Genomic DNA, 71,703 nt, shown 5'->3' on the forward strand with positions numbered 1-71,703 from the left:
TCATCATCCTAGTGTTATATGTTGATGATATACTACTTGCCAGTAGTAACCTAGGCATGCTGAAAGAAACAAAACAATTCCTCTCAAGGAATTTTGATATGAAAGATCTTGGTGAAGCTTCCTATGTTATAGGAATAGAGATTCATCGAGATAGGACTCGAGGATTGCTGGGATTGTCTCAAAAGACCTATATAGAAAAAGTCCTTAAGAGATTCAGCATAGAGAGGTGCTCCCCTAGTCTTGCCCCTATAGTTAAGGGTGATGTATTCAGTCAGTTACAATGTCCCAGGAACGCACTGGAACGGGATGAGATGAGACATATTCCTTATGCTTCCGCTGTTGGTAGTCTCATGTATGCTCAGGTCTGTACCCGTCCAGATATTTCATTTGCAGTTGGCATGCTTGGTAGATACCAAAGTGACCCAGGTCTGGATCACTGGAAGGCAGCCAAAAAGGTTATGCGTTACCTGCGAGGGACTTCAGATTACATGCTCACATTTAGGAGATCGGATAGCCTTGAGGTGATTGGCTATTCTGATTCCGACTTCGCTGGTTGTCGGGACACCCATCGGTCCACTTCTGGTTATATTTTTATGCTTTCAGGAGGACCTATTTCTTGGAGAAGCGTCAAGCAGAGAATGACGGCTTCATCCACTATGGAAGCAGAGTTTATTTCATGTTCGGAGGCTTCGGCTCATGCCTTATGGCTGCGAAATTTTCTTTCAGGGCTTAATTTGATTGATTCTATTGAGAGGCCGCTGAAACTTCTCTGTGATAATTCCGCTGCGGTTTTCTTTTCCAAGAACAACAAGTCTGGAGACGGCTCGAAGCATATAGATCTAAAGTATCTTGTTCTGAGGGAAAGAGTTCAGAATCAGCATGTATCTGTGGAATACATAAGCACCGCACTTATGTTGGCGGATCCCTTCACTAAAGGCTTGTCACCAAAGCTCTTCAGAGAGCATGTAGCGCGCATGGGATTGGTTGACACTTTTGATAGCCTATGATAGTGGGAGTCTGCATTTGGTATTGAGATACACTGTTGTGATCACATTATATTTTATGATTCTGATATATATTATGATTATTTTCTACCGCTCCATTTCGTGTACATTTTGTAAATGGATTGTTAATAAGAGGTAGAATGTGTCTGTATGACTGTTTTGGACCATGTTTACATCTTATGCATGTATACTTTTACATTCATGTTAGTAAGAATTACTAATAATATAATCATGGGGTAGGCTATTGGGTAGAGTTGGTGACCCAATGGTTACATGGTTTATTGTTGGTAGTTTTTGCTAAACGGAATGTTGGTTTATTATCTAACTAATTTAAAGTTATGATCCTTATGTTTGGCTCAAAGATCTTGCTAGCCAAGTGGGAGAATGTTAGGAAATAATCCTAACGGTGGATGTGGCTTTTGCAAGATCGATGGTCAAGATCATTTGGTTAGTTAATTGGTTTTGTGAAAAGTCATTAATGAAAAGACTTTATGTGAAAAGGTATGAACGTAAAGAGACGTTTGGGGAGAGGGATGGGCGTGATGAGGAGTCGCATCTCTTCCCACAAACGCTTATAAAAGGGAACTCTTGGGTCCTATTTGCACACAACAAATTCGTTTTTCAATCTTTGAGAATCCACGCTTGAAGAAAAAGAAACCGGTCCCCATCACTGACGGTTGTGTAGCGAAGAGAAACTCAGAGAGTAAGAAAAACCCAATTCATGGCTTCCGGTATGATTTTTTTCCCATTACAATTCAATCCCTATTGTTCTGTAATGTTCTTCAAAGTTTCGCGCCCAAGATCGTGTTCGTGCTCATCCGGTAACGAGCACTCACAAAGTAATCCATAACACAAGCAATCTTTTTGTTTCCATCACTATCAAGTTGTCCAAGGGTCTGGGTTTCGTCAATCTCAGTGACGAGTTATGGGTCATGCCGTGTATTCCAGTATGTACTTAGCCAGCCAATCGCAAGGACATTGTATGCTGGAAGGAGCGTTTCCACGGAAAGGCTAAGCCCAAAATCTCCTCAAAGGTAAGAATCTAAAAATGGGCATTAGAAGTGCAATGCTAGTAGTGATGTGCCTTGGAAGAAGGTAAAAAAAAGGGGGTAAAGCAAGTTACTGGTTGGGAAAGTTCACTTTTAGGAAAATCTCATTTCTCATTTGTTTTCTTTGAAAGCTAAAGTGGCAGCATTACACTGTCATTCTAGATATCCTCAACTACTTGCTTTCTTTCCTTTTGATAACTTCTTCTTCTTCTTCTTCTTCACACCTCTCTATTTTGTCCTTCCAAAATACCTACCCCAAAGTGTTGATAATGACACCCCATCTCTGTTTCCTTTTGGCAAAGTCCGGATTAACTGCATTTTATATGTTTCAGACATATTTATTTACTTTTGAGGGGTATTTATATGCGCATTTTCAAAATTACAGTGGCACTCAAAATAGCTCATTTTATTCAGTATCTATATGGGGGAAAGAAGAATCAAAACTGGTTAACAGAAATTTGCTTTTATCAATAATAAATAGGAATGAAAAGGTTTCCTTTTTTTTGAAGACGACATATAAAATTGATGGGAATGTACGAAATCTAATGCGATCCTTTAGTACTCATTTTGACAATAAAGATACTTACATGTATCCTCATGAATCAGATAATACAATGCTATTGCCTCTACTTGTGAATGGGGCTAAGCGATCTGCCGAAGCTGTGGGATGTAAAAATGCATCAGTAGGGGAGCGTTCCGCTTAGATGGAAGCTCCCGCGCGAGCAGGTGTGGACGAAGCGGAAGCGAGAATGTCGGCTTGAGTAATGCAAACATTGGTGAGAATCCAATGTCCCAAAAACCTAAGGGTTCCTCCGCAAGGTTCGTCCACGAAGATGAGAAGAGATCATTCGAGCGTATGTAAATAGATAGTATGTTTACCTATGGATCCCTACGTCGTTACATTCCATTTAGGATTAGAAATAGGCACACGTTACACCAACTGGAACGAAAGCACAACCGTGGGCTGGCCTATTCTAAGGAAGGGTGAAAGATCCATTTAAGCCGGAACATAAGATTGAGTTAAGTTGCGCAAGAATCCATAGCTCCATTTTTTATTCAACTTCTTCCTCTAGTCTTTCTTGAGTCTTTCTCGACCTCTCATTAGGATTTGAACCCAGATTAAGTTCTAACCCTCTGTCAGAGAAAAAATAACGAATTGATCTTGTAGGATTCCCGAGAAATTCGTCGATTTCTTCTGGAAGCAGATGATTAATCTGGGGGAACGGGATCCCTGTCTCAATCTGCGGTGGCACTCCTTGGTCTTTACCCAAATATCGAACTCCATTTTGATATATGCACCCCTCCTTTGTACACACTAAATTATTTTTACAAGGTTCGAATGATCTTTGATGTTTGCCAATAATCACTGTCATTAAACCGCCAGTAGCCATTTTTCATCCCCTTTTTGGCTCATTTTTTTTATTTCAGTTGTGGTCCTTCATTGAGGTGTGAGATATATTTATTCTGCTCAGTTAAGCTGCTCCAGTCTTTCAGACCCTTGGAGTGCGTGCCTGAGAGAGTTGTCTTGCCCATCGAGGCTCATTCTTGCAAATTTGGCATTGGTCCATAATGACCAATTTCATGTAGGCTCGTTCATCGAGGCCTTGAGTCTATCTTCACTACTCATCTTGTAAGCGGCAATCGGCATCAGTGGACATTTGGCAAGAAAATTCAGACATTTATCATCAACTTGGTGTGCATCAGGCAGTATGCCGTTAATTGTGTATTGTGTTGGGGACATTTTCTTGTAATTGTTTGGGGATATTTTAATATAATCAATTGGGGATATTTGATTGTAATCAAACGTATATAAATTTTCAATCAATATACGTTTGAGGGTGCATGTTAAGATATGTGGATCTAGCTGATGGATTGCATGATCGTAGATTTGGTAGTTGGGTTAGATCAGGCAGCTTGATTGGATTAAGATGATATCCTCCTAATCATATCAAATCTTATCTTTATCTCTCATTATGTTTATCTGTAAATGCTTATTTAAGCATCATTTTCTCATTAATGAAATCAATCCAGAATTTAGTAGAATTCTCAGAATTTAACATATAAAAGATGGGAAATGATATCACCACTACCTTATTTTGATGATCGTACACCTCACATTATTAAAAAGTACGGTATGGCCCGCACCATAGGATGATCCAAACCGTCCATTAGATGGGCCACAGCCTAAATAGGTTGTGTCCCAAAAATCATTTCCATAGGTTGATCCTGACCATCCAATCTATAGAGGGTTAGGATCAACACTCTAATATTCAGTCCCTCTTTCAAGGAGGCAGCTTCACGGCCAGCTCTAACCTTCCTAAGGCTGGCGGTGGGGTTGGGGGCAGGATTTTGGATGTAATTAAAACCTTGGTAAAGCCATGTGCTATATTATGTTTGGATGGAAGTTAATTGAGAGAGAGAGAGAGAGAGAGAGAGAGAGAGAGAGAGAGAGAGAGAGAGAGAGAGAGAGAGAGAGAGAGAGAGAGAGAGAGAGAGAGAGATTTTCTTTTTTGAGTTATTTCATATGAAAATCCAAGTGATCCACGTCATCAGACATGCAGTCTCTAGGGATTTCTATGCTACATTACATTAGCAACCATGCACCAAAAAGTTGAAGAAAAGTGCATTTTTTTGCCTGGAATTGCTTGAAGACTACATGCATGTGGCATCCAAACGGAGCCAAGGGAAGTGAAAGGTAGGGGTGCAACTCGAGTCGGGTTCAATCCGAATTTGGGTTGGGTTGGGTTAAGCTTTTTTGCAAATCGGGTTGGGTTGGGTTGGGAAAAACCAACCTGAATTGGAAATCGGGTTGGGTCGGGTTGGGGTGTTGGGCAACCCGACCCGACCCGAAACCCGAATTGTCTTAGTTGAATACGAAAATATTTTGAATATGCATTGAAAATAATGGCGCAATCTCTTTTCCCCAAAAGTAGACAATTGTTATGCACTTTTCTAGACAACCATTACTTCTCTTCCCTTTTTTAACTTCTCCCAATGCCAAAAAATAAAGTAGGTTTTCCTCTGTTGCTACAAGTGTAGAACAATGTAAGAAAGTTTACTTTTTTTAATGACTTTTATATTCATACCCTCTTTTCCAAAAGACATCTACTCATTTATATTCTAGGGACACCCATTTTTTACTTCTAATACCGGCTAAGGCAAGTAAGCTAAGCGGGTTTTCGTAACTTACGAAATTATCCTCCCTTTTCATCTCATTTTTCTCAGATCTCTTCCCCAAATCCATTCCATTCGAAGCTTTGCTCTCTCCCTATCTGTCTCTCTCATTTGCGACTACCTAACAAAGCTTCACGTGTGATGGCATCCTCGTTGGATGTATAACTTGTGGAATTTTGCATCAGCCGCATCACACATCTTATGGTTTTTCGAATGAAAAATGGGCTTAGATTAGGGTTTTTGTAATGGATAATGGATGTTGATTTTTAACTATCTTTTTTTCTGATTTTTGAATTTTTTTTTTCTTCTGATGTCCATTAGGGTTTACAAATCCAGATAAAATGGCGGAGTAAGGTATAGACTGAAAGATGAAGAAAACATTTAGAGCAACATAGAGATTTGTGTGTTCAACTGGGAATGGATTTTGGGTGAGAGAAACAGGGATAGAACTAAAAACATTCTGATTTGGGCAAATGAGAGAGGTAAGAGATGAGGGTATTTTTGTAATTTTCAAAAACCACTTTATAGAGGTAGGAGCGAGGGTATTTTTGTAATTTACTTGAGTTTCTTCTCCCCTCTGAAATTGGGTTGGGTCGGGCTGAGGAAATTAGAAATCGGGTTGGCCTGAACCCGACCTGAGTTGCACCCTTTTGTCGGAATTTTTTTGGTTCCTAGGACTTTTGTCGGTAAAGGTAGGAGACAGGGGAGGGGACAATCATTAATTAGACATCTTTGTTATTATGAGTGGCGAGAGAGGGAAGAGAGTGAAAGAGAGAGCACTATTCCCTAGAAAGGAAAAGCTGATGTCACCAAGGAAAAGATGATGTGACCACTAAATATTCTCCCACAAGAATCCTAGGGATTTTTTTTTTAATATTCTCCCACAAGAATCCTAGGGATTTTTTTTTACTAGCAACCAAACGGGAGTGAAAAATCGGGGCGAGACACCATTTTGGGAGCTCCCTCAAGCCACCTACTCATTTTTCTCCCTTGTGGGGACTAAGGTCGATTTGTCCGGAGTTCGAACCCGCAAAAACCAAAATCCCAAACGCCAAAGGACTGCTTCCTTCCCCGAGAAGCTTGAACAACTCAAACCCATAAAAAGTCCCTTTTTAACTTCCTCTTCCTTCCACTACAACCATCAAAACTTTTGAACCCATCTTCTCTACAACCCTGTTCTCTATCAATCCCTTCCTTCTCCCCCTCTTTTCTCTCTTCCCTTTTCAGAAATGTCAGCCAAACTCAAGGTGGAAGAACTCCGAACCCAGCTGGCCCAACGCGGGCTCGACACTGATGGAACCAAGCCCACCCTGGTACGCCCATCCCTCTCTCTCTCTCTCTCTCTCTCTCTCTCTCTCTCTATTTTCAGAACCCATTGTTTTGATTTCGCTTTTACAGGTTCGAAGACTTGAAGCGGCTCTTTGCAGAGAGAAAAACCCATCCAAGGATGTGAAAAATGAGGATGTTAATGTCACTAAGAAGAGACCGAGAGAGACCGTGAATGGGGATTCATTGGAGCTACGCGAAATGGGTGTTCGTCAATTGCGTGAACAGGCTATCCTTCGCGGAGTTTCAGCAAGTGGGTCGAAGAGAGAATTGGTGGAAAGGCTTTCTGTAGATATGGAGAAGGGTTCAGAAGACATATCAGAAGGTCTATTTTTGATTTATGAGAATTGAAGGGATCGTACTTTCATACAATATCTTAATTTTAATTGAATTCAATTCTAGCTGACTCTGCAATTCATAGTATAAGAAATCACTTCAAATGTGTAGCTGAAACAAATTTTATGTCTTGGTGCAATATTGTAACGATTCTTAGGCCATGTTTGGCTACCATGTTTTTTTTTTTTTTCATGACTAATTACTTTATCAAGTGGTAAGAGGTGTAGGGCAGGTGGGAGAAGGAGAGAATTGATAAGGCACGAATGAGTAGAGGATGAGGAGTGGCTAAAAACAAGGAAAAGAATCAATGGTATTTTAGTTGGAGATTTTTGTTTCCTTGTTTTTAAGGCTTTTCTTACCCTCTCCTCACTCTCTCTCACCATTGGGTAAGCTAATATTACAGCAAAAAAAAAAAAAAAAAAAAAAAAAAAATCATGGTCGCTAAACATGCCCTTACTGTCGATGTTTTTGTCGCCAGTTGCTTTATGTTTCTTTCCTAAAACAAGAAATCATTTATTAGAATATTTTTTTGAGAATTTATGATTATTTAACATATCATTCCTTCATTAGGCTGAGTGCAGCTTTATATAGAAAATTGGGCTCTGGGTCATTTACAATCCTGGCTGCATAGAAATGTCAACTAGGGAAGAATAGTTTGCCCAAGTGCTCTGAGATTTTATCTTTTAGGAGGAGGATTTATATAACTTTTGTCTTGAAAGTCTAGCTTGCTAGTGAAAGATTCATTGCTGTTCATGAGAAATCATGCAACCTAGAACACATGTTTCTCTCTTGTGGACCAGTTCATGGTTAATATTTTTGTTGCTGAACTAAAACTAGTCTAGAAAGTGCCAGCCTTCTCCTTCGCAAGCGGTGGTGGGGCAGGGGGTTGGATTGAGTTGGGGTGGGCGTGGGCAGGCGAGAGGGAGCACAAGTGGGTGTAGTGGAGTACATTATTTCGGACCTGAATGTAGACTGAGCACCAAAAGTTTTCCAGAAGTTGGCTACAAACCATGCGACTTAGGATGTATTTATCTCTCATAGACCAGGTCATGTGTAATTTTTTTGGTAACTGAACAATTCACTAGCCTAGTAAGTGCCAGCTTTTCCTTCACAAGTGGTGGTGGTGGGGTGGGAGTGGGATGGGTGTGGGTATGGGAGAGGGAGTACGTGTGAGCATAGTTGAGTACCTTATCTCTAAGCTGAATATAGGTTTCATGACTGAGCACCAAAAGTTTCCCAGAAGGTTTGTGACCAAACTCTGTTAGTTTGGCAGTTTCTTGTTATTCACGCTTCTTGTTTAGGACATTCATCTCTTAGTGCTTTCTTTCTTATGGGTTTATGTACTATGTATGCTTGATATCTAGTGCCTCTAGATGCGTGGTTTTTAAATGACAAGCTTATGATTCATTCCATTTTTCCTTGGTATCAAAGTTAGACCATAGCTGCCAAAGTGAGAAACAAGTGTTAAAAGCGGAGGCTGGAAGCGAGGGGTTTATAAAATAGAAAATGTGTCAAGTGAAAAGCTCTAAAGAAAGTAAAGAGAGAATGTGTGGAAGCGTCTAAAAAGAGTAAGGTTATAGCAGGTTAGGGAAGAAGAGTTAATGGAGATAAGGATTACAAGTAGTAAATTAGACTTCGCAATTGATTAAAATTACAAGTTTTAGGGATTTACAATTTCAAACCTTCTATTCATTTACATTTAATGTTAAGTTTTTGATACAACATCCACGTAAGCTTCATTTGAAACTTAAGATGAGTTTTTAAGTTTTAAATATGCTTTTTCAAGGGAGAGTCTAGGCATTTTCACACAAAGCCATTTTGTGGCTCCACTTTTTCAGGAGAGAAGAACCACCTCATAGCTGAAGTTGCCTTCTTCATTTAATTCCTATGAGGTGACACTTCTCTCCTGAAAAGGAGGTGCTCGAAAATGATTTTGCAAAATTGCTTATACACCCATTTTTTACTTTCGCTACTTCAACATTATCAACAGAAGAAAAATACTCCTTTAGGATAAATAATCACTTAAATAGGAAGTGTACTTTTAATTAAGAGGAAACATAGAATCTCTTTTCCCCTAAATTCGGAAAGCGAGAATAACTTAGCCTCTGAAGCGAGCTTCCCATCCAACTTGGTAGATCAGGTAACTACTATTTAGACAAAGTAACGATGGAATTTGGACCAATCAATACAAATATGTAGAAGAAATATTGAAGAGATTTAAGATGAAAAATTGTAAGCAGGTAGCAACTCCTATGAATCCGAGTGATAAGATTTCAAAGCATGACAATGCTGTAAAAATTGATCGTTCTATTTAAAAAATTTTAATGGGCAGTTTTTTGTATCCTTATTTGAATTGATTTTCCCAAACCGATTTTCTTATTGTCATCTTATTCCAGCAGTTGAACTTTTGAAAAATTTAACACATTCCCTATCAGGACTTTAAATTCTATCCTATTTGTAGTGATGCCAAGGAAAAAAAAGGTTCCAGACAGGAAATGTTTTATAGGTCTTCCATATCAGATGAATGGTGCAAAATGCTTCAAAAAAATCTGAAAAATAATTCTTGATGGATTTTCCCCATGCCAAATTAGGCAATAGTTCTAAAATATTTCCCTATGATACCAACTACTAGACGAGAATATTTTGCTCATCCGATATAAATTTTGACAGCATTACCAAGTTAGTCGCTTGTGTTATGTGTTTGAATCCCATAGATTGATTGAATCGGTTACTATTTCTGAATCTCAAAAAAGAGCACTGGGGATATTATGTGATTACTTGTTATCCTAAATATACGATTAAAGTAGTTGAGTCGAGAAAGAGAGGGTTGAATCAAAATTATTCCTTTTAAAGATCGATATCATAGATACATATAGAATTCTATGGAAAGTTGTATTCGATTAAAGTCTTATGTACAACTTGGAGGGAGATATTTCATTTCTTTCGAGATCCACTCTACAATATGGGGTCAAAAAGCCAAAATAAGTGATTCGTTTTTAGCCCTTATAAAAAGAGGTAGGGGCAGACCGAAAAAAACTTGGGTAGGACTTGAGAGAATGGAAGAAAATGATCCATGTAGACGAATCCAACTAGTGTCAAGATTAGACTTAGTCAATTTGAGCCGGATAGAGCCTTTCACCTTCTTCATGAAAATTTTCTAAAGAATTCATTAGCCGACCCCAACTAGTTTGCGACAAAGGCTTAGTTGAGTTGAGTATTCTTGAACCTCTTTCATGCTCATGTTACGTCGAGGTACTGCAGAGGAAAAAACTGCAAAATCCAATGCCTTATTAGTTCACTTCTTCTCAACATACTATTTGTCACTGTATTGATCCAAAATGTTAAACAAATTTGTGCATGATAGGTTATGTGAAACAACCAGTTTCTCCAAAAGCTTAAGTTGTTGGAGAAGGTGTTATTAAATCTTTTATACTTTAACACCCCCCTCACGTGTGGCCCCTCTTTCTTTGGGTTGGCCAACACGTAGCACATGTGGCCCCACTTTTGGGTTTGGACATTGCATGTGGATTTTTCTATCAAGGAGGTTTGAACCCAGGCATTTGCTCTGATACCATGTAAAGCAACCAGTTACTCCAAAAGCTTAAGCTGTTGGAGAAGGTGCTATTAAATCTTTTATACTTTAACAGGTTATAATATTGTTACTTGTTAGCTTGTTGGTAAATTTTTACTGTGCTGAAAATCCCATATACACCCCAACAAATCACATAAATTTTATTTTTATGATTTTTTGTTCGAACTGTACCTTGGTACCCAGAGAAAAGGTGATGTTGGATATTAAATGGCTTCATTAGGAATATCATCCATTTGTAGCTGCGTAATTTACTTGTCATTGTCTTTTGGGTTCTGTAGTTCAGGTTTTGTGTGAGATGGTTTTTATTTGATTGTTGAAAAACATTTGGGCTTCAAGCCTTCTATTGATTTTTGAGGAAACAATGGCAGATAAAGAAGTTAATGGGAATACAGAGGAGAAATTGATTACAGCTACCAAGAAGGGTGGTGCGGTCTTAGATCAATGGCTTCCTGATCATATAAAGTCAAATTACCATGTTTTGCAGCATGTAGGTACACCCTCATGTTTTTTTTTAAAATTTATTTTTCCTGTTTTGTTAGAACTATAGTAGTTAACTGGCATCATGGAAAAAAGTTATTTGTTTTATTTGATGTGAATTTGGGTTCTATTGGTCCAAGGTATACTCCTTTTCCTTTTTTCTTGAAGTTTTCTGATTTCCTTACATGAAATTAATTCCTGCTTTCTTTTTATTTCCACAATTTTTATGTAAATCTAAATGTTACAAATGTGGCAGACTCTCAAACCACAAAAACCTCAAAACACCCTCTTTAGCCTATAATCTGCTATATTTTTGGTCTCTGTCAAAGTAAAACAAAACCCCCCACACATCTAACAGGTCATTGATTTTGTCACTAATGAAATCCAGTCTCCATAGACCAAGGTTTTAAATTTCAGTTTCGGTTTTGGTTGCCATGAAAATGGATTTTTTTGGTTTATTTTGGAAATTTTTGCAGAAATCCTATAAAATGGCAAAAACGTATGGAAACATATACAAATGATAGAATTTTAAGATGAAACTTCAGGAAATGCTAGAATAAGCACAAATGCATATGTAGAAACTATCACATATGCAAGATAGCCATCCACACAACATCAAACACCTAGTAACATGTACTTTCATGCCTGTCTGATATTCAGTACATACCACATTTCGCATGTAATTCATGTAAATATTTATATACAATACAGACACCACGTTTCACATGCAATTCATATAAATATAATTATGTAACACATTCTAATATAATATACCACTATTGCACTTGTGGTTTTGGTTTGGTATGCGTTTCGGTGGGGATGAAAACAGAAATATTTCGGTCGTTCTGTGTCGGTTTCGGTGGAAATTTGAAACCATGCCATAGACCTGGCTGTTTGGTTAAAGCCCACAATCATGTCACAAGAATTGCCTTTGGCAATTGAGAATCTTGACAATAACGTGAAAAATCTGCCACCCTTTGAATTCTTGTTTGCTCCATTGCCAGTAGGTTTTGGGAACTGTGGTATCCTTCGCAGCTAATTAGAAATGTGTAAAATGAAAAGAGATTGTCATTGTTGAAAAAAGGGAAAGCGTATATGATTCCAATACTGATTGAATAAATTTTTAATTCTTTCCATGACCACCCCATCCAATATTATGTCATTGCTAAAGATTCTATTGTTCTTCTCCTTTTAAATGCCCCCAAAATTAACAAATGGAATAAGAACCCATAAAATATTTTCTCTAATACCGAAGGCTCCACAAACCAGCTCATCATTGATATTAGATAATATAGACGAATCTCAATGTTCTTTGTAAACTCGTGATTATATGAGTTTAAAGCAGTTTGGATAAGCGTATATAGTGAGGAAGGGATGTTTTACCTTTTAAAATGTCAAATGTGTGTGGTTGGTAGTTGGTAATTTCTTTTATGGGGAGGGTGGATCTTATCCCTCTGCATTTTGAATTCTTTAATTATTTGAAATGTTAAGGATATATATATATATATATATATATATATATATATATATATATATATATATATATATATATATATATAGGAAACTGTTGGTGCGCTTAAGCTCACCAAACTTATGGTGAGCTTAAGCGCCCAATCACATGGGGGCCCACTTTGTTAGGATGATCCAAAGCATTCATTTGAAAGTTCCTTACATAGATGGGGGGTGTACCAAAAATCAGCTCCATAGGATCATCCTAACCCCTCCATTTGTGGAGGACAAAAATGGACAGACACAAATCTGCCCCATTTTTGTCCTCCACAAATGGAGGGGTTAGGATGATCCTATGGAGCTGATTTTTGGTACACCCCTTATCTATGATAAGGCCTTACAAATGAATGGTTTGGATCACTCCCCAAAAATGTGGGACCCATGTGATTGGGGAGCTTAAGCGCACCATAAGTTTGGTGCGCTTAAGCTCACCAACAGTTTCCTCATATATATATATATATATATATATATATATATTGAAAGGCAACCACATATATTAAAAGGGAGGACCAAGGAGGTCACCCAAAGATAGGACTAAGGAGAACAGATAAAACAACATAAAAGCAGGAACTAAAACCAAAAAGCAAAAAGCAAAAAAATACAAGCACCCTCAAGGAGGGAGGAAATCAAAGACTTCCAACACCTCCTCTCAACACCCTCCCTGGCATAACAATCCGCTTCACCGTTTGCAGATCTGCGCACATGCTGAAAGACGATGGATGACCCACCAACTAAGTCATCAATCTCATCGAATATAGACCAAAATCTCCATGGGGGCTTAGCAGATTCCCGAAGCCATCTAATAACATTTAAAGAATCACCCTCCACGATGGATGAATCCAGGACCCTCCTATCCAAATGCTTGATACCCTCATAAGCAGCTCTAACCTCGGCTTTACTCGAATCACATACACCAAGAGGACCTGAAAAAGCCCAAAGAGATGTACCACCAGAATTGTGGCACAGGCCACCAACACCTGCCGGACCCGGATTACCGAAGCTAGACCCATCAAAGTTAACTTTCAGGCAACCCGCTGGAGGCGGGGTCCACTTTTGCACCACCTTGTGACAAGATGACTTCTCCAAGCAGATGATACTCCAGCCTTCCCATAAATCATAGGCGGACATAAACTGAAAAGAGGGTAAACACCTTACCCTAGCAATAACAGAGGCAATAATATTCACGTAAACTCGATGCGCAGGATTGTGAACCCCTTCGAAAACTCTAGCATTCCTTTCCTTCCAAATCTCCCAAAACAAAGAAAACAAACACAAATGCCACAGAATTCTCCATTTTTTCTTCCACGGAACTCCTTCCCAAGCTTGAAGTAAATCCAAAATTGAGGAGGGAAATACCCAGCTTAAGCCGAACCTAGACAAAATCAGACTCCAGACAGATCGAGCAAAACTGCAATGCATAAAGAGGTGACTAGCCGATTCCTCGTCCAAAAGACATAAAGGGCAATGATCAATCAACATCATCCCCCTTCGCCTAAGGAAGTTAATGGTTTGAATCCTATCCTTACAAACTGCCCATCCAAAAAAACAAACCCTGGGGGACAAAGAAGGATTAGGACAAATAAGAAGGTGCGAATAAAAAGACTTAACAGAAAAGAAACCAGACTTATCCCATGGCCAAATTCGCATATCAGCCCCAGATATCTTTAAATAACACGACTCTATGATTTGGAAATTGGAATAGATGAGTTAGAGCCTCCAATTCTCTCTCGAAGAAATTTCTGCGAAAGGCTTTCATCCACACCACTCTCCCATTCTCCCTTACGAAGCAATCTTTGACCAGAACTTCCTTATTAAGAGCCACCCTGAATAATTCCGGAAACAGAAAACTCAAAGGCTCAGACGCGCACCATGCATCCAACCAAAACCTAACTCGATCCCCTGAGTAAATCTGAAGGGTAGTTTGCTAGCTGGCGAATTATTTATTTTTTGGTTTGTTTACCTTTCCTTTTGTTGCAGGGGGACGAAATCTATGATGCCATTCTGAATCAGACGAATGTTGGGGAGAACAATAACAAATTTTATGTGATTCAAGCTCTTGGTATATTCTTCCCTTCAACCTATACTTTTCCCTGGAAACTATCTTTTTCTTCCACTTCATTTTTTTTTCTTAAAGAGGTTTTCTATGCCCTACTACTCCTTCAGGTTCAATTTCTTGCAGTATTTATTACTCATGATGTGTATCTCTTGATCATTTGGTTATGTGTTTCATTTAATTTTTAATTTTTCCATATGCGAGAACCAATTAACTTTTCGTGTGCATTTTTAGGGCCTGTTTGTTTTAGATTATGACAATTGATTGTGGAGTCCCCAACCGATTATTGGACCAATACTTGTACGAAATTTGAGTCCAGTAATCGGTTGGGGACTCCACAATCTGTTGTCATTGTTGTTAACTTACCAACTTCTCCAAAAGCTTAAGCTGTTGGAGAAAGGCGTTATTTATCTTTTATACTTTAACACTCCCCCGCACGTGTGGCCCACTTGGCAAACACGTGGCACATGTGGTCCCACTTTGGTCCGACCATCGCATGTGGATTTTTTTGCTATCCGAGAGGTTTGAACTCGAGACCTTTGGCTCTGATACCATGTTAGAAACTTACCGACTCCTCCAAAAGCTTGTAGGGAATTTAACAGGGTAGAACTCACCCCTAAAAGCTAGCCGTTCGGAGGGTGCCCATTCCCTTATAATCCATCCCCATCCATTTCACTTATCCGATGTGGGACTATTTGCTTTTACGAGGCGGCAGGAACGTGGGAACCACGAGATACTACACCGGGGTTTCCGAGATCTTCCCCGAGGGACATTTCCGCCCTCGGAGGCAAACCAGGGTTACCGCGCCCCGAGCTCTGATACCATGTTAACTTACCAACTTCTCCAAAAGCTTAAGCTGTTGGAGAAACGCGTTATTTATCTTTTATACTTTAACAATAATCTAAACAAACAGGGCCTTAATGTGGTTTGCTGTTAGCTGATTATACGTACCTGCTGATTGTTTCTGTTTTTTGGTTTGAGTTATGATGTCCTAGGTGCAAATAGACTCGCTTATGTCAATTTGATATGGGGAACACTGTCATTCTTGGTTCTCAACAAATAAACATACTTTTGTTTTGAACAAGTGATTCATTAATAAGCAAAAGCGAAATGCAACAAGGCCATTCAACCAAACCGAATAGCAAAAAAAAAAAAAAGCAAAGAAAGGAAAATAGGAAAACACAATTACAACTCTGGCATTTGTGCCAAAAACCTATATCCCTACAAAATTCCCCAAAGTTTGCTAATCTATACCTTTGAGTTTCCTTTTCTATGAATGTGGGAGAAGAACACTCGGCAAAGCTTGGATGTCCCTTGCTCATTATAAAAGTGAAATAATAAAGGTAAACAGTTAAGTAAATTGGACTGATGTAGAAAACCAAAATCAAACAACCACAAGAATCCTAAAAACCTATTATAGGAAGAAAAAGAAAAGGGAAAATAACTTTTGGGACCCAAAAGCACCCATAAGCCTGACAGCTGCTGATGCCAACATCCAGAACAGACTGAAAATTTACCCATCTTGCTGGTTTTTTTTTTTTCATGCTGGGAATTATGGGCGTTTTCTCTAGCTTTTTATGAGGGTGATATGAGGGATTTTAAGTATTCAGTAGGCACATATTGGTACAGTAGTGTGCTAATCTTTATGACATGTACAAAATGCCATTTTCATTATCTGGATGTCTAGATTTGTATTTTGATATGAAATGACTTTTTATTTTGTACATGGGTCTTCTAGCATCACGTAATATTATTTTTTTGGGTTTGTCTTTTAAAATTGATTTAGTCACTGACTTTCCATTTACAATGTTTGGTATGTTTTCTAGTTAATTCATCACAGTCCCACTGTTTTCTTCAAAAATATTTCTATTAGCATTTGATAATTTAAGCTTTTTGAAAAGTATGCATGCATGTAATATTTTCACCATTTTTTGTTAATTTGTTTAAACAAAAGCATGCTCAGAGAATTATCTCACTTTTTGAACCCATTAAATGAGAGATGCATTTCTATGCCTTATTTTTTCTTCTTTTTTCTGTTAATAATTAATGTACATGTTAGCTTACCAACTTCTCGAAAAGCTTAAGCTCTTGGAGAAAGGCGTTATTTATCTTTTTATACTTTAACAGTACACATTGATATGCCAAAATATAAAATGGGGTGCTTCAAATTCCTGCCCTCTTTGACAACATGACTGGTATATCTAAAACTGTAACCAAATCCTAGTCTTATTGATGATGGAAGGCAATCTACAAGGCCCTGGATGTTTTACATTTAGCAAGCTCCCCTCATTGATTATATAGCCCAGTGAAGGATAATTTCAAAAAAAAAAAAAAAAACCCTTGAACCTTTGAGGCTCTAGCTTCTGCTTCATTAAAGTCTATCTTGAACATAATTCTTTCTTCTTCAAAAAATCTAGGCTTATATCAATCACTTCTGTCTGACATGCGAAGTTGAATTCCAACCAAGTGCTTTTGTCCGTAGTGCTTCTCTTGCCCCTCAAATAATTAATATCTGTTTTTTTTTTTGGATTCTTGTGACATTTCAAATTTTAATTGCAGAATCCGATGACAATAGCACATTCATGGTATACAATAGATGGGGTAGAGTTGGAGTGAAAGGTCAAGATAAGTTGCATGGCCCTTTCATTTCACGTGATGATGCAATCAACGAGTTTCAACTGAGGTTCTTTGCAAAGACAAAAAATCACTGGTCTGATCGCAAAGAATTTATATGTTACCCAAAGTACTATACTTGGTTGGAAATGGATTACAGTGAAGCGGAAAAGGAAACAGTTATGTCTTGATATTCTGCAATTATTATTCCTAGTTCTTCTGCTTGATCCAATAATTAAATGTTGCATGGCTTATGAGATTATAAACACCATTAGCAGGTTCTTAATAATTGTGATGACTCTGTAACTGGCATTCAACCTCGGGAGACACAGCTAGATTCCCGCTTGGCGAAGTTCATATCTCTTATTTGCAATATCAGTATGATGAAGCAGCAAATGCTAGAAATAGGTCAGTGCTTATTTTCATCTACTTGCTATATCATTAGGGATAAACTAATACCAGTTTTTGGTAGCTAGTTTTACGTGGTAAAGTAATTTGCATTGGTTATGACCGAGGTTTTAAATTTCCACCAAGACGGATACAAAACGACCTAAATATTTCCGTTTCCACCCCACAGAAACATATAAATATAATATGTGTTGCATAATTATATTTCTAAGAATTGCATGTGAAATATGATATTTGTATTATGGATAAATATTTATATGAATTACACATGAAATGTAGCATGTAATAAATTGCCAGGCATGCACAACAATGCATATCGCTAGGTGTTTGATGTTGTTACCATTATGGATGTCTGTCTATGACATGACATTCTCTATTATATTAAAAGATCGCCAACATTTTTCTGAAAGTTCTGCCATTATATGGTTGAGTTGGTCTTAATCCTATTGACTGTTTTTTTTTTTTTACTTTTTAGCATCGTTAACATTCGCTAATAATGATTTATCTATTATCTTTTGTAATAATATACACTTTGTAACCTTATTACTTAAATGTTTCCTTTTTAGGATATAATGCTGAAAAGTTGCCCCTTGGTAAGCTAAGCAAATCCACAATTATGAAGGTACGTCTTCTACTTCATTTCTTATGAGTTTTCCCTATCATTGAGTTCCATATCTGGTATGAGTATGTAAGTGACAAGGGTGCAGTATGAAACTTGCAATTCTTAATGCATAGGATCTGTTTACATTAAAGAAATGTGGAAAAAATAATATTGGAAAGCTTCCACTGTAATTAAGGAAAATGCAGAAGAATTCTGTTGTGACCTTTTGAGAAAGAGGCAAATGGGAAAACAAAATTAGTATTTTCCATCTGTTTTATTTGGGTGCCAACAGCTATCATGTTTGCGAAGGGATACTCATACGTTCAGTGCCAAATCGTCTCTTATACATTGATTCCGAAGACCCTTTTGTACTGTAACATTTGAAATGTTGCATGGAAGAAAGAGGAAAGGTGTACCTCTAGCAGCAATACTGCTGGATTTCGGGTGTACAGCCGCAGGTGGATAGCTTCAATTAGGTTTATAACTGCTTGAATTATCTTCCTATGGGTCTGTTTCTTTGGAATCTCATAGCTCCATATGTATTAACTTTAAAGATTCTAATTTGTAAATTCAGTTCTTGAACCCTCTGTTATGTTCCCTGAATCCAATTGAGTGCATGTGGGCCCCAATGGAGATTATTCAAGCTCAAGATAGACATTGATTTTTGGTTCTAAATAGTTGCCTATGATTGTTTTAGTTGCTTTCTTCTTAATGTGGATCAACCAAACGTGAGAGACATGTTAATGCTATTATCAATTTGAATAGAATCCTGTTTTGGGATTTCTCTCCAATAGGGCGTTGAAGGAGGTAGAAGATCATTTGCAGTGAGAAAAGATTACAAACAAATTTCTCTTTTATTATCAATGAATATTTGCTGGGATTTCTTCTTTCATTATCATTATTCTTGTTTGTCTGGATCAGTATAGCAAGGACATGATTTATTGTTCCTGGTTCGAGCATGTTTCAATATATTTGTAAGGTGGTTTACCGCTTATTGTTCTTGCTGTTTGCATGCCATTATAGTCGTGGTTTATATTGCGATTGTCACCAGATTTTGGATGCGATTATATTGACTGAAAGTTCAGATCATCCAAACCGATATGCTCTTGGTTCAAATCGTGGATCTGTTATGTATCATTATTACATATCGTCATGGTTTTAAATTTCCACTGAAACCACATGAAATGACCAAAATGTTTTGGTTTCCATCCCCGCCGAAACAATATCGAAATCGAAACGCTTACCAAAACCAAAATCTCATAAGTCCATTAGTTGTATATTATATCATTATGTTTTACACAATTATATTAATATAAATTGCAATTAGATTTATCTAAATTACAATTATATTTATACAAATTACATGTGAAATGTGATGCATGTATTATGTATTAGAGGAATGATAGATGCAGACCCTCTTAATGCAAGGGCCGGAGAAGGGCCCTTGAATAGATCCACTTTGTTTTTAAAGTCGGTTGAGAAACTGAATTCGGTTGCACTTAATAATGTGAATCTATTCAAGGGCCCGTCTTTAGCCCTTGCATAAAGAGGGGCCTTGCATCTATCATTCCTCTATGTATAAATATTTATATGAATTCGATGTGAAATGTGGTATGTACTAAATTATCAGCCATGCGTGACAACATATGAAGTGTTCGATGCTATTTAACCATTATGGATGGTTGTCTTGCTTATGTAACGATTTCTAAGTGTGTACTTGTGCTTATTCTAATATTTCTCGAAGTTTCCTCTTAAAATTCTAGCACTTGCATGTTTCCATACGTTTCCGTGATTTGATAGGGTTTCCACCGAAATTTCCATCTGAGCCGAAACCGAAACCAAAACCTTGCAGATCGTGGATACAACTGTTGCAATTCCTAGATCTTCACAAATAGATTTGGATTTAGCCCCATGTTTTGCACTCTGGTTGTCCGCAGTTAGCATCAGTTCTGGGCATGATTGATCTTAACCAAATCATGGATCTTGCTTGTTGTAGTTCTCTTGTTTTGGGCGTGGATTCAGGCTATGAATACATGGATTATCATTGCTGATTTGTGGGTTTTGGTTGGAGTTCATAGCTGAACAGCAGACATGGATTACAGTAACAGAAGGATTTAAATGTCGGTTTCGGCTGAAATCATGTAACATCTTGATAAAATTTTCAGTTTTTTTTTTTTAAATTTCCACCGAAGTGTATAAAATTTCAGCGATTTCGGGGGAAATTTTGTAATAAGGGTGAAAAAAGAAATTTCAACTGATTCAATGTACTTTCGGTTACGCGGTCCAAACCAAACAGAAATATTTCGACCGAAATTATGGATTTAAAACTATGTTTGGACATGGGCTGTTGGTTGAAATTGCTGCTGCACATCTAATCATACTTTTGGGCTGGAAAAAGACCTCAGTTCTAGGTGACATTTATTTTGTGATTTATGAGTATTTTTTGGTGATTGCTTGAAGTTGAGGTTCTCTTCCAAAATTTGAGAAAAAAAATGTGAAGTATTTCTCTCCAAAACTGTACACTTTTTATCTCATGTGATTCCGAGATCTGTTCAGGGAGTTTTGAGGATTTTTCCTCTCTAAATTTGTTTCCTTTTTCTTCTCGTGTAAATAGGCATGGATAATATTTCAAACTGAGATAGGGGCTGTTTGAAATTATTTGTAGATTGTTCACATCTGGATGGGGTGAGAAAAGACTGTCCACATACTCCATGCTTCAAAGTTTTCGGGAGGAGTTAGATCACTATCAGATGTTGGAATGAGATATCGGGAAATATGGATAGATGTATCAGAAGTGTTAATAAAAGTACTCCATTTGACATTGTTCATTCTGAAGTGTGTGATTCTGCCCCGTTTACTTCTATGGATGGCTATTGTTAGTTCATTAGCTTTGTAGATGATTTTTCATGTAGTACTTGGTTGTATCTCATGAAGACAAGGGATGAGTTATTGACAATTGTCAAACTATTTCAAAAACTGATAGATACTAAATATGAAAAGAAACTAATATTTTTCAGATCTGATAATGCAAAAGAATACCTTGAAGGGAAATTGACAGTTTACCTTGCAAAGAATGAGATAATTTACCAAAATAAGCAATCCCAATGGGGAATCACTTAAACCTCATGCATTTATTGGTGTTGCTTATTGTAAGTAGTTACCTCTTGGTTTCTTAATTAATCACGTTCACCTTTCCATCAACGTCACTTTGGTTTCAAGCCATGATTGCTAGATTTATGGTGAATACACAAGAAACCATAAGCGCCAACTATGAGGGCACATAAGCTTGATTTGGTTAATAACACTTCTCTACTTTTGACTTAATCATTTTTCTAGTTTATAACTTTACAGGATGATTTTGCTACAGTTTTGTTCAATTTCTTAGTTCATCACGTGTTGCATTTCTGGAAGGTCTACTTGTCAGTAATTGCGTCAAATGTCACTTCATCCTCTCTTTCTCTCTTCATGGTAATTGCAAATAGTTTATTAAGTATGCTCAATGATTTATAGGGCTATGATGTCCTAAAGCGGATTTCTGATGCGATTGGCCAATCTGATCGGAGAAAACTTGAGCTATTAAGTGGGTAAGTTTTATATTGGATGTTTCATAATTAAATGATCATTTTTTATGCATGCAATTTTTTTTTCACTTTCTTCGTTCTTGAAACTAGCATTTTACGTGCAGTTTTAGTACAATGATCGTAAGGGATCTTCATTTTGATAATACATGCATCTCTGTATGTATATGTCAAAATTTGGGTGTAGAATTGGACTTGATTAGTTAGACTCTTGGTGTTAGGCACAAGTATGTGGTATTGTCAGGACAATTATTAAATGTGCCCACATGTTTCTAAATTTGTGCTTTTCACTAGAAGTTATTTTATGATGTAAATGTTGGTACATGAATGCATATATAACAGAAAGGAAGAAATCTGTTTCTAAAAACTATGATAATTAAAAATACACGGACAAGGGCCACTTCTTTTTATTCTTTTTCCCTCCTTTCAGCAACTCTAAAACTGCAAACATGGTTCATCCTACATGCCCTACCTTGCATAAGCCATATCTCAAAATCACAGTGATCAGATGATCCCAACTGTTGATACTTGTGTGAATTTGGGTAGTTGCTACTTTAAATCTTGATGAACAAATCATCCTCTTCAATCGGATCCTCATTGAAGATTTTTGTAGACAATCGAGTTGTTTTTTCTGCGTTTTTGCAGTAATTAAAGTTTTGGGATACAACTTAGTATTTATATTCTTATTGTTGATGGAACACAGTTTCTATTGTGAAGAACTCTGTCCCATTTTACCACAACTGGTGTATGTATATTTACACTGGTTTTCTGTATTTGCAATGAATTGAGATGGTAAGACCTAGTTTGTTAGGCAGACAAAAATCCGGCATTCTTTAATGTTTGATGTATACATACATCTTATCCATTTGTATGGCCACATCATGTTGATTGGGTGGGTCCATTCTCTAGTCTTATACAAGTGTGTTTTAGATCTCAATTATCTTGTGTATACAAGTGCAGATGCATCAGGAGGATTTGGTAATTCTACACTTAGACTTTGGGGTATTATTGTTTTCGCCATTCATTTTAGTTGTATAAATATCCCTACTGGGATGATGCATCTGTGTAGTGTTGTAATCTATGATTTAGCCGACACATTGAATTCATTGTTGACGCTCGTTTCCTGTCGTGTCTGACAGGACACACGTGTTGACACTCCTTTGGACACTTCTAAATGTATTGCTAGGAGTGTTAGAGTTAATGTGGACGGTAGACACATGTTTTTGTACTAATCAACAATTTTGTGTGTATGTACGTGTCACCATTTCTAGATTTTTAAATGCTGCCATGTCAGACAACTCATATCCGTGTCAAAACTCGACACACGAATCCGTATCGACAAATTATGCTTATATATACTTTCTATTTTAGCCATGTCCTCGTTTCTAAATTTTGGGGTTTTCCGTGTCCGACACTTCATGTCAGTGTCGACACGCGACACTCGTGTCCGTGTCCACAAATCATAGGTTGTAATGAATAAACACAAAATCAACAAGCAAAAGAACCATAGGGGTTGTCAAGCCCATGGTTTTAAATTTCGGCCTTAACATTTCGTTTAAAATATTTCGGTTTCGGCACAAACCGAAACGAAATTCACATAAAGTCGTTTCTTTACAAGATTTAGCCGAAATTTTACCGAAATTTCACCGAAATTCGGTTGAAATTTCATTTTTGGACTTTTTTTACAAAATTTCCACCGAAATTTTAAAAATGTACATCGAAATGTTGTAATTTCCACCGAAATTTATGAAATTTCAACCGAAATCTATGAAATTTCAACCGAAATCGCCTAAATTGACACCGAAATTTTAGACGTTTCGGTCGAAATTAAAAAATAAACGAAATCATAATCATATTTTTACATGATTTCGGCCGAAATTTCGGTCCGAAACGGAAACGTGTCGGTTTCGGTGGTGGCCGAAACCGAAATTTAAAACCTTGGTCAAGCCCAAGGTCATGAGTTTGTTGCATAAAATACCAGAAGTTCCTCCAAGTTTTCCTTCTGCAATAGCTTGTATGCTAGAATGCACAAAAGACCCACGATATCCCCTAGATCTCTCTACCTTTAACAAACTTCTAATCCAAGACATTGAACTAATAGTAACTCAAGCTTATAAAAGCCAATACAGCTAATCTAATAACAACACTAATAGAAATAAGTAGGAAATTTTGAAACAAATAAAAATCATATTCTTTGTAATGAAAAGGATTCTTTATTTCTCATTTTGATGCTCCTTTTCTGGTGTGCCATGATTGCCATCATGGGCTTATATGAACTTGTCAGTAATATTGGCTTCAGAACTATACTGCACAGTCCCCAAGCCATATGCATGGGCGATTTGTTTTGGGTACCATTTGCTCGATTCTATCTTGCTAGTCTACACACGAGTGCATGTTACAGTGTGAGTACGACTGGTATGGTTTGACCAAAAAATTTCAAGGTTTGTAGAATGGAATATGATATGAGTTAGACACCTCATAATCTAATACTCACAGGCAATGTGCAATATCTAGCTATTAAAATGCTTGTTTTTTGAAAGAACTTACAAGAACTCTAAACTATTCATAATAAATTGATGAAATATGAGAAAAATCACAAATACTTATAAAAATGCATTCAATAAGATCTATGGCATATACTAATTATTTTGAGATGCACATAGGTTGACTGCGTTGTTTGTACTTGAGTACTTGTTAGATACTAAAACTGTCTACTCTTGTTTAGTTTTCTCGATATTGATATTGAATATTGAATATTATTTATTATGCAGTAAAAATTAATAATTCTATGATGTAATATAAGATTGATTAGGAAGTATAAAGTAGCATTGAATTACAATTGTACAATGTTATAATAAAATAATAGAAGAACCAATGTGGATTATGGACAAGACAAATGTTACTTTTTTGAAGTGGAAAGCAGTAGTAAGAAGAGGAAGAAGGAGAAAAAAAGAAGGAAGTTTGAGATGCACATTTTTAAAATTTTGAAGTTCATCTTTAGTAATCAGAAGCTGAACTTAATGTTCTATTTTCCTATGATATTTTTCTCATGTTTCACTGCCTCGCTTTGTTGCAGAGAATTCTATACAGTTATTCCTCACGACTTTGGTTTTAAGAAGATGAGTATGTTCAATTTCTCCTCTTAACAAGCATAGTTTTTTTTTTTTTCTGATGTTTTTCCACCGCTATTGCAAAGAAGATTTTCGTATATTGAGTTCTTTGGTAGTTCATGTTTATGTATGGGACTTCAGCTTACACATAGGGGTACTAATTCACATGGAACTTAAACAATGGCAGGTGAATTTGTCATCGACAGTCCTTTGAAGTTGAAATGCAAGTTGCAATTGGTAATTTTCCCCCTTCAATTGAATACATCGAATATACTATTGTTTACTGCTTGTAACTTACAAAGTGGCGACTGTTTTCTAGCAGTCTGGTCAATTATAAAAAAAAAATAAAAATGTTTGCTGTATTTGTCCCATTTATAGTGGGTTACAAAATTACTTGCTGAGATTTTTAATTTTTATTTGACATGAAAATTAATTGTTCACATTTTATTATTTTTTAATTTTTGATTTAACATGAACCTCCTTTATGTACCATTGAAGGTTGAAGCACTAGGTGAAATTGAGGTTGCCACTAGGTTGTTGAAGGATGACCTGGATACACAGGTATTCTTTTTGAGTTACCCTTGATGGTTTAGGCTGGGGAGGATATTTATAGGCCAAAAGCTGCTCTACTATTTGCTAATGTGATGTGCTTTTAGTTAGATAGTGTTTGGAGTTCTCTTGATTGCAATGATTAAATATCGCCTAAATGAGACTACTCGCCAAAACTGAGATCTTGTGATCTCAGTGGAATCTTTTATAGTTCAGGACATATACTCTGTACTGATGTATCAACTAAGTTGCATGTCATTTGGCTGATTGAATGAATTTTGCTGATCAACTGCAATGAAGTAGTGACTTTTCGGCCTCGATCTTTTTGGGTATTTCAGTTGGGAAAAAGGGTTTTGCATTTTTGGAGCTATCAAATTGAGAACTTGTGGAAAAAAATGATGGTTTACATCTTTATGCATATATTATGTATTGGTGTGTTGGTACTTTAAGTTTATTTTTTGCTTTTCAGGATTTGGTTTTTTGATTTTTGATTGGTTTTTCTTGTGAAGTATGCAGGTGTTTATGAAATGTTGGTTCTTTTGGGTTATTTCTGGCATTTATTTATTTATGCCTTTTCCTATTTTCTCTTATAATTAGTTATGGGTTTATGGTAAGTATACTGTATACAGGTATTTATGTGTGCTTCTTTTTTGAGTTATATGTATACATCTGCACTTGTTTTTCTAATTCTGTTTTCCTGCTTTCTATCTTGTAGGACGATCCTTTGTATTCTCATTACCAACGCCTTCGATGTGATCTGATACCAGTTGAAGTTGATTCCAGTGAATTTTCTATGGTACTTAATTTTTTAATTTTATCATCAGAATAAATTTGTATATGCCCATGGGAACACTATATATATTTTTATATTTGATCCCGGAACAACTTAAGGAATGGTTTTTTATAAATTGTTTTTAAGTACTTGGCATGTATTTATTCTCGATTAAAGTCCTTGGCTTGCATACTAGAAAAACATATATGATTCTTTGGTGTTGTTGGACTTGCATGACACCAGTCCTCAAGAGTTTATGCAGTTGTTCATATATTTGATTTTGCTCTATCCATTTGTACCTATTTTAAAGTTAAAGGACTTAGTTTGTTTCCCAATTATAGCTACTTGCTCATCATTGCCTTCAGTTCAGTTGACTATATGCATTTGAATAAAATCCACTTTTTTTTACTAACAAGAAAGTTCATCACAAACATGCAAAGTTGTGGCTGACCATGGACAGTAATTTAGGCTGCTATCCCTATTTTTTTTAATGATGCTTACTCATAAGATGCTGGTACATCTAATTTTAATAAATGTTCTTTTAATTTTGTGAAAAACAATACGAACCAAGAAAAATGATTCATTTGTGCCAAAAAGGTTAATGCTAATGTACGAGATATGCATTTAGGTTATTAAATAGGACTACAAATGACTGTAAAGGCTTGATGAATGCAATTAATTTGATGCCACGGCCTTCTTTTAGAGATTCTGGACATTTGTAACCCCAAATTTTTGCTTTTTTGGAGACAGTAAAGAGAACTTTATTATAAAAATAGATACAACGCTACAGAAGGGGTAGAGATTTCTCAATTTACAAATAAACTATGAACACCCCCTTTGCTAGGGAGTCTACAACACCCTCCTTAGCTAGGGAGTCCTCAATCTCATATGCACCACAGTTTCAAAACTCCATCGTGTCATCATCGAGTCGCCTGAGTTGACTCCTTTTTACCTTGGATGAGTTCTTATCCATGTCTGTGTTTCCCCCTACAAAGTCAATCGAAACTCTTTTGACTCTTCCAAGTTGTGACTGTGAATCGACTACTCAATTACGCTGCACGGAGTCAACTATTATTTACTTTTGCCGCATTTTGACCCTAGCCACATTTTCAAACAGTAATTGGAATGTCTAGGAGTATAAGGAAAACAAGTGCTTCGTTGCGTCTTAAGAAGTATGGCACCAAAGCACTTTTGCTGGGCACTGCTGGCTAGCCCTGTCGGTTGCCCCTGCCCTATGGGGGAAGTTCTGCTCTATGTAGGTTGCTGCGCACCAGGGTGGTTCTTGTTGGGCTTGGTATGTGTTCTGTCAATCTTGCTTTCTTGCTTGCCATGGTGGGGCATGGCTGGGTTGCTTACTAATGACTTTGATGATCGTATCTGCAAACCTCCCTGGCCACCCCACCTCTAATGTTAGAAAATAGTCATAAATACACTAAAAGGGGTGGTCCAGTGAAGAAAAGGGTGCGAATATATTATCCTCCCCCCCCCGCCCCCCCTCTCTTTTTTGTTGTTGTGAAATTGCGGTTGAAAGTTCTCACTTTTAATACCGTTTTGGGTCCATTTAGCTGCTCCTTCCTAAGTGACTACATAAGAAAGAATAACATAAACCTAAACCACTAAAACATCAGTGATTTTCTCACTTTTTTATTGACCAAGAAAAGATATTTTTTTGGCCTCGCGATCAAGTCTTCTTTTCTGGCTTAGGATTGTCTAGTTGAATGGTGGCATGTTTTTCTCTAGACAGAGTATCATACAGCATCATGGCGTTATCCTCCAATAGCTAAACTTGCTATTTATACAATCTATAGTCTTTTTTCAGTTAAATTCATTTTGCATCTGTTTTTTTTGGGTAGCGGACTTTCATCCCACTATCATCTTGTAATGTGATTTTCTGTGTCCCAGATAGAGAAGTATATGCAGAATACACATGCCAAAACACATTCAAATTATACAGTTGATATTGTACACATATTTAAGGTTTCAAGGCAAGGTGAATTTGAACACTTCCAAAAGGTGAGCACAAAATCCATTAAATTTTCTCAGCTTATGTTCATGAGATGCTTTTGCCATTTCTTCAATTTCTTTCAGTAATTTTTTTTTCACATCCGTTAGCTAATCAGGTTCAACGTTGGCTCTAAGCTTTCTCCTTTTTTAATGCCTTATGTGTTGCAGTTTTCGGGCATGAAAAATAGAATGCTTTTGTGGCATGGTTCTCGACTTACGAATTGGACTGGTATTCTATCACAAGGTCAGGTTTATGCTTTAATTATTTATTTTGATTATCTTCGCTCACCATCAAGATTTTTCTGGTCATCTCTAGATTTCCTCGACACTGTAATCTAATGCATTATACTGTTCTAAGTGAAAAAGTTATGAATTATTAGACATGTAAATTTTATGATGGATTAGTAATCCAAGTTAAACCGAGCATCTGAGTGTTACATTTGTCATCATATACAGGATTGCGAGTTGCTCCTTCAGAAGCACCTGTCACAGGTTACATGTTTGGAAAAGGAGTTTATTTTGCTGATATGTTCTCAAAAAGTGCAAATTATTGCTACTCATCTCAAACATCACGGGCTGGCGTGCTTCTTTTATGTGAGGTGGTTACCTTACCTGGAAAATAATATAACAACTACACTATTTCTACGTTGTCCCATTTATCTCTTTTCTCTTGCCTTTGATGGACTACAATATGTTAGAAGTCGTCCTATTTTTTCTCTTTTCTCTTACCTTTAATGTTCTACAATATGTTAGGAGCAAGGATTTAAATTTTAGTTTCGGTTTCGGTTTCAGACATAGACGAAACCAAAATTTTGGCCGAAATTCGATAAAAAAAAGGGCTAACTGTTCGCGAGCTTGAGCTTATATAAGCTTATATGAGCTCGAGTTCTCAAACACATGGGTCCTACATTTTTTGTGGTGATCCGAACCATTCATTTGCAAGGCTCCATCATAGATAGGGTAAGTACAAAAAATCAGGTCCATTGGATCATCCTAACCCCTCCAAAAGTGGAGGGAAAAAATGGGCAGATTTGTTGACAAACAGTGTCTGTCCATTTTTCCCTCCACTTTTGGATGGGATAAGATGATCCTATGGACCTGATTTTTGGTACACACCCTATCTATGTAAAGGCTGCCAAATGAATGCTTTGTATCACCCCAAAACATGTGGGACCCATGTGTTTGTGGCACTCGAGCTCATATAAGCTATATGAGCTCGAGCTCACAAACAGTTTTCCCTATGCAAATTTCATTAATGTACCAAAATTTTGGTAATTTTGGCCAGAATTTTGAGTTTTTTTTCAAAATTACATTTTCCTGAAATTTCGGCTGAAATTTTCGACTCTGGACGAAATTTCAGATTTGGTGGTTCGGTCCCAACTGAAATCCGAAATTTCGGCCGAAATTTAAAACCATGGTTAGGAGACTATTAAACCTTTTGCTTTGCAGGTGGCACTGGGTGAGATGGCTGAGGAGCTAACTGCAAATTATAATGCTGATCAGTTGCCGCCGGGAAAGCTAAGGTTTTATCAGTATTTTCATATTTCTTATTTAACGTAATCATAATGTTTTCATTATTTGTGGTAGTATTAGTATACTGCTTTCTTAAATTCGTAGTCTACTCTTGCATGTAGAACATCGGAAGAACAAAGAACAGGGGCATGATTTGATGTGTAGAGATAGAACTGCATCAACGCTTGAAGTAAGAAGACTGGAGAAAGAATAGTAAATAAGGCATCCCTTTTGCGGTGTCAGTATAAGTATATGACATCTATTTTCTAGGCATCAACTCAACTCAACAAAGACTTTGTCCCATACTAGTTGGGGTCGGCTAAATGAATCCTTTAGAAAAATTTCATGAAGAAGGTGAAAGGAATCTATCCGGCTCTAATCCTGGCTCTAATTGGGTTCTTCTACGCGGATCAATTTTCTTCCATTCTATCCTATCCAAGTGTTATGTTCCTAGCTATCAAGTCTTTCCTCCTGTTTCTACTCAAGTTGTTTTCGGTCTGCCCTTACCTATTTTTACTCCATCAATTTGGCACGAGTCGCCTCTTCTCACCGGAGCATCCAAATGCTTACGTTGGATATGTCCTCAATTGATGCCACCCCCACCTTTTTACGAATGTCTTCATTTTTAATTCTATCTAACCTTGTGTGGCCGCACATCTATCTAAGCTTTCGCATCTCCGCTACACTCATCTTATGCACATGCTGCTTCTTGGTGGCCCAACATTCTGAGCTGTACAACATGGCTGGCCTTACAGCTGTCGTATAAAACTTTCCCTTCAAGTTGGTCGGGATTTTACGGTCGCACAGAACTCCTGAGGCAAGCTTCCACTTCAACCAACCTGCTCTCATTCTATGGTTAACATCCTCTTCAATCACTCATTCCTTATGTAGAATTGAACCAAGATAGCGAAAGATATCCCTCTTAGGCGAGGTTTTAAATTTCGACCGAGATCCGAACTTTCGGACCAAAATTTCGGGTTTCGGTCGAGAACGAAACCGAAATCGCCTATACTCGAAACGGTATTTAGTTTCAAAATTTCGTTTTCCTCAAATTCGGCCGAAATTTAAGGGATTTCACCCAAAAATCTGGATTTTGATATTTATTTAATATTATCCCGAGAAATTTCGATCGAAATAAAATACAAGAAAAAATAGCCGTTCAATTGGTTTCATGGATTTCGCTCGAAATTTTGGAATTTGGGCCGAAAATTTCGGTTTCAGTGAGGATCGAAACGCTTTACAAAACCGAAATTTAAAACCTTGCTCTTTGGTACCTCTTGTCCAGTCATTTACTACATCCTCATCCCGCCTCTTTACATTACTAAAGTTGCATTCCATATATTTGTCTTTGTCCTATTCAGTCTAAAACTTTGGATTTCAAAGTAGTTCTCCATAACTCTAACTTAGCATTTACTCCTGCTCTGGTTTCGTCGATTAATACTATGCCATCTGTGAATAACATACACCACAGCACCTGAACCTGGATACCCTCCGTAAGCTCATCCATAACTAGCATAAAAAGATAAGGGCTTAGAGCTGATCCTTGGTGCAGTCCTATTGTAATTGGAAACTCACTAGACGTGCCATCCGTGGTTCTGACACTAGTTACTACCCCATCGTACATATCCTTAATCACATCAACATATTTAGTAGGCACTTTTTTCCTTTCAAGGACCCACCACATAAGATTCCTGGGAACCCTATCATACGCTCTCTCCAAATCAATGAAAACCATATGAAGGTCCTTTTTATTTTCTCTAAATCTCTCCATTAATCGCCTAATTAAGAAGATAGCTTCTATAGTCGACCGTCCGGGCATGAAGCCAAAGTGATTCTCTAACACCTTAGTCTCTTTTCTAGGCATCAATTTAAAAATATTTTGAAGTTTTGTCATCACGGAAGAAATCTATGCGTTATCTACACAGTTTCCATTTCCCAGTGGAACTGTCTTGTTCTAAGATGGTTTCTGTTTTGTTGAGAAACAGGGGTATATGCATTATAATATATGGGCATTTATGTACTTTTTTCTTTATTCACATGAGTGGTAGCACTGTTATTTGGGCCAGAAGCATCTGATTCTGCATCAAGCTTTAGCTTGCATCCAATAAACATCTTCATGGGGCAAGATCAGTTAGGAAATTTATTCTGTTATATGAAGGATGGCGCCTCTTAACTGTCTAGAACTCTGTTTCCTTTTAATGCAGTATAGTAAGACAAATCATCAACCATTTCTCGAAACGGCCAATGATCTGAAAAATAGATCCTTCTAGTTCTTTTTTATTAAGACAAAAAAGAACTCAAAAGAAGGTTTTATATTATTTTAAAAATAGGGATATATGAGGGACTGAAATGCTCCTACCATATTAAATATGAAGAGTAATATCACTTTATGAAAAACAGATCCTACAACATGGAACACTAAAAAAGGATCTTTAATCTAATTGTATTGGTTTGCGTAACAGACTAGCTAGACTATCATAGTCTAGAATTATACATTCAAAACCTACTCCTGTTAGACTTGTGCCTGTTTCTCCATTACTTCTGTTGACTCAACTATCAAAACATTCTCCTCTTACAGAGTGAGTGAAATTTGTGCTGAACTTTCTGCAAGCTTCTCCAGCTTTACAAATAAACACCACAGTAACTCTACAGCAAGATTGCGTAGTTTGATTAACTTTGAGACTATATGGTTCTCAATTCAATTTATTGCAGCACAAAAGGAATTGGTGGAACGGCACCGGATTCCTCGGAGTTTCAAAAACTTGAAGATGGCGTTGTCGTACCCCTTGGTAAGCCGAAGGAGCAAGCCGGACCTAAGGTACTTCGCTTTTGTCTTTTTATTTCCCATGTCATGTTGAAGTCAAGGTTGTAAATTTCGGTTTCGACCACAATGGAAATCGGTTTTGGTGGAAATTTTGTGGAAAAATCTTGGTTTCTCTAAAATTTCGATGATTCGGTCTTGTGGAAAATCCAAAATTTCGGCTGAAATATTTTGGTTTCGGCCGAAATTTAAAACCTTGGTTGAAGCATGGTTTTAAGTAGGGATGCAATTTGGGTCGGGTCGGATTGAGCTTTTGCTAAAAAATGAATTGGAATCAACCCGAACCCGACCCAATTTTTTGGTAAAAGCTCAACAACCCGAATTCCCAAAAGTCGACCCTGAGTTGCACCCCTAATTTTTGCACCCAAAAATTTTGCAACATTAACTCATACTCATCTATCTTACAGGGTAGCTTGCTGTACAATGAATACATCGTGTACAATGTGGATCAGATTAGAATGCGATACCTCATTCAAGTAAATTTCAGTTTCTAGTGGTGAATGCGATACCAAAGCCCATGCGTCGGATGGGCCCATCATTTTACATCTCATGTTTTATACTGATGGATTATATTCTTCGGGATAATGTGAAATTTATAGGAATGGAATTATTTTAGATCATTTCAAATCATAGCTTACAAACTAATAAATTCGGCCTGACTCGAAACTGGGTCAAGTCGAGTCACCTTCGACTCATGATACAAAACGAAATTAGAGCACATCTTACTAATATTTGTATATTGTAGATATGGGGTTTGCTAGGGACATTCGTAGAAGGCATTTCGCAGGCGGACTGTTGCATAAGAGAGCAGCCACCGCAGATGAGTTAAATGAGTAAGACAATTTCAAGCAACTCTCAGGCATTTGATGGCAATGCAATGTCAATGGGCCTATGGCATAAACGCGACGGTAGAAGGATCTCATAGCACTTAATACTAGGGCTGCAACTCGAGCCGGGTTTTACCCGACCCGCATCGATCCGACCCGAAAATAGCCTGGGTTGGGTTCAGGTTTCATGGGTTTCGGGTCGAGCCGGGTTGAGCATTCAAAAGCCCGCATGAATCTCGGGTCGAGCCGGGTTTGAAGGGGCCCGACCCGAGTTACATAAGTTATAGTATGTACATTTTTTTCTATTATTAGTTAAAAGTTAAAAGTGAAAACCCACGCACCCACTGTTATTGTATGTGAGTGTAATTTCTGCTTCTATGAGTTGAGTTGATTCAAGTGTTTGATTCAGCATTGTTTGATTGTAATTACAACATTGTTTGATTATAGCATTGTTTGATTCAAGTGTAATGTGAGTGTAATTTCTACTTCTATGAGTTGAGTTGCCTTGCCAAACAAGAATTTCCTTAAAAAATTGCGTCAACGTGAAAAAACCCGACCCGACCCAACCCAACCCGAGATTTATCATGGGTAGGGCCGGGTTTGGGAATTGTGGATTTTCCAAAAAAAACCCAACCCGACCCGACCCGACCTGAGATATTTCTCGGGTAGGGTTGGGTTCTCCAAAACCCGACCCGCCCGACCCAAGTTGCAGCCCTACTTAATACCGCATCTTCCAAGTTATCGAATGTGTTGAGAATAATAGCCGAAGCCTTGAAGCCATTTTGGATTTCCTCTGCTACGTGTTTGTCTATGGTGTTGTCGGGATCCGGCATTCTGTCCATTCGTGAGAAATCTTCGATACGGGCACCTCTCAAACCCGGTATGCAATCAATGATCCCATTGCTCAATAAATTTTCGTCTGCATGCATATAATTAAAAATTTCATTAAGACTTACATAAAAAAATATTGAGCATGAAATAATCTCGCGTTGATTTTTGGGAATTCGGGTTGCGCTTTTACCTTAAAATCGGGTCGGGTACAAGTTAATTCCTATTCAATTGCACTCCTAATATTCATATAAGCAACTATAGTTTTAAATTAGTCATGTCTTACTTGAAGCACCTCGTGAATTAGGCTATTAAGATCAGTATAAGAAGATCCCCCTTGTTTGGTAGCATTTTCTGCACTCTCCTTCCACTTCATAGCCTTCAATCTCATCTCCTTCCCCTTCTCACTTTCCATCACTCCCCTAACAACACGCTCAATTTCTTCTCTATTATAGCCTTCAAATCTCATCTTATAAATTTATGAAGCATTAATTATTTGAGCCCTAACCCTATATGTAGGTATTTGCTAGGGAATTTCGTTGAAAGGCATTTTGCAGCTGGCCGTTTCTTGAGAGAACAGCCACACAGGTTCTCTTTTCAGCAAAGTTTGTCTTTTTATTTAATTCATCGCAGTTAGCTGTTCTCATGCAACGTCAGCCACAGAATTCCCTAGGTAATTCCTATATCTTTATATATATTAGTGTAAAATGAACCATGCCACTACAACTTGAATCTTTTACTTATTAACACAAAAATATGCTCGAGTTCTTTTCTACCTTGAAGTTTTTTCTACGAGTTGACGCGAGTCAGTTTTTAAGTTTTTTGAGATCCAAGCATGTTGAAGTATAAATGATTAAATAACACCAACTCTAATGGCTTAAGCAGTTGAGCTGACGATTTTCTTGCGTGGTGTCATCTTCTGATGACCGCATGCCATCAGTTATCGTTTCGAATTGGAAATCATCTGAGCCCTTAACGGAATCTGGGCCTCGAGATCTGATCAGACGTGTGTGGGAGAACTCAGTGAGGACAAAGGTGACATAGAAGCCTTTTGAATTGAGGAGCTTTGCTAGTTGCATCATGGCGTTTATGTGGCTTTGTGCAGGGAATGGAACACAGATGATATATTGTTTTTCAATAAGAAGAGGTTCCAACACCATGTTACAGATTTGAGGGAAGAGAATATGAAAAACATGCAGGAAAATTATCAATAGACGTAGGGTTCTCTACACCGTCTTCTTATTAGAAACGGGCGAGGAGAGATGAAGGGTAACCCGAGAATGTTGTTAGCTGTCACAAGTCACAAGTCACAAGTCAGAAGTCAGGTACTTGGTCCCAAACTCGCAGCACATGAGGATCCGTTAGATATATGGTCCCAATCACCCAAATACATAATGACGAGTTAGATAAATGGTCCCAATCAGTGAAGGGGTTGGTGTTATTTTCTAAGAAACTTTAGGTTTTTGTTGAGTTCGGTGTCTTGAATTCAAACCCGATTGGGGTCTGAAATATTGCATGCGACCTGGATAAGACCCGTTTATTCGACAATGTGTGGGCGCGTTTTTAAGTGATTTCAGCCTGATAAGAGTAGGATTGGGTCGGCCTTATAAAAGGGGGGCTTTTTTGACTTATTTTCGTATTCTTGTCTTGTAAGAGGGTTGAGAGCACAAAAGGGGCAAAATAGGGTGTCCTAGGGTTTCTAGTGGGCCAAATAGGCTTCGCCGAACCATGTAAATCTCTGTCTTTTGTGTGATTGGTTGTGTTGTTGTTTTGTTTTGCTTTGCCATTAAAATCTCAGATCGCATAGAAGAGGGGTTTTCATAACTGTTCTAGTTTCGCAAGTTTGCTTCAGTTGAGTTAAAAATGGAGTGAAATGAGGTAAAAAAAGCAGGGGATATACAACTTTTCGTGTAAATAATGCAAAGTTGCCGTATTTTCTGCATTGCTTAAGGGGGCTTGTTGTCATCGAATAGAAGTTGTTGAGGTGGAAATGTAATGCAAATGACAAGTTGGTTTTCAATTAATGGAGGTTCAAACACCACGTATCAGATTGAGGGAAAAGGCTATGAAAAAAAAGCAAGACAGAATTCAAGAGAGGTAGCTGAAGTGTAGGCCACTAAGGCATAGGATGGGTGGGGCCCATCAATTTACAGCACAAGTTTTGATAAGGCCATCATTTTATACCATGCATTAGCATGGGGGGCCCACCATCTTACACTATGTTTTGATGTGCTAGGGCCCACCATCTCTGCCCAGTCCCATGCATATGGTGAGCATACCGATGAGTGGACCCGCCATCTCCACCCAAATCATTGTATCGAGTGGGCCCAAATTTTACCTCATATTTTGATGGGGTGTCTCAAGGTCTCCACCAGATCCTGTGCATAGGATGACACCGATTATTTTACATCCACGGTTCCTCTCACTACAAGAGAAGCCCGTGGTGATGTCTCTAGCATTTCATTTGGTGTCTTTGGTTGCACAAGAGCCATAAAGGCTTGAGCATATTTCTTGGCATTTGGGTGTCATGTCACTGAAATTCCTTGTTTTTTGTTTTTGGAAGATGACATATTTTATTGATATTAAAGAAGCAGTTCGGGCCAGGAGTCCCTTCCTATATTACAGGATATGATTAAGACGAGACCGGGCATACCCAAAACCCATAATAAAAATATCAAAATAAGCAATTACAGACTTACAGTTACATGTCTTTTCCTTCCCTTCTTCCTACCATTGACAACCTATCCTTTAAACCTCCAAATGCAACCTTCTGCCTCCTGAAACCTCTCTTTAACCTAGAACCTATCAAGTAAGATAACATAACAATCCAGATTTTGAAGCTCTAAAGTAATCACCACACCCCAGGAGATAAAGTAGCAAATAAGGAGTATCCAGATTAAGTCTAATTTAAGTGAAAGACATAGTCTCTCACGCCAAAACCTTTGGAGTTGCAGTTCCTCTGGATATAGATCGAATATATTCTCTTTGCTATATAACCATGACACTCATCCCTCTATAATAAAAAACTATAACCATTCTCCCCAATTCTCTCCCGTACCTACACATCTAACAAATCTACTGGGTAACTTTGAAAAAACTCTTGATACTGAAATTCCTTTTTTGGTTGTCAATAATCCTTGAGACTCCCAGAAATATCTCTTGGGTAATTATTGTATGTCTGCTAATGTGACATTCTTACCCTCTCCTTACAACATCCAAGCCAAAATTCAAAAGAAAAAAAAAATTGCTTGAATTTCTTGGGAATGGTCTCCTCTCTCTCTCTCTCTCTCTCTCTCTTCTCTATATTGGTAATGACACCCCTGCCACTATTCTAAGTTTGACAACCAAACTGTTAAACTATAAAAGATAAATAACGCCTTTCTCCAACAACTTAAGCTTTTGGAGTAACCAGTAGTTAACACAAACAATTCATTAGGAATGAACCACTTGCTCATAACTCATGACAAATGAACTTAGAGCACATTTTATGACTAAAATATGGATAGGAAATAATATATTCGCCCCCTTTTTATACTCGGGGCAACAACCTCTAGTGTATAAGAGTAGTCATAAATAAACTAGATGGGGGCTGTCCCAAGTAAAAAATGGGACGAATATACCACTTCCTTATGGATAGTCTCTCTCTCTCTCTCTCTCTCTATATATATATATATATATATATATATATATATATATATATATATATATGAGAAAACATTTCCTACACACTTGTGTAGGTAAGTTACCTACACACTACCTTAAAATACAGTGGGGCCCACATTGTTTGGGTGATCCAAACCATTCATTTGAATGGTCCTCACAGAGATAGGGTGTCCACAAAAAATCAAATCCATAAGATCATCCCAACCATACGATTTGTGAAGGTAAAATGGACGTGTATAAACCTTCACAAATTAGTCTATTTTTTGCCTCCATAGTTTGAATGGTTGGGATGATCCTATGGATTTGATTTTTTGTGGACACCCTATCTATGTGAGGACCATTCAAATGAATGGTTTGGATCACCCAAACAATGTGGGCCCCCACTGTATTTTAAGGTAGTGTGTAGGTAACTTACCTACACATGTGTGTAGGAAATGTTTTTTTTTCTCTCTCTCTCTCTCTATATATATATATAATATTTTTTTTAAAAAGGTACAGACACTACTCAATATAGCAGTTAAAGTTACTTAATTTGCAACAAAAATAGAAGTAGCAGATGCATAACAATTAGTTGCTTTTACTTACGTAATGAGTTTTTGGCAAGACAACTCATTATTCTTACAAGAGGAGTCAAATTGGGTACATTTTGAGTTGACTAAACGAATTTTTTTAACTACTCTTCAAATATTCATGAGGGGTGCAACTCGGCTCGATTTTTGGGAATTCGGGTTGCGCTTTTACCTTAAAATCGGGTCAGGTACAAGTTAATTCCTATTCATTTTTTTTAGCAAAAGCTCAACCCAACCCGACCCAATTGCACTCCTAATATTCATATCAGCAACTGTAGTTTTAAATTAGTCATGTCTTACTTGAAGCACCTCGTGAATTAGGCTATTAAGATTAGTATAAGAAGATCCCCCTTGTTTGGTAGCATTTTCTACACTCTCCTTCCACTTCATAGCCTTCAATCTCATCTCCTTCCCCTTCTCACTTTCCATCACTCCCCTAACAACACGCTCAATTTCTTCTCTTCTTACCTCTTTACTTATTTCGACGCCTATTCCCCATTCATTGCAAGTGTAACGACAATTAATTGGTTGATCACCGAATTGAGGGCAACAAATCATGGGCACACCACCACATATACTCTCCACTGTCGAATTCCAGCCGCAATGCGTTAGAAACCTAGCTATAGCAGGGTGGGAGAGCACTTCCTCTTGGGGGCACCAATTTACTTAAAAACCCCGCCCTTCGATCTCTTTCATGAAATCTTCTGGTAAAATTGCTTGACCATCAATCACAATGTCACGCCTTACGATCCACAAGAAAGGATGCTTTGCATTTGCAAGGCCCCAAGCAAATTCATTCAACTGTTGGCTTATCAAGAATGCAATGCTCCCAAAATTCACATAAATGACCGAAGCAGCCTCTCGTTTGTCCAACCATTCCAAACATTCTCTCTTCTTTCTACAAGTTTGTTGTGATGGATTTCAAGCAACTCTCAGGCATTCGATGGCAATGTAATGTCAATGGGCCTATGGCATAAACGCGACGGTAGAAGGATCTCATAGCACTCAATACCTCATCTTCCAAGTTATCGAATGTGTTGAGAATAGTAGCACTTAATACCTCATCTTCCGCTATGCGTTTGAGCATGAAGTTGGTGGGATCTGTTGCTATGCCTATCCGTGAGAAATCCTTGAGATGGGTAACTCTCATACCCGGTATCCAATCAATGGTCCCATCGCTCGAAGAACCATCATCTGCTTGAATATAAAAATTCCATTAAGAATTGAGCTGAAATTTTTTTCAGCATAAACAATTTATGCATGATATCAAGATGACTGTTTTTGTACTCTACCATATGACCACTTCATTCTACGCTTGAAAGAGTACCACAGTGATGTTACGCACCTTTCTCATCCAGCGAATATTGGCCTTTACGGATTTTTGTATTAAGTATTAGTAATAAGAGTGTATAGATTATCGGAAATGGATAATGGAATGCATCTCCGATCCAACTTTTCCCATAATGATAAGAGTAGTCCGAAGGTTTTTTTTTTTTTTCCGAAGGTTCTAGGGGTCTAAGGCAAGGAGACCTACTATCTCCCTTTCTTTTCACTATTGCGGGGGAAGCTTTGTGCCGAATATTGGTGAATGCTGAAAAAGCATGGGTTGATCGAGGGGGTGTATCTAAATGAAGTGGGATCCATCTCTCATCTCCAATTTGCCGACGACATGTTCATCTTTTGCAAAGCTTGTAAGGACCATATTTTCAACCTTTGAGTGATCTTGAGATGGTTTCAGGTGGTATAGGGCTCAAGGTGAGCTTGAAAAAGAGTGGTATGGCTGGATGGAATGTTGAACAACATCATCTACAAAGTTTGGCCCATGAGTTTGGATGCTCTGTAATCTCCCTTCCTATGTCCTATCTTGGCCTCCCATTTGACATAGGATTGACACTAGTTTCAGTGCGGAATCCTATGATTGAGAGAATGGGAAAGAAACTTCTGGATGGAAGAAGTTTTCCTTATCTTTGGGGGGATGCGGCATCACTCTCATCAAACCCGCTTTGACCAATCTTCCAGTTTATTTCATGTCTTTATTTAAGATCACTTCGAGAGTAGCTAAGAAGTTGGAGAAATATCAAAGGGATTTTCAATCAGAAGAAAAGTTGGAAGGTAAAAAGCACAAGCATTTGGTGAATTGGGAGATGGTTTGTCTCCAAAGATCGGAAGGGGGACTAGGAATTAGAACTCTCGTCAGGAACAAAGCCCTTACGGGAAAGTAACTATGGCGGTTTAGTGAAGAGAAGGAAGCTTTGTGAAGGAAGATTATTTGTAGTAAATATGGGAATCGAAATATTTCGGTTTCGGTGGAAATTTCATGGAAAAATCTTGCTTTCTCTAAACTTTCATTGGAAATTTTGGCGAAATTTTGGAATTTTGGTGATTTGGTCTTGGTGGAATATCCAAAATTTCAGCTGAAATATTTCGGTTTTGGCCGAAATTTAAAACCTTTGTTGAAGCATGGTTTTAATTAGGGATGCAATTTGGGTCAGGTCGGATTGAGCTTTTGCTAAAAAATGAATTGGTTTTTTGGTAAATATCTCAACCCGAGTTACCAAAAATCGACTGAGTTGCACCCCTAATTTTTGCTCCCCAAATTTTTAGCACATGAACTCATACTCGTCTATCTTACAGCGTAGCTTGCTGTACAATGAATACATCGTGTACAATGTGGATCAGATTAGAATGCGGTACCTCATTCAAGTAAATTTCAGTTTCAAGAGCTAATTGGTGGTAAATTATATTTTTCCTGCCCCAAGTTGATTTGTCAGTTCGATTTGCGGATTAGGCAAAATGTGAGTGCAAGTCATGTTGTGATGCAAAGCGGACCCTGTTTCCATGAGTACTGTATATGCTTTGCTTATATGCAAAATGGTAAAAGTGCTATGATGTTCCCCTATCCCCTAGTTTGATGGTTACACTGCTTATATTATATTTCTTTCATTGGCTGTTATAGATCCTTGGGATTGAAATGGTCAATGAAAGAATTCTTATTTTTTTGTTGGAAGGAATAGAAGAAGTCCCATGTCTGGATTCTAAGAAGAAGCATTTCATGTAGAAAATTTTAGAGATGTTTTTCCTTTCCAAACTTTTCCAAAATCCAATTAGGACCTAAATTAGTGGGTGGGCCAACAATCTCCACCAAAATCCATGCATAGGATGGGGGCTACTATTTTACACCACGTTTTGATAGGGTGGGTCCCTTCAACTCAAACCGATGCCTTGGTTGGGCCCACATTTTACCTCAAGTTTTGATGGGGTTTGTCTCATGGTCTCTACCAAAGCCCATGCGTAGGATGGGCCCCATCATTTTACATCTCATGTTTTAATGGGTGGGCCCACTATTTTATAGCCATGGTTACTCTTGCTACATGACAAGCTCACACAGTTAGGGATGAACCGCTTGCTTTTCGATACGGTAGGTCATCGAGGGAGCCCGGTAAATCAGGTTAAGTTCAAGGTGAATGGGGCCTATTGATGCAATTGGCTTGTGTTCATACTCATGGATTATAATTTTTGGCATAATGGGAAATTTATAGGAATGGGATTATTTTAGATCATTTCAAATCATAGCTTACAAACTAATAAAATCGGCCTGACTCGAAACTGGGTCAAGTCGAGTCACCTTCGACTCATGATACAAAAAGAAATTAGAGCACATCTTACTAATATTTGTATATTGTAGATATGGGGTTTGCTAGGGACCATCGTAGAAGGCATTTCGCAGGTGGGCTGTTGCATAAGAGAGCAGCCACCTCAGATGAGTTAAATGAATAAGACAATGTGAGCCTATGTGGCTGCTCTCTTATGCAACGGCCCCTGCGAAATGCCTTCTGTGATGGTCCCCAGCAAATCCCTGTAGATATATATTTATATATTTTTACTTTGAAAGAGACAAACACTACTCAGCGTAGTGATTAAGGTCACTTAATTTGTTGAAGCACCTCGTGAATTAGGCTATTAAGATTAGTATAAGAAGATCCCCCTTGTTTGGTAGCATTTTCTGCACTCTCCTTCCACTTCATAGCCTTCAATCTCATCTCCTTCCCCTTCTCACTTTCCATCACTCCCCTAACAACACGCTCAATTTCTTCTCTTCGTACCTCATTACTTATTTCAACGCCTATTCCCCATTCATTGCAAGTGTAACGACAATTAATTGGTTGATCGCCGAATTGAGGGCAACAAATCATGGGCACACCACCACATATACTCTCCACTGTCGAATTCCAGCCGCAATGCGTTAGAAACCAAGCTATAGAAGGGTGGGAGAGAACTTCCTCTTGGGGGCACCAATTTGCTAACAAACCCCGCCCTTTGATCTCTTTCATGAAATCTTCTGACAAAACTGCAAGACCATCGTTCACAATGTCACGTCTTATGATCCACAAGAAAGGATACTTTGTATTCGCAAGACCCCAAGCAAACTCACTCAACTGTTGGCTTGTTATGAATGCAAAGCTCCCAAAATTCACATAAATGACCGAAGCAGCCTCTCTCTTGTCCAACCATGCCAAACATTCTATCTCTTCTTTCCACAAGTTTGTGGTGATGGATTTCAAGCAACTCTCAGGCATTTGATGGCAATGCAATGTCAATGGGCCTATGGCATAAACGCGACGGTAGAAGGATCTCATAGCACTTAATACCTCATCTTCCAAGTTATCGAATGTGTTGAGAATAATAGCCGAAGCCTTGAAGCCATTTTGGATTTCCTCTGCTAAGATTTTGGCTATGGTATTGTCGGGATCCGGAGTTCTATCCATTCGTGAGAAATCGTCCATTCGGGCACCTCTCAAACCCGGTATCCAATCAATGATCCCATTGCTCAATAAATTTTCGTCTGCATGCATATACAAATTTCATTAAGACTTAGATAAAAAAATATTGAGCATGAAATAATTTATCCATGATATCAAAGATAACTATTTTGTTCTCTATTATACGAACACTTCATTCTACACTTGAAAGAGTACCGAAGTGGTGTTAGGCACCAATCCTGCCTACGAATGACGGCCTCTACCGAATTTTTATATAAGTATTAGTTATAAGATAATATAAATTATCAGCATAAAACCAATGCAAGTTCCTGGGATTATAAATTGATGAAGCATTAATTATTAGAGCCCTGACCCTATATGTAGGGATTAACTAGGGAATTTCGTAGAAAGGCATTTTGCAGCTGGACGTTTCTTGAGAGAACAGCCGGCTCACTGTTCGGCAAATTTTGTCTTTTTATTTAATTCATCGCAGTTAGCTGTTCTCATGCAACGTCAGCAACAGAATTCCCTAGGAAATTCTTATATATATATATATATATATATATATATATATATATATATAGAGAGAGAGAGAGAGAGAGAGAGAGAGAGAGAGAGGGCTCACATTGTTTGGGTGATCCAAACCATTCATTTGATGGTCCAGACATAGATAGGATGTGCCCAAAAAATCATCTCCATCGGATCATCCTAACCCTATGTCGAGACCCATCAAATAAATGGTTTTCATCACACAAACATTGTGGGCCCCACCTGTTTCTAGTCGACAGACCAGATAAGTTAGTGGCAACAATAGAAGAGTTACCGTCTAATGTGGCCTAATTTTTGCTCCATTTCCCATCGATAGCAGGGTCTAGGAAGTAAATACTTTGGATCATTGAGAAAGTGGCTCTCACTTGGTCTTTTGATCTCTTGTATTTTTCCCTTAAATATATACACATCGATATAAAACAGGAATGATCATATTTACTATTGGGAAATGATTTTAGCACTTCACAAGTTTGATATGTGGCGAAAGCTTCTTGTCTTTTAGTGTTTAAAGAGGTGTCAAAGTTATTTACAGTTCACAAAAGGCTCTGACAAGGCCAATTAAACACTAAAAGACAAAAATCTTTCGCCACATATCAAACTTGTGGAGTGCTAAAATCATTTCCCTTTCTATTTCTATTTTACACATGGAGCCAAATATGATTGATCTAATTTATTCATGTGGTAGACATCAATTTATTGTTTAAGTATAAAAGATTAAATACAGGCTTCTCCAACAACTTAAGCTTTTGGAGTAACTGGTTGTTTTCACATGGTATCAAACCTCCTTGACACATGGTATCAAACCTCCTTGATAGCAACATCCACATGCAATGGCAAAACCCAAAAGAGGGGTCACATGTGCCGGCCAACCCTAAAAAGAGGGGCCACACATGAGGGGAAGTGTTAAAGTACAAAAGATTAAGTACTACCTTCCCCAACAGCTTAAGCTTTTGGAGCAACTGGTTGTTTTCACAATTATTACCTCAGTGCCTAAAAATCTTTATCAGCTAATAAGGTCGAGATGTTAAAAAAAGGTAGAAGATGACTGGCAAAAACCGTCAAAGAACCATTCAAAATGCGCCATCAAAGACAAGGTTAAAATGGTTGATTTTGGGATGTGAGCGGTGCAATCCTTCAATGTGGGCTGCATTTGCATGGTGTAGCTCTGAACTATAGTAATTTAGTGCATTTAGGACTTGTGTCACCAACTTTCAATAATGGCCTTCTTTGATTTTATCTACACTTCTTTGACTGGCTGTTGAAGGCTGTAAAATTTTAGAAAATGGCACGAAGAACCACTCAACTGAGAGAGAGAGAGAGAGTATTGCATAACCCAAAACCATAAATTGAACAAGAAAAGGTCCTAATTGAGGCCAAATCGCAGTTTCGTTTCTCATCCAAGACAAAAGTTTTACAACTCGTCGAGTCAACTCAAAACCAACCTCACTTAACTCGGCTTGCTAGTAAAACGGGTTGATTTGCCACCAACTCGTCAGCAGCCATGAAAAAACAAAAAACCCAGAAGAAGTCATAAACCCACTTCCTCTTTAATTTTAGTGTAAAATGAACCATGCCACTACAACTTGAATCTTTTACTTACTAACACAAAAATATGCTCGAGTTCTTTTCTACCTTGAAGTTTCTTCTTCGAGTTGACGCGAGTCAGTTTTTAAGTTTTTTGAGATCCAAACACGTTGAAGTATAAATGATTAAATAACACGTAGCCGCTTAAGCTTTTGGAGTAATTGGTTGTTTAAACAAAACAGGTCCTAAATGTGCTTATTTTTCAAGTCCAACAAGGCAAAATCATCACAAGTTACTACCTTTTAGCTGAAGGAGCCCTCTTTCGATCATCTCAGGAATATGGATGAAGCCCATAAGACTACACGCAGAAATAGGCCAAAAGAGGACGCCAGGGATGCTCCATTCTTCAGCAACTTGTAGAGAGAAGGTCATGACCCCGTCGGAGACTATGCAACTGACTCGAGGAACGTTTGGTAACTGATTCAATTTAGTTACAATATTACGAAATGGAGTCAGACAATTCTTCTGTATGGAAAGATTGAGCTGACGATTTTCTTGCGTGGTGTCATCTTCTGATGACCGCATGCCATCAGTTATTGTTTCAAATCGGAAATCATCTGAGCCCTTAACAGAATCTGGGCCTCGAGATCTGATCAGACGTGTGTGGAAGAACTCAGTGAGGACAAAGGTGACATAGAAGCCTTTTGAATTGAGGAGCTTTGCTAATTGCATCATGGCATTTATGTGGCTTTGTGCAGGGAATGGAACACAGATGACATGTTGTTTTTCAATGAGAAGAGGTTCCAACTCCATGTTACAGATTTGAGGGAAGAGACTATGAAAAACATGCAAGAAAATTATCAATAGAGGTAGGGCTCTCTACACCGTCTTCTTATTAGAAATGGGTGAGGAGATAAAGGCTCACCCGAGAATATTGTTAGCTGTCAGAACTCACAAGTCAGAAGTCAGGTCTTTTAATCTCTTCGATATTGGTCCCAATCACGTAGCACATGACGAATATTTTGTTTGTGCCTGCCTATCTCTTCTCTATAGCTTAAGGTCATTTGCTTTTTAGTAAATTTAAAAATGCATGGGCAGCCTCTTGACTCCTACTTTTGACCAAAACCACATGGGTTTCCTTAAAACCATGGGCTGGTTTTCCTTAAAACAGGGGGTTTCGGTTAGACAATTTCGGTTCCATTTCGGTTAGACAATTTCAGCAACCGAAATATTTCGGTTCGCTTTTTTTTGGATTGTTCGGTTCGGTTTTAACCGAATGAACAGCCCATTGAGGATCCGTTAGTTCATTGAGGATCCGTTAGTTTGCTGCGCGCAACGGCTTGACTTAACTAATAGGGCATTGCTTGCGTAGCTTGCTTGGTCCCAATCACCCAAATACATAATGACGAGTTAGATAAATGGTCCCAATCAGTGAAGGGGTTGGTGTTCTTTTCTAAGAAACTTTAGTTTCTTTTTGAGTTCGGTGTCTTGAATTCAAACCCGATTGGGGTCTGAAATATTGCAAGCGACCTGGATAAGACCCGTTTATTCTGCAATGTGTGGGCCCATTTTAAGTGATTTCGGCCGGATAAGAGTAGGTTTGGGTCTGCCTTATAAAAGGGGGGTTTTTATGACTTATTTTTGTATTCTTGTCTTGTAAGAGGGTTGAGAGCTCAAAAGGGGCAAAATAGGGTGTCCTAGGGTTTCTAGTGGGTTTGGCTTCTAGTGGGCAAAATAGGCTTCGCTGAACCACGTAAATCTTTGTGTCTTTTGTGTGATTGGTTGTGTTGTTGTTTCATTTTGCTTTGCCATTGAAATCTCAGATCGCATAGAAGAGGGGTTTTAATAACTGTTCTTGTTTCGCAAGTTTGCTTCAGTTGAGTTAAAAATGGAGTGTAATGAGGCAAAAAAAACAGGGGATATTAGTTGTGTTGTTGTTTTGTTTTGCTTTGCCATTGAAATCTCAGATGGCATAGAAGAGGGTTTTCATAACTGTTCTTGTTTCGCAAGTTTGCTTCAGTTGAGTTAAAAATGGAGTGAAATGAGGTCAAAAAAGCAGGGGATATACAACTTTTCGTGTAAATAATGCAAAGTTGCCATATTTTCTGCATTGCTTAAGGGGGCTTGCTGTTATCCAATAGAAGTTGTTGAGGTGGAAATGTAATGCAAATGACAAGTTCGTTTTCAACTAATGGAGGTTCAAACACCATGTATCAGATTGAGGGAAAAGGCTATGAAAACAAAAACAAGACAGAATTCAAGAGAGGTAGCTGAAGTGTAGGCCACTAAGGCATAGCATGGGTGGGGTCCATCAATTTACAGCACAAGTTTTGATAAGGCCATCATTTTATACCATGCATTAGCATGGGGGGCCCACCATCTTCCACTATGTTTTGATGTGCTAGGGCCCACCACCTCTGCCCAGACCCACGCATATGGTGACTGGTGAGCATACAGATGAGTGGACCCACCATCTCCACCCAAATCCATGTATCGAGTGGGCCCAAATTTTACCTCATATTTTGATGGGGTGTCTCAAGGTCTCCACCAGATCCTGTGCATAGGATGGCGCCGATTATTTTACATCCACGGTTCCTCTCACTACAAGAGAAGCCTGCGGTGATTACTCTAGCATTTCATTTCGTGTCTTTGGTTGCACAAGAGCCATAAAGGCTTGAGCATATTTCTTGGCATTTGGGTGTCACGTCACTGAAATTCCTTGTTTTTTGTTTTTGGAAGATGACATATTTTATTGAAATTCCTTGTTTTTTGTTTTTGGAAGATGACATATTTTATTGATATTAAAGAAGCAGTTGGGACCAGGAGTCCCTTCCTATATTACAGGATATGATTAAGACCAGACCGGGCATACCAAAAACCCATAATAAAAAGGGCGCTCACCCCGCCCCCCCCCCCCCTTTAACGACTGGCTAACGTTAAACGTTAGGATATGTCACTTTCCCACCATTTGACCGGTCTCTCTCTCTCTCTCTCTCTCTCTCTCCACACACACAACAAGAACAGTTGGTGGAATGGTGGGCCCATCTTGCCCATACCACCGTAGGATAATCCAAACCGTCCATTTGATGGGCCATAAACATAAATAGGTTGCGTCCCAAATTATCATTTCCATAGGCTGATCTTAGCCCTCCGATCTAAATAGAAACTACATCTTATGCAACCTCTATAGATTGTAGGGTTGTGATCATCATATGGAAATGATTTTTGGGGCACAACCTATTTACATTGTGGCCCATCAAATGAATGGTTTGGATCATTCTATGGAGTTGGTCGTAAAGTAACATTAAGGCCCGTCCACAACATAGGACGATCCAAGCCGTCCATGGTTTGGATAATCCTATGGAGTTGGTCGTACAGTAACATTAAGGCCCAATCGTAGGCCCCACCGATTTTTTTCAAATTGAAGGTACCGTCCAAAACATAGGATGATCCAAGCCGTCCATGGTTTGGATCCTCTTATGGTGTGGTTCGTACAGTAACATCAAGGCCCCCCCCCCCCCCCTAACGGCTGGCTAACGTTAAACGTTAGGATATGTCACTTTCCCACCATTTGATCGGTCTCTCTCTCTCTCTCTCTCTCTCTCTCTCTCTCTCTCTCTCTCTCTCTCCACACACACAACAAGAACAGTTGGTGGAATGGTGGGCCCATCTTGCCCATACCACCGTAGGATAATCCAAACCGTCCATTTGATGGGCCATAAACATAAATAGGTTGCGTCCCAAATTATCATCTCCATAGGCTGTTCCTAGCCCTCCGATCTAAATAGAAACTACATCTTATGCAACCTCTATAGATTGTAGGGTTGTGATCATCATATGGAAATGATTTTTGGGGCACAACCTATTTACATTGTGGCCCATCAAATGAATGGTTTGGATCATTCTATGGAGTTGGTCGTAAAGTAACATTAAGGCCCGTCCACAACATAGGACGATCCAAGCCGTCCATGGTTTGGATAATCCTATGGAGTTGGTCGTACAGTAACATTAAGGCCCAATCGTAGGCCCCACCGATTTTTTTCAAATTGAAGGTACTGTCCAAAACATAGGATGATCCAAGCCGTCCATGGTTTGGATCCTCTTATGGTGTGGTTCGTACAGTAACATTAAGGCCCAATTTAGGCCCCACCCATATTTTTGAAAATGAAGTGTACTGTCCAGACCATAGGATGATCCGAGCCGTCCATTTGATGGGTCATAACATAAATGGGTTGTGCCCCCAGAAGGGTTGGCCCATCAAATGAATGGTTTGGATCATCCCGTGGTCGTACAGTAACATTAAGGCCCGTCCACATCATAGGATGATCCAAGCCGTCCATGGTTTGGATAATCCTGTGGAGTTGGTCGTACACTAACATTAAGGCCCAATCGTAGGCCCCACCGATATTTTTCAAATTGAAGCATACCGTCTACAACATAGGATGATCCAAGCCGTCCATGGTTTGGATCATCCTAGGGTGTGGTTCGTACCAATTTAGGTCCCACCCATATTTTTGAAATGAAGTGTACCATCCAGACCATAGGATGATCCGAGCCGTCCATTTGATGGGCCACAATGTAAATAGGTTGTGCCCCAAAAATCATTTCCATAGGATGATCACAACCCTACAATCTATAGAGGTTGCATAAGATGTAGTTTCTATTTAGATCGGAGGGCTAGGATCCGCCTATGGAAAAATATTTTGGGATGCAACCTATTTACGTTTATGGCCCATCAAATGGACGGTTTGGATTATCCTATGGTGTAGTATGGGTGGGGCCTACGTTGTTCATAGATGGGCCCCAACAGAAACCAGTCAAATGGTGGGAATACGTTAGCCAGCCGTCAAGGGAGGGGGGGGGGGGGGGGGGGGGGGGGGTGATATCAGCGCCCTAATAAAAACATCAAATAAGCAGTTACAGACTTACAGTTACATGTCTTTTCTTTCCCTTCTTCCTACCATTGACAACCTATCCTTTAAACCTCCAAATGCAACCTTCTGCCTCCTGAAACCTCTCTTTAACCTAGAACCTATCAAATAAGATAACATAACAATCCAGATTTTGAAGCCCTAAAGTAATCACCACACCCTAGGAGATAAAGTAGCAAATAAGGAGTATCTAGATTAAGTCTAGTTTAAGCGAAAGACATAGTGTCCCACGCCAAAACCTTTGGAGTTGCAGTTCCTCTGGATATAGCTAGATCGAATATATTTTCTTTGCTATATAACCATGACACTCATCCCTCTATAATAAAAACTATAACCATTCTCCCCAATTCTCTCCCGTACCTAGACACCTAACAAATCTACTGGGTAACTTTGGAAAAACTCTTGACACTGAAATTCCTTGTTTGGTTGTCAATAATCCTTGAGACTCCCATAAATATATCTTGGGTAATTATTGCATATCTGCTAATGTGACATTCTTGCCCCCTCCTTTCAACATCCAAGCCAAAATTCAAAAGAAAAAAAAATTTGCTTGAATTTCTTGGGAATGGTCTCCCCCCCCTCTCTCTCTCTCTCTTCTCTATATTGGTAATGACACCCCTGCCACTATTCTTCAAGTTTGACAACCAAACAGTTAAACTATAAAATATAAATAATGCATTTCTCCAACAACTTAAGCTTTTGGCGTAACCAGTAGTTAACACAAACACTTCATTAGGAATGAACCACTTGCTTATGACTCATGACAAATGAACTTAGAGCACATTTTATGACTAAAATATGGATAGGAAATGATATATTCGCCCCCTTTTTATACTCGGGGCAACAACCTGTAGTGTATAAGAGTAGTCATAAATAAACTAGATGGGGGCTGTCCCAAGTAAAAAATGGGAGGAAATGGGGGCTGTCCCAAGTCATAATTAACCTCTAGTGTATAAGAGTAGTCATAAATACCACTTCCTTATGGATAGTCTCTCTCTCTCTCTCATATAATTTTATTTTAAAAGGTACAGACACTACTCAATATAGCGGTTAAAGTTACTTAATTTGTAACAAAAATAGAAGTAGCAGATTCATAACAATTAGTCGCTTTTACTTACCTAATGAGTTTTTGGCAAGACAACTCATTATTCTTACAAGAGGAGTCAAATTGGGTACATTTTGAGTTGACTAAACGAGTTTTTTAACTACTCTTCAAATATTCATGAGGGGTGCAACTCGGGTCGATTTTTGGGAATTCGGGTTGCGCTTTTACCTTAAAATCGGGTCGGGTACAAGTTAATTCCTATTCATTTTTTTAGCAAAAGCTCAACCCAACCCGACCCAAGTTGCACTCGTAATATTCATATCAGCAACTGTAGTTTTAAATTAGTCATGTCTTACTTGAAGCACCTCGTGAATTAGGCTATTAAGATTAGTATAAGAAGATCCCCCTTGTTTGGTAGCATTTTCTACACTCTCCTTCCACTTCATAGCCTTCAATCTCATCTCCTTCCCCTTCTCACTTTCCATCACTCCCCTAACAACACGCTCAATTTCTTCTCTTCTTACCTCTTTACTTATTTCGACGCCTATTCCCCATTCATTGCAAGTGTAACGACAATTAATTGGTTAATTGATCGCCTAATTGAGGGCAACAAATCATGGGCACACCACTACATATACTCTCCACTGTCGAATTCCAGCCGCAATGCGTTAGAAACCAAGCTTTAGAAGGGTGGGAGAGCACTTCCTCTTGGGGGCACCAATTTGCTAAAGAACTCCGCCCTTCGATCTCTTTCAAGAAATCTTCTGGCAAAATTGCTTGACCATCGATCACAATGTCACGCCTTACGATCCACAAGAAAGCATGGTTTGTATTTGCAAGGCCCCAAGCAAATTCATTCAACTGTTGGCTTGTCAAGAATGCAATGCTCCCAAAATTCACATAAATGACCGAAGCAGCCTCTCGTTTGTCCAACCATTCCAAACATTCTATCTCTTCTTTCCACAAGTTTGTTGTGATGGATTTCAAGCAACTCTCAGGCATTCGATGGCAATGTAATGTCAATGGGCCTATGGCATAAACACGACGGTAGAAGGATCTCATAGCACTTAATACCTCATCTTCCAAGTTATCGAATGTGTTGAGAATCATAGCCGAAGCCTTGAAGCCATTTTTGGATTTCCTCCGCTATGCATTTGAGCATGAAGTTGGTGGGATCTGTTGCTATGCCCATCCGTGAGAAATCCTTGAGATGGGTAACTCTCATACCCAGTATCTAATCAATGGTCCCATCGCTCGAAGAGCCATCATCTGCTTGAATATAAGAATTCCATTAAGAATTGAGCTGAAATTTTTTTTAGCATAAACAATTTATGCAAGACATGAAGATGACTGTTTTTGTACTCTACCATATGAGCACTTCATTCTACGCTTGAAAGAGTACCACAGTGATTTTACACTCCGATCTCATCCAGCGAATAAATTATAAGAGTGTATAAATTATCGGCATATGAACAATGCTGGTTCTTAGTCTGAGCAATAAGATATACGGGGTTATAAATTTATGGAGCATTAATTAAATAGAGCGCAACTATGTATGTAGCCCCCACAATATCTGTGTGGTTCTTAAGTGATAAATATAGGGAGATGATGAATTCGCACCCGCTTAGGATAATTCTACCCCTTTTGATTTGAATTATGTGGCAGACTTTAAATTATGTGGTAGACTTTAACGTTTTTTCACATTAAAGGGGTGTGAATTTATCATCTCCCTAAATATATGCACATAATTTTCAAAAGAAAAATGAGTAGGAAAAGTAAAAAAAGGGGGCACTTTCTCAATGAGTCAAACCATTTATTTCTTTATGTCGGCTTGCTCTTGAAGGGTTAAGAAGCAAAATCCACCCCCAATGGATAATATAGTCCTCCAATTTAACGCAGCTTTCTTCATAGGGGTGCACTTGGGTCCGGTTGAGGCCAACCTGACCCAACCCGAGGAACCCTTTTTTTTGACCCAACCCGAGTTCCAACCCGGCGGGTTTCAACCCAACCCAACCTCAGGACCAATTTCCTCAACATGACCCAATCCAACCCGACCCGATTTCCATATTGAATCGTGTTTAGACCATCTAAATAATACTTAGAAAATATACGTGGAGACGAAGGTGAAGTCTTGATTGCAAACCCCTTTACTTACCCTAGGAGGAGGTGAAGCCGCAGAGATGTGCAGACGAAGCCGTGTAGACATGGTGGAGTTAGTGTTTCGTGGATGAAGAAGGAAAGATGAAAAAGATTTAGGGTTTCTACTTTTTAGTGTTTCATTTTCTGATTTTTTATTATCTTACCCGCACAACCATGTATTGATAATGACACGGTATCACTTTGTCTTTTTCTTTTTAATTGGCTGATGAGATCTTTTTGGGAATTATAATAGATTTTGACAGTTATTTAAATAATAAAATGCTTGCCAGGGTCCACCGCCTCCTTTTAAGTTCGACAACATATGGCTCCAAGATCCAAAATTTAAGAACTCTATCAAGTCCTGGTGGGAGGATTGTAATGTCCAAGGTTGGGAAGGCTTTAGGATGGGTAAAAGGCTCCAATACATCAAAGACAAAATTAAGGAATGGAAGGCTTTACACTTTGGTTCGATAAGGAAAAGAAGGAGTCCATCGAATCAGAACTTAAGATCGTGGGTCGGGAGATTGAAAACGGTCTAGTCGACGAATCCAGAATCAATAGGAGAAAGAAATTATGTTTGGAATTTAATTTTTTTTACTACAGGAGGAAATCAGATGGCATCAAAGGTTTAAAGCTCTATGGCTAAAGGAGGGTGGCAAGAATATCTCCTTTTTTCATCGGATGGATTGGACTAGGCAAAGGAGGAACCCAATTAACGACATTCTTCACAGTGGCCAATGGATCAATGATGAAGGAAGAGTCGAGGACATAATTCTGAGTTACTTCAAGAGACTATTTTGGTAGGGTCAGATGGAGCCCTAATTTAGATGGGATGCTTTTTAGCTCCGTGCCACCCGATGTTTCTGCAAGGTTGGAGGAATGCTTCTCAAAAGAAGAGGTCAAGAAGGCTATTTTCTCTATGGATTGGGATAAAGTACCTGGACCGGATGGTTTTACGATGGCTTTTTTTTTAGTTCATGAAGGGAGACATCATGAAGATGATGAATGAATTTCATTGTAGGGCCAAACTCAATCTGTGTTTAAAAGTCTACTTTCATCTCACTAATACCAAAAAATGATGTAGCTAAAGAAGTGAAAGACTTTAGACCTATTAGTCTCACAACAAGTGTTTACAAGATCATTGCTAAGACCTTAGTAGAGAGACTGAAGAAGGTGATGAGTATGGTCATTTCACCATTTCAAGGGGCATTGGTAGAGGGCAGACAAATTTTGGATGGGGTGCTCATATCCAATGAATGTTTGGATTCTTGGAATAAAGCAGGTGGCACCGGAGTGATTTGCAAAATTGATATGGAGAAGGCCTACGACCACATAGAATGGAAGTTTGAGGATTATACACTTGGATGGATGGGTGTTTGAACTTTACGGAGGAAATGGATAATGGAGAATGGATGCATCTCCGATCCAACTTTTCCCATAATGATAAGAATAGTCCAAAGGGTTTTTTTTTTTTTTTTCCCAAAGGTTCCAGGGGTCTAAGGCAAGGAGACCTACTATCTCCCTTTCTTTTCACTATTGCTGGGGAAGCTCTGAGCCGAATGTTGGCGAATGCTGAAAAAGCATGGGTTGATTGAGGGGTGTATTTAAATGAAGTGGGATCCATCTCCCAAAATTATCTAAAATAAATGGTAAAAGTGAAGCAAACCTTGCAAAAAGCCCGAGGACAAGCTAGCCTCATTGAATCAGCATCACTCACTGCAACCAGCACAGCACCATCTCATGAAAATGGCCAAAATACCCATATTCCATATAAAGTGTCCAAAGTGTCCAAAATGTCCTTATAAAATAACCAAAATACCGTAGCTCTCGAAAGGACCAAAATGCCGTCATCTCATAAAAAATTTGGTCATTTTTTATGAGAGAACTATTTTGGTCATTTTTTTTATGACATAAGGGTATTTTGGTCATTTTATGACATAAACTATAAGATTTTTTTTTCATATTATGATAGTTTAATTTTCGTATTTTTATTTATTTTTTTCTCAATTTTCCTACTTTTCTCAGATTTACGTGTATAGGCAAACCTACCACGTAAGGATATTTTCGTTATTATGAGGTTGTGGTATTTTTGCCATAATCTATAATATATAAGTATTTTGGTCATTTACTATGAAGTAGATAAGTTGTGGCCACTTTGATGAGTTAGGGTGTGGCCATTTTCTATAATATATGAGCATTTTGGTCGTTTACTATGAACGGGATGAGATGTGATCACTTCGGTGAGTTAGGAGTATTTTGGTTATTTTTTACAAGATTGGGTATTTTAGTCTACGTGGATAACTGATAAACTGTCTAACGCTTCTCATTGCATAGGAGATATCAGGATGAGTCACAGTCAAGTAAATCAGCTTGCCAACAAGTATCCTGTATTTGCATGGGTCTTCCAAGAACTCTCCTTGATCAGGATAGAGTTTCACATTAGGGTCCATAGGAACCTCACAAGCTTCGTTCCTAAGGACCCTATCTCTCCTAATATATCCAGGACATACTTCCTCTAAGACAAGGATACCCTGAGAGCACGTCACCTCCACTCCCAGAAAGTACCTGAGACGTCTTAGGTTTCTGGTGAAAAACTCTGTCTGAAGGACCTCTTTCAACTTTGATTCCCATGTGTTGGAAGGGGAACACATATCTCGCATCTCATTTTGTACATAGAGGGAAATTTCAGCCTAGAACATGCTTAGTGTTCCATATGTGAGCATTGGATGCAAGTATCTCTGATTCTTACCTGAAATATGAGCCATTGGCAGCCCTTGTTAGTGCTAACAATGAGAAGTTTCAGGAGTTTTATGTTCAAGCCGCTAAATCTTAACCAACCTTAATGCCCATTTCCTAAGTCTTCAAGAGCTATAAGTATTGACATTCCCACTTGAGAGAGAGAGAGAGAGAGAGAGAGAGAGAGAGAGAGAGAGAGAGAGAGAGAGAGAGAGGATCAACAGTGCCTTTACTTGGATAGCTTTCGCATCTTATGCTTCTGTGTACTTACCCTGCAAATATCATAAATGAGGGCGCCCTTGTAGCTGGTTTTTGCAAGGGTACCCTTCAGTTTAGCATTTCTCAACTTATATATTCAATCAAAGTCACAAATCCTACGACATCGAGTGAGATTCAACAAATCCCTTGATCGCATTCTTTAGTATGATGAACCACTTGCTTTTCATGTGGTTTCTTAGTTCTCTAGTTTTGGTGAATTACCAAGAATCACAATGGGAACGGTTCATGCATACCGATGACATTGCACTAACCTCAGGTTTTAGTCCAAGGTGCGGCCTATTGATGCAAATGGCTTGTGTTTATCCTCATTGATTATGTTCAGTAGGATAATAAGAAATTTACAGAAATCGGATTGGTTTAGATGACTTCAAATTTTAGCTTAAAAACTTGAAATTTAGGCCTACTTGAAAGTGGGTTGAGTCGAGTCACCTCAAACAAGTGACTCATGACTCGAAATGGGATTATTTTGGAGCATACTTTCTTACTAATATATGGATATTGTAGATATACTTGTATTTTTTACTTTAAAAGATACAAACACTATTAGGCGCAACAGTTAAGGTCACTTAATTTGCAACAAAATAGAACCGGCAGTTTCAGAACAATTATTCGCTTTTACTAATGAGTTTTTGGGAAGTCTACTCATTTTTCTAATGAGAATAATCGAATTGGGCGACTATCGAGTTGACTCAACGAGTTTAGTTCAATTCTTCAAATATTCATACAGGCTACTAGAGTTAAGTCAGTCATGTCTTAGTTGAAGCACCTCGGAAATTAGTTTATCAAGATTAGTACAAGAAGATCCTCCCTGTTTGGTAGCATTTTTTGCACTCTCTTTCCACTTCATAGCCTTCAACCGCATCTCCTTCCCCTTCCCTCTTCCCATCACTTCTTCTGTGTGGAAACACAGAGCGTCCGAAGATCTTGTGTTGTGTCTTCTTCGGAAAACTGCATGCCATCGGTTATCGTTTCGAAACAGAATTCATCTAAGACCTTAACGAAACGGAATTCATCTAAGACCTTAACGGAATCTGGGCCTTGATATCTGTGCAGGCGTGTGTAAAAAAACTCAATGAGGTCAACGGTGACATAGAAGCCTTTTGAATTGAGGAGCTTGGCTAGTTGCATCATGGCGTTTTGTGGGTTTGTGCAGGGAATGGAATGCAAACAACATGTTGTTTTTCAACTACAGGAGGTTCAAACTCCATGTATAAGATTGAGGGAAAAGGCTATATATGAAAAACACACAGGAATATAGTATTCAGGAGAGGCAGGAGATGTTTAAGGTAGTAGCCTGGAGATGTTTAAGGGTATTAAAATAGGGGGTGATAATGTAGAGGTATCTCACTTACAATTTACGGACGACACCCTTTTATTTTGTGAACCTCATAAGGATCAAGTGATCAATTTGAAAGCTACTTTAAGATGTTACGAACTTATCTCTGGTCAAAGATCAAATTTTCACAAGTCTAAAATGTATGCCCTAAATATTCTCTCGGCTGAGGCTTTAGAGATGGCCGAAATTTTAGGGTGTGATCTTGATTACCTTCCCGCTTCTTATCTTGGTTTACCTTTAGGAGTTAGTAAATCTGATAAAACTGTTTGGGAACCGATAATTGAGAAGATTGGGAGAAGGTTGGATACTTGGAAGAGAAATATTGTGTCAGGGGAGGTAGGTTGGTATTGATTAAGCCTGTATTGGCCAATTTGCCTATATATTTTATATCTCTTTTTATGTGTCCGGTTAGTGTTGCCTTGCGTATTGAAAAGATCCAGCGTAGGTTTTTGTGGGGTGGAAATGAGGAGAAAAAAGGCATCTCTTTGGTAAACTGGAGCGATGTATGTGTATCTATAAAGTTTGGAGGTTTGGGCATTAGGAAGTTTAGGGGGTTTAACCATGCCTTATTGAGGAGATGGTTGTGGAGATTTGGGGAAGAGCAGTCTAATTTATGGGCTAAGGTGATTTGTAGTAAGTATGGCTGTATTCCAGGTGGGTGGGAATCAAAGGACGAATATAAGAAAAAGGGGTTGACTGCGTGGAGAGATATCTTGAAATTAGCTTGCTCCTTTAATCTAAATGTGAGGTTCAGGGTCTATGGTAGTGATAGAATTAAGTTTTGGAGTGATGTGTGGTGTGAAGAGGAGCAGTTAAGGATCTTGTTCCCTAGGCTGTATCGGGTGGCTGTTAACAAAGAAGCCTTCGTTTGTGAATGTTTTGATCATAGTGGTGGTAAGTTGATATGGTGTCCTGCCTTTAGAAGAATCATTTTTGAGTGAGAAAGTGAGGATGAATCTCGGTTGCGGCGGCTCCTTAATAAGTGCTATTGTAAAACGTGGGGGTGAAGACAAAAGAATATGGACAGTGGAATCATCCGGCATTTTCTCTGTCAAATCTTTTTATAATGGTTTGATGCCTCCTTCTGTTCCTGCATTTTCTGCAAAGGTATGAAATTTTCATTGCCCACCCGGGTTAGTATCTTCGGTTGGGCAGTTTGTCGTCAAAGGATACAAACCATTAACTTCTTGAGAAACCGTGGGTTGTTGCTAATTGATCACTGCCCTCTTGGTCTTAATGATGGGGAATCTGTGGATCATTTGTTCATGCACTGTTCTTTCACCAGGATCATATGGAGATGTATCTTTCTGAGGTTTGCAATCACTTGGGTCATCCCTAGAACTATTCAGAATCTTTTGAGTATGTGGGGGTTTATGCCATGGAAAAAGAGAGGAAAATTATTGTGGAATGTGTGTTTGCTAGCTACGTGGTGGGTGGTTTGGAAGGAAAGAAACTCTAGGGTGTTTGAGGGTTTGGCCAAATCACCTTATTATTTGTACATGCGGATTATAGCATTGGTCATATCATAGGTTAGATGTCTTCCATCCTTTCTTTTTGTATCGGCCTTTGATCTTTGGGAACATTGGAGGGAAGTGTGCTTTAGTACTGAGAGGAAAATTAACATAGTCCAAAGATGGGAGCCTCCGATGCTAGGAATGTTGAAAATCAACTTTGATGGTGCTTGTTTTGGAAACCCGGGTCCAGCTGGGGTGGGCGGTCTTTGTCGTGATGAGTTTGGTGAGATTCTTTGGGCTTTTTCTGGTCCTATTGGTGCGTGTGATTCTTTTGAGGCGGAACTTAAAGCTGCCTATTTTGGGATCAAGAAGTTGAGTAGAGAAGTATTAGACCATATCATTGTTGAAGGGGATTCATTGAATGTCATTCGGTGGTTGAAGGGTGCTGTAGCTTCTCCTTGGAGATTTTTGGCGTTATTTGATGAAATTGAGGATTTTGTTGCAGGTTCGGCTATTGTCTTTAATCACGTTTGGAGGTCGGCAAACGAAAAGGCGGATGAGTTAGCCAAGCAGGCAGTTGGAGGGAGAGTATTCTTTGGTTCGATCATCTTCCCCCGTAATATAATTTTGTTATTTTTATTCTATCTTTTCTTCTTATCATCTGTTTCTTCTTTCTTGTTTTTGTTCTCTGGGTTGCCCCTTCTCGGGTGCTCCCTTGTCATTTTTTCTTATTAATGCAAATCGCTATTTCAAAAAAAAAGGAGAGGTAACTGAAGTGTAGCGTACTCTTACTATCTTTTTATTAGAAATGAGGGAGTAGAGATGAGGCTTTAAGAGCCATCCGTTTTTTAGATGTGGAAAGCTTTTTAGTGATCATAATTAAATGAAGGAATGTTCATACAAGGACACAAAAGGAGGGGATATGGTTAGCTGTCACAAGTCCGGCCTAATACAGTTGATCTCCATTCGTCATCAGAATTGGACCACTTAATAGTGCTTTTGATATTGGTCCCAATCACCAAGCACATTAGGGTCCGTTTATATGGTCTCAAGAACCAAGCACATAATGGTGAATTAGATAAATGGTCCCAATCATGCGTGGTCTTTTCTAAGAGACTTGGTTTTAGTATGCTTCATTTGAGTAAAAATTGAGTGAAATGAGCGGAAGAGGGTACATACAAGTTTGAGGATTGCTAGCAAAATGGAAATCTGTTTCGTGAAATAAAAAAAATGGGATCCTCTTTTGTGACACTTGATCGAGAGGACAAGGAAGAGGGCTCCAATCTGCACAAAACACCAAAAATAGCCAAAAAGTGTTGTTATTATTTATTGGATGTGGGGTGGCTCCGCCTTGGAGGTTTTTGGATCTTTTTGATGAAATGGAAGATATATTGGCGGAATCAGATATTGAGTTGATCCATGTTAGAAGGTCTGCTAATGAGAAGGCGGATGCGTTGGCTAGAAGAGGGGTGGTATGCAACTCGATGAATTGGTCTGATCAATTTCCTATTTGATCTCCTATTCATTATGTAATTAGTTTTTTATTTTTGTGTTCTGTAACTTCGGGATTTCCCTTTTAGGTGTCCCTTCTGATTCTTTTATAATATTTGCCATTTCAAAAAAAAAAATTATTTATTGGATGTGAGTACTAAAATACCATCACGGGGAAGTGCACCAAGGTACCCACACAAATTTTGAAAGGGGAAAGTGCAACAAGGTACCCTTGTGAGAGTATACGCCCTGAAAGCTAGTATTTTATAGTAAAATTTTGATTATAATTTGAGGAGAAATTATACGTTGAAGGGCCGTATAAACATGTAAAGGTGGTACGATAGTGGTACCACACTTGATATTTGATCCAACAACAGCTCCTCAAAAGGTGAGCTACTGTTGGATCAAATATCAAGGACAGGATGATGAGTATGGACTTTATAAGGCCCTTCATCATATAATTTCTAAGCAAAAATTGTCGACCGGGTACACACTTGGGACGTCAAAACATGAGAAATGCCAACCGGGGACACACTTTTGAAAAATTGTTAGAGAGGGACGAAAGGGGGGTTATCAAGTCTCTAAATAGGTATTGACATTCCCACTTGAGAGAGAGGATCAACAGTGCGTTTACTTGGATAGCTTTCGCATCTTAAGTTTATGTGTACTTACCCTGCAAATATCATACTTGAGGGCGCCCTTGTAGCTGGTTTTTGCAAGGGTACCCTTCACTCTAGCATTTCTCAACTTATATATTCAATCAAAGTCACGAATCCTACGACGTCGAGTGAGATTCAGCAAATCCCTTGATCTCATTCTTTACTATGATGAACCACTCGCTTTTCATGTGGATTCTTAGTTCTCTAGTTTTGGTAAATTACCAAGAATCAAAATGGGAATGGTTCATGCATACCGATGACATTGCACGAACCAGGTAACTCAGGTTTTAAGTCCAAAGTGCGGCCTATTGATGCAAATGGCTTGTGTTTATCCTCATTGATTATGTTCAGTAGGATAATGAAAAATTTACAGAAATGGGATTGGTTTAGACGACTTCAAATTATAGCTTCACAACTTGAAATTTAGGCCTGACTTGAAAGTGGGTTGAATTGAGTCACCTTAAACAAGTGACTCATGACTCGAAATGGGATTATTTTGGAGCATATTTTCTTACTAATATATGGATGTTGTAGATATATTTATATTTTTTACTTTAAAAGATACAAATACTATTAAGCACAGCAGTTGAGGTCACTTAATTTGCCACAAAATAGAACCGGCAGTTTCAGAACAATTATTCGCTTTTACTAATGAGTTTTTGGAAAGTCTTCTCATTTTTCTAATGAGAATAATCGAATTGGGCGAGTATCAAGTTGACTCAACGAGTTTAGTTCAATTCTTCAAATATTCATACAGGCTACTAGAGTTAAGTCAGTCATGTCTTAGTTGAAGCACCTCGGAAATTAGTTTATCAAGATTAGTACAAGAAGATCCTCCCTGTCTGGTAGAATTTTCTGCACTCTCCTTCCACTTCATAGCCTTCAACCGCATCTCCTTCCCCTTCCCTCTTCCCATCACTTCCCGAACAACGTGCTCAATTTCCTCTCTTTTTACATCATTAGCGATCTCGACTCCTATTCCCCATTCATTGCATGTGTAACGGCAATTAATCAGTTGATCGCCAAATTGAGGCCAGCAAATCATGGGTACACCACCACAGATACTCTCCACTGTCGAATTCCATCCACAGTGTGTTAGAAAACAAGCTATAGAAGGGTGGGAGAGCACATCTTCTTGTGGGCACCAATTTGCTAACAGACCCCGACTTTCTATCTCTGTCGTGAAATCCTCTGGCAAAATTGCTTGCCCATCAGTCACAATGTCACGCCTTATGATCCACAAGAAAGGATGCTTTGTATTCGCAAGTCCCCAAGCAAATTCATTCAACTGTTGGTTTGTCACGAGTGTAAGGCTTCCAAAACTCACATAAAGGACCGAAGCAGGCTCTTGCTTGTCCAACCATTCCAAACACTCTCTCTCTTCTTTCCACAAGTTTGTGGTAATTGATTTCAAACAACTCTCAGGCATCAGACGGCAATGCAATGTCAATGGGCCTATGGTATAAACACGAAGATTGATGGATCTCATAGCTGATATTACCTCATGTTCCAAGTCATCAAATGTATTGAGAACAATAGCTGAAGCCTTGAAGCTATTTTTGGTTTCCTCTGCTATGAATTTAAGCAAGCTGTTGTTGGGATCTGTTGTTCTATCGAATCGTGAGAAATCCTTGAGATGGGTACCTCTCATACCTGGTATCCAATCAATGGTCTCATTGCTCAATAAACTGTCGTCTGCATGCATATAAAATTTTCATTACGAGTTGGGTGGTCGGAAAATTTTGAGCATGAAACAAATTATGCATGATATCTAATATTAACTATTTTTGTTCTCAACTATATGAGCATTTCATTCTACACATAAAGAGTACCACAGTTGTATTAGGCACCTATCCCCTCCGATAAATACTGGCCTTTACTAGATTTTATACGAAGTATTAGAAATAAGAGACAATAAATTATCAGCATAGGAACGACGCTAGTTCTTGGTCTTAGCAATAAGATATTATAAATTTATGGAGCATTAATTATTAGGGCCCCAACTATACATACATGTGTATGTGTGTGTGTGTTTGGGGGGGGGGGGGGGGGGGGGGTGTTGTTCTTTACTTGAGGGATGCCCATAATTCTCCAAGGAAAAATATGAGCAGGAAAAGTCAAAATAGGAGCCCCTTTGCAGGAAAGTCAAACTTTCTCAATGATTCAAACCATTTATTTATTTATTTCACCTTGCTCCTGAAGGGCTTGGAAGAAAAATTTACCCCTGTTGGGTGATTTCACCCTCCAATTTATTGAAGAATTCTTCATGAATACAGACTGTTGCTTTCTTATTTTCTTATCTGCACTACCAGGTTTTGATAATGAGACAATCTCACCTGGCCTTGTCTTTTCCTATGTAATTGGGCTGCTAAGAGTAGGGGTGGCAATGGTTCGGTTTGACCCCCAAACCGAACCGAACCGAAATTTGAATCGGTTTGGTTTTACCAAACTAAAACCGAACCAAAACTGAATTTTCGGTTCGGTTTCGGTTCGGTTCCGCCAATTTTGCCACCCCTTACTCATAATAATTGGAAATATTCCGTTTCGGTTCGGTTTGATCCCCAAACCGAACCAAACCGAAATTTGAATCGGTTTGGTTTAACCAAACCGAAACCGAATTTTCGGTTCGGTTTAGGCTCGGTTCCGGTTCGGTTCGGCCAATTTTGCCACCCCTAGCTAAGAGCTTTCTGGGAATTGCAACAGATTTTGACTGCTATTTAAATAATTAAAGATTATCAATAGTTATCAAAACATGGTAGTGAGAATATCAATTGTAGCGAGAATATCATATGCATCATATACAATGTCACCAAACCTCAAGAATGAGATAGAGCGGGGTGGGTGTGTGTGTGTGTGTGGGGGGGGGGGGGGGGGGGGGGAGGAGGGGAATAAGCCATTGCTTGGGCTAGAACCATAAACTCCAATAAGAAAATTGTCAAATTGGGCCCAAATCACAAGTTATTATCATACTCGCTGAGTCAACTTAAAACCCGCGTCACTTAAATTGGCTTGCTAGCAAAACAGTTGATTCGCCACCAACTCGTCGCCGGCCACGAAAAAGCAGAAAATCCAGAAGAACCTATGACTTCAATGTAAACCTAGAATCATTGTATTCAATCAATAAGTCAAGATCATAAACAAAATAGAACTAATGAAACAGTAGTACAAATCTATTAATCCAGGGATCTAACCATGCACAGTAAGAAAATACAAAAGAAAGATAGAAAACTTATGTTGATCGGCCATGGCGGTGATTGATCAGGCTGGATCTTCCACTTTCTCTCTGGTCTACTTGGTCTCTAGTGAGGGAGATCTCCTTTGGTCAAGTTAGAAGACAACATAGACCAACCTTATATTTATAGAAAAGGACACCCTAGAGTTCCACCCCAATAGCACTCTATTTGGCTTAATTTGTTTAACCAACTACACTATCCACACTTAATTGATGTATGTGAATTGGGAAACTCACTAACCATCCATGTCTCAATAGGAATGGGCAATGATTACCCTTATACCTTTTACTGATCACTATGGTCAATCGATAACTCCAGTCATTTCCCTCTTAATCTCATTCTTCAATATAGACGTACCGTCAATCTTAGATCAAAGATTGCCCACATAAGATCTTACGCCCGTGACCTCTTTTAGTGTAGAATGTGTGAAACAACCAATTACTCAAAAAGCTTAAGCAGTTAGAGTTGATGTTGTTTAATCATTTATTTTTGAATGGTTATTTAATCATTAATACTTCAAAATGAACCAAACTACTGCAACTTGCATCTTTTATTTATTAATAGAAAAATATATGTGCGCAAGTTCTTTTCTAGCTCGAAGTTTCTTCTTCGAGTTGACTCAAACAAAGTTTTTTAACTATGATCCAAAAGTGTATGAAATTCGCAGAGATTTTAAGATCAACAAGGCAAAATCATCACACGTTACTACCTTTTAGCGGAAGGAGCTCTCTTTCAATCATCTTTGGAATATGGATGAAGCCCATGAGACTACAAGCTGCGATTGGCCAAAACAAGACGCCCGGGATGCCACATTCTTCTGCAACTCGTAGAGTGAAGGTCATGACACCATCGGAAACTATGCAACTGACTCGAGGAACGTTTGGTGACTGATTCAATTTTGTTATAAGATTACGGAATGGAATAAAGCAATTATTCTGTGTAGAAACGCAGAGCATCCGAAGATCTTGTTTTGTGTCTTCTTCGGAAAACTGCATGCCATCGGTTATCGTTTCGAATCGGAATTCGTCTGAGCCCTTAACGGAATCAGGGCCTTGATATCTGAGCAGGCGTGTGTAGAAGAACTCAGTGAGGACAAAGGTGACATAGAAGCCTTTTGAATATAGGAGCTTGGCTAGTTGCATCATGGCGTTTATGTGGCTTTGTGCGGGGAATGGAATGCAAACAACATGTTGTTTTTCAACTACAGGAGGTTCAAACTCCATGTATAAGATTGAGGGAAAAGGCTATATATGAAAAACACACAAGAATATAGTATTCAGGAGAGGTAACTGAAGTGTAGCGTACTCTTACTATCTTTTTATTAGAAATGAGGGAGTAGAGATAAGGCTCTAAGAGCCATCCGTTTTTTAGATGTGGAAAACTTTTTAGTGATCACAATTAAATGAAGGAATGTTCATACAAGGACACAAAAGGAGGGGATATGGTTTGCTGTCACAAGTCCGGCCTAATACAGTTGATCTCCATTCGTCATCAGAATTGGACCACTTAATTGTGCTTTTGATATTGGTCCCAAACACCAAGCACATTAGGATCCGTTTATATGGTCTCAAGAACCAAGCACATAATGGTGAATTAGATAAAAATTGAGTGACTTGGTTTTAGGATGCTTCATTTGAATAAAAATTGAGTGAAATGAGGGGAAGAGGGTATATACAAGTTTGAGGATTGCTAGCAAAATGGAAATCTGTTTTGTGAAATAAAAAATATGGGATCCTCTTTTGTGACACTTGATCGAGAGGACAAGGAAGAGGGCACCAATCCGCACAAAACCCCAAAAATAGCCAAAAAAGTGTTGTTATTATTAATCGGATGTGGGTACTAAAATGCCATCACGGGGAAGTGCACCAAGGTACCACACAAATTTTGAAAGGCGAAAGTGCAACAAGGTACCCTTGTGAGAGTATACACCCTGAAATCTAGTATTTTATAATAAAATTTTGATTATAATTTGAGGAGAAATTATATGTTGAAGGGCCGTATAAACATGTAAAGGTGGTACGATACTGATACCACACTTGATATTTGATCCAACAGCAGCTCCTCAAAAGGTGAGCTGCTGTTGGATCAAATATCAAGGACGGGATGATGAGTATGTGTTTATAAGGCCCTACGTCATATAATTTCCAAGGAAAAATTGCCAATGGGGGACATCAAAATACGAGAATTGCCAACCGGGGACGCACTTTTGAAAAATTGTTAGAGAGGGACCAAATGGGGGTTATCAAGTCTCTAAATAGGTATTGACATTCCCACTTGAGAGAGAGGATCAACAGTGCCTTTACTTGGATAGCTTTCGCATCTTAAGTTTATGTGTATTTACCCTGCAAATATCATACTTGAGGGCCCTTGTAGCTGGTTTTTGCAAGGGTACCCTTCACTTTAGCATTTCTCAACTTATATATTCAATCAAAGTCACAAATCCTACGACGTCGAGTGAGATTCAGCAAATCCCTTGATCTCATTCTTTACTATGATGAACCACTTGCTTTTCATGTGGATTATTTGTTCTCTAGTTCAGGTGAATTACCAAGAATCAAAATGGGAATGGTTCATGCATACCGATGACATTGCACGAACCACGTAACTCAGGTTTAAGTCCAAAGTGCGGCCTATTGATGCAAATGGCTTGTGTTTATCCTCATTGATTATGTTCAGTAGGATAATGAAAAATTTACAGAAATGGGATTGGTTTAGACAACTTCAAATTATAGCTTAAAAACTAGAAATTTAGGCCTGACTTGAAAGTGGGTTGAGTTGAGTCACCTCAAACAAGTGACTCATGACTCGAAATGGGATTATTTTGGAGCATATTTTCTTACTAATATATGGATGTTGTAGATATATTTATATTTTTTACTTTAAAGTTTAAAAGATACGAACACTATTAGGTGCAGCAGTTAAGGTCACTTAATTTGCCACAAAATAGAACCGGCAGTTTCAGAAAAATTATTCGCTTTTACTAATGAGTTTTTGGAAAGTCTTCTCATTTTTCTAATGAGAATAATTGAATTGGGCGAGTATCGAGTTGACTCAACGAGTTTAGTTCAATTCTTCAAATATTCATACAGGCTACTAGAGTTAAGTCAGTCATGTCTTAGTTGAAGCACCTCGGAAATTAGTTTATCAAGATTAGTACAAGAAGATCCTCCTTGTCTGGTAGCATTTTCTGCACTCTCCTTCCACTTCATAGCCTTCAATCACATCTCCTTCCCCTTCCCCTCTTCCCATCACTTCCCGAACAACGTGCTCAATTTCCTCTCTTTTTACATCATTACCGATCTCGACGCCTATTCCTCATTCATTGGCCAGCAAATCATGGGTACACCACCACAGATACTCTCCACTGTCGAATTCCATTCACAGTGTGTTAGAAAACAAGCTATAGAAGGATGGGAGAGCACATCTTCTTGTGGGCACCAATTTGCTAACAGACCCCGACTTTCTATCTCTGTCGTGAAATCCTCATGCAAAATTGCTTGCCCATCAGTCACAATGTCACGCCTCATGATCCAAAAGGAAGGATGCTTTGTATTCGCAAGTCCCCAAGCAAATTCATTCAACTGTTGGTTTTTCACGAGTGTAAGGCTCCCAAAATTCACATGAAGGACCGAAGCAGGCTCTTGCTTGTCCAACCATTCCAAACACTCTCTCTCTTCTTTCCACAAGTTTGTGGTAATTGATTTCAAACAACTTTCAGGCATCAGACGGCAATGCAATGTCAATGGGCCTATGGTATAAACACGAAGATTGATGGATCTCATAGCTGATATTACCTCATGTTCCAAGTCATCAAATGTATTGAGAACAATAGCTGAACCCTTGAAGCTATTTTGGGTTTCCTCTGCTATGAATTTAAGCAAGCTGTTGTTGGGATCTGTCGTTCTATCGAATAGTGAGAAATCCTTGAGATGGGTACCTCTCATACCTGGTATCCAATCAATGGTCTCATTGCTCAATAAACTCTCGTCTGCGTGCATATAAAATTTTCATTAAGAGTTGGGTGGTCGGAAAATTTCGAGCATGAAACAAATTATGCATGATATCTAATATTAATTATTTTTGTACTCAACTATATGAACATTTCATTCTACACATAAAGAGTACCACAGTGATATTAGGCACCTATCCCCTCCGATAAATACTGGCCTTTACTGGATTTTATTTGAAGTATTAGAAATAAGAGACAATAAATGATCAGCATAGGAACAACGCTAGTTCTTGGTCTTGGCAATAAGATGTTATAAATTTATGGAGCATTAATTATTAGGGCCCCAACTATACATACATGTGTATGTGTGTGTGTGTGCGCGTGTTTGGGGCGGGGTGGGTTGTTCTTTACTTGATGGATGCCCATAATTCTCCAAGGAAAAATATGAGCAGGAGAAGTCAAAATAGGAGCCACTTTCTCAATATATAAGCAGGAAAGTCAAACTTTCTCAATGATTCAAACCATTTATTTATTTATTTCACCTTGCTCCTGAAGGGCTTGGAAGAAAATTTTACCCCTGTTGGGTGATTTAACCCTCCAATTTATTGAAGAATTCTTCATGAATACAGACTGTTGCTTTCTTATTTTCTTATCTGCACTACCAGGTTTTGATAATGAGACAATCTCACCTGGCCTTGTCTTTTCCTTCGTAATTGGGCTGTAAGAGCTTTCTGGGAATTGCAATAGATTTTGACTGCTATTTAAATAATAAAAGATTATCAATAGTTATCAAAACATGGTAGTGAGAATATCAATAGTAGCTGGAATATCATAGGCATCATATACAATGTCACGAACGAAGCCTCAAGAATGAGATAGAGCGGGGTGTGTGTGGGTGGTGGCGCGGGAGTGGGGTGGGGTGGGGTGGGGAGGGGGGATAAGACATTGCTTGGGTTAGAACCATAAACTCCAATAAGAAAATTGTCGAATTGGGCCCAAATCACAAGTTATTATCATACTCGCTGAGGCAACTCAAAACCCGCGTCACTTAACTTGGCTTGCTAGAAAAACAGTCGACTTGCCACCAACTCGTCGCCCGCCACGACAAAGCAGAAAACCCAGAAGAACCTATGAACTTAATGTAAACCTAGAACCATTGTATTCAATCAATATGTCAAGATCATAAACAAAATAGAACTGATAAAACAGTATTACAAATATATTAATCCAAGGATCTAACCATGCACAGTACTAAAATACAAAAGAAAGATAGAAAACTTGTAACACCCATCCCCATGGCTTGAACATGTTTTAACTACTTGTAATGGGTGTTATTATCAAATGGACTTATGACTAATTTCCTTGGGATGAGTGTTGTTACTAAAATTGAAATTAGGAATACTTGCTTGGAAATGAGTGTCCCTACCAAAACTCATGCCTCTAAAATAGGGTAATTTTAGAAGTGTTAGTTTTTTGAGTAGGGTGTCATTATCAAAATCCGGTATTTGATGTTTTACTAAAAGTAGCTATGCTTTTAAACAAAGACCTTGAATAGAGTAAGAATAAGATTTTTGTGCTCATTAGGGATTTCAATTTCGGTGACTAGGAATTTAATTAGAAGTGTTTTAATTTTTAAATGCCATGATAATTATTGGACTAGTAAGGTATTGTAGGATCCTAAATAGAAGTTCTTAAAGGAAAGTGTAAAGAATGATATTCCCCTATCAATCTTGTTTATAAAGAGAAAGTAGGACAGAATGACCAAATTCGTTAGTGCCTTCTTTGAATTTTGGGTGGCCATGATTTGTTGCCATAAGAATAAATTAATTTCTTAACTAAATATAGCATGGTGGGCAAGCAAGGCAATTTGGATTGGTGTGTTGGGTTGGCCATGGGCAAGGAAGGCAAGTTACCTAACCCAATTAAATTGCTTACCTTTTTGTCATATGCAAGGAAGGATATTTTGCCAAATCAAATTTAATTGTTGCATGGTCGATCAAGGCGCCTTTCTTACAAATCAAGCCTTATGGAAAAAATGAGTCACTTAGCATGTATGAAGATGATTGACTTTGGACAAAAGACCATTGTTGGTCTTTTCTCTCAATTGAAGTTAATATCAGAGACTAGATTAGTTCTCTTTCAAGGCATCAATTATTTTCCCTCTTCCTTGAATGACAGCAGCCACCTTGTGTTGTGCCCTCATCTACAACATCCCCTAAAATCAATGCCAATGGATTCTAATTCAATACAAACAGCCACTACTGCTAGTTGTTTCAGCTCCGATCCACCCTTCATTTGCATTGTTTAGCCTCCTTTCTTGGGGTTTTGAAATACCTTGGAAGTTCTGTGTCGTCTTTGGTGGAAAAGTGCAAGAGGAAGCTTTTTGTCTCGGGACCCTCCATCTCATACTTGTAGTTGCCTTTGACACGACCACAATTGGTTGTCGTCGTTCCTTCTCAACTGGGAAAAAGCCTACTATTGCTTGGTCTTTGCAACGAGAGGTGAGTAACCTTCTACCCCAACAGTCCTATATAACTCTAGAGTTTTATTCTATTTCAGCCACCTACTCTACCTTACATTCTTCTATACTTTAGGAAGATCTTCTTCGTGGGTCTTGACCTTGCAAATGAAATTTCTTGAGATAGCGCTTAAGGTAGGTGATCCTACCTTATGTCAGTGTATTACGTATATTCCATATACTTAGATTTGTTGCAAGCTTTATTTGCAGTCCATTATATGGAACTTGTTTTGGAAAGGTTTCTCACTGATATCTTTTAGCATGTCATACTAAATGGTTGAATTGTCATTATCCATGAAATGCTTTAGTCTTAAAATGCTTCCTTATTTATACAAAAAAAAATAATCTTTGTGACTAACATGATTTTGGAAACTCAAATTCATGAAACACTATTGAAAAGCATTCTATATATGATATGGTTTCAATGGTTTGGAACGGGGGAGCCTCCAATGGTTTGAAACGTCTTCAAAATTTATGGCACGGTATTGAAAACATTAAATTGCTTTTCTCTATATTTGTATACAGTCTTGGTATGGAATGGATTCCGCCAGTAAGGTTGATCTCTGGTGGGGATCTAGTGCCCAACCTGCTAGTGGGTGAGTACAATGGACGTGATCACGTAGACCGGTCCAGTTTATTTGCCCATAAGGTTGATCTCGAGCGGCCAGTAGGGAGTCCTCTGGCTATTGATATTGTGACATTGTGCACTGTTACGAACCCGAATC

The 71,703-nt window shown here is 38.5% G+C and overlaps 4 protein-coding genes and 1 pseudogene across 7 annotated transcripts in view; 1 reads left to right on the forward strand and 4 right to left on the reverse strand.

The window, feature by feature from the left end:
- Positions 1-5,648: 5,648 nt before the first annotated feature.
- PARP2 (poly(ADP-ribose) polymerase) lies at positions 5,649-33,181 on the forward strand. Of its 3 annotated transcripts, none has more exons than XM_077362082.1 (18): positions 5,651-6,540; positions 6,655-6,878; positions 10,850-10,968; positions 14,445-14,526; positions 17,080-17,312; positions 17,412-17,541; positions 18,108-18,163; positions 21,653-21,726; positions 24,797-24,843; positions 25,018-25,067; positions 25,329-25,391; positions 26,095-26,175; positions 28,054-28,164; positions 28,324-28,399; positions 28,612-28,754; positions 29,605-29,678; positions 32,380-32,485; positions 32,896-33,181. In XM_077362082.1, exons 2-18 carry the CDS (start codon positions 6,755-6,757, stop codon positions 32,980-32,982), a joined length of 1,656 nt encoding a protein of 551 aa, XP_077218197.1. In that variant the 5' UTR covers positions 5,651-6,540; positions 6,655-6,754; the 3' UTR covers positions 32,983-33,181. The 3 variants fall into 3 exon arrangements, with proteins under 3 accessions (XP_077218196.1, XP_077218197.1, XP_077218194.1); XM_077362079.1 differs by having other exon boundaries at positions 5,653-6,540; positions 6,626-6,878; XM_077362081.1 differs by lacking the exon at positions 14,445-14,526 and having other exon boundaries at positions 5,649-6,540; positions 6,626-6,878; positions 10,850-10,972.
- A 5,479-nt stretch (positions 33,182-38,660) lies between these two features.
- Positions 38,661-39,683, reverse strand: LOC143852329 (UDP-glycosyltransferase 85A7-like). The gene is made up of 4 exons (XM_077361717.1): positions 39,668-39,683; positions 39,388-39,569; positions 39,050-39,176; positions 38,661-38,959 (listed from the first exon to the last, which is right to left on the reverse strand). Exons 1-4 carry the CDS (start codon positions 39,681-39,683, stop codon positions 38,661-38,663), a joined length of 624 nt encoding a protein of 207 aa, XP_077217832.1.
- Positions 39,684-41,890: 2,207 nt separating this feature from the next.
- On the reverse strand, positions 41,891-46,123 carry LOC143852983 (7-deoxyloganetin glucosyltransferase-like). The gene is made up of 2 exons (XM_077362672.1): positions 45,508-46,123; positions 41,891-43,218 (listed from the first exon to the last, which is right to left on the reverse strand). Exons 1-2 carry the CDS (start codon positions 46,019-46,021, stop codon positions 42,299-42,301), a joined length of 1,434 nt encoding a protein of 477 aa, XP_077218787.1. The 5' UTR covers positions 46,022-46,123; the 3' UTR covers positions 41,891-42,298.
- Positions 46,124-61,784: 15,661 nt separating this feature from the next.
- On the reverse strand, positions 61,785-65,807 carry LOC143853060 (7-deoxyloganetin glucosyltransferase-like). The gene is made up of 2 exons (XM_077362776.1): positions 65,221-65,807; positions 61,785-62,973 (listed from the first exon to the last, which is right to left on the reverse strand). Exons 1-2 carry the CDS (start codon positions 65,732-65,734, stop codon positions 62,051-62,053), a joined length of 1,437 nt encoding a protein of 478 aa, XP_077218891.1. The 5' UTR covers positions 65,735-65,807; the 3' UTR covers positions 61,785-62,050.
- A 1,757-nt stretch (positions 65,808-67,564) lies between these two features.
- Positions 67,565-71,703, reverse strand: part of LOC143853022 (7-deoxyloganetin glucosyltransferase-like) — a 6,046-nt pseudogene continuing 1,907 nt past the window's right edge. Inside the window, exon 2 of the transcript XR_013236975.1 lies at positions 67,565-68,499. The product of XR_013236975.1 is annotated as a 7-deoxyloganetin glucosyltransferase-like (transcript). The remainder of the gene's footprint in view (positions 68,500-71,703) is intronic.

Source organism: Tasmannia lanceolata, unplaced genomic scaffold (assembly GCF_043159265.1).
Source record: "Tasmannia lanceolata isolate RefF3 unplaced genomic scaffold, GAP_Taslan_0.1 ptg000019l, whole genome shotgun sequence".
In the NCBI taxonomy this organism is placed as follows: domain Eukaryota; kingdom Viridiplantae; phylum Streptophyta; class Magnoliopsida; order Canellales; family Winteraceae; genus Tasmannia; species Tasmannia lanceolata.

What these genes read in the sequence shown, in the direction of transcription:
- PARP2 (XM_077362079.1), top strand. Translation starts at nt 6,457, where the DNA reads ATGTCAGCCAAACTCAAGGTGGAAGAACTCCGAACCCAGCTGGCCCAA. An exon ending in TTCAGAAGACATATCAGAAG is followed by an intron (nt 6,879 to 10,849) that starts GTCTATTTTTGA and finishes AAACAATGGCAG; the next exon opens with ATAAAGAAGTTAATGGGAAT. An exon ending in GCAAATCCACAATTATGAAG is followed by an intron (nt 18,164 to 21,652) that starts GTACGTCTTCTA and finishes AATGATTTATAG; the next exon opens with GGCTATGATGTCCTAAAGCG.
- LOC143852329 (XM_077361717.1), bottom strand. An exon ending in TCGATAACTTGGAAGATGAG is followed by an intron (nt 39,177 to 39,387) that starts GTATTGAGTGCT and finishes ATAAGCCAACAG; the next exon opens with TTGAATGAATTTGCTTGGGG. An exon ending in GAAAGAGATCGAAGGGCGGG is followed by an intron (nt 38,960 to 39,049) that starts GTTTTTAAGTAA and finishes GGAATTCGACAG; the next exon opens with TGGAGAGTATATGTGGTGGT.
- LOC143852983 (XM_077362672.1), bottom strand. Translation starts at nt 46,021, where the DNA reads ATGGAGTTGGAACCTCTTCTCATTGAAAAACAACATGTCATCTGTGTT. An exon ending in AGGGCTCCTTCAGCTAAAAG is followed by an intron (nt 43,219 to 45,507) that starts GTAGTAACTTGT and finishes ATATGCATGCAG; the next exon opens with ACGAAAATTTATTGAGCAAT.
- LOC143853060 (XM_077362776.1), bottom strand. Translation starts at nt 65,734, where the DNA reads ATGGAGTTTGAACCTCCTGTAGTTGAAAAACAACATGTTGTTTGCATT. An exon ending in AGAGCTCCTTCCGCTAAAAG is followed by an intron (nt 62,974 to 65,220) that starts GTAGTAACGTGT and finishes ATATGCATGCAG; the next exon opens with ACGACAGTTTATTGAGCAAT.